The 67470-nt window shown below is 43.0% G+C and overlaps 6 protein-coding genes and 2 long non-coding RNA genes across 28 annotated transcripts in view; 6 read left to right on the forward strand and 2 right to left on the reverse strand.

Annotated features, from left to right (window-relative positions):
• The first annotated feature begins 7223 nt into the window (after positions 1–7223).
• LOC115610143 (glutathione S-transferase-like) lies at positions 7224–18908 on the forward strand. Of its 4 annotated transcripts, none has more exons than XM_030491243.1 (7): positions 7224–7303; positions 11107–11213; positions 11877–11928; positions 15381–15513; positions 15859–16000; positions 17056–17187; positions 18634–18908. In XM_030491243.1, the coding sequence occupies exons 2-7, from the start codon at positions 11127–11129 to the stop codon at positions 18754–18756; spliced, it is 669 nt and encodes a 222-aa protein (XP_030347103.1). In that variant the 5' UTR covers positions 7224–7303; positions 11107–11126; the 3' UTR covers positions 18757–18908. The 4 variants fall into 4 exon arrangements, with proteins under 4 accessions (XP_030347103.1, XP_030347105.1, XP_030347106.1 ...); XM_030491245.1 differs by having other exon boundaries at positions 7272–7290; XM_030491246.1 differs by lacking the exon at positions 7224–7303 and adding an exon at positions 8159–8175.
• A 4716-nt stretch (positions 18909–23624) lies between these two features.
• Positions 23625–25093, forward strand: LOC115610148. Its single transcript, XR_003992124.1, has 2 exons — positions 23625–24233; positions 24803–25093. It is a non-coding gene; the product is annotated as an uncharacterized LOC115610148 (long non-coding RNA).
• A 618-nt stretch (positions 25094–25711) lies between these two features.
• On the forward strand, positions 25712–32078 carry LOC115610144 (glutathione S-transferase-like). 2 transcript variants are annotated; one of them, XM_030491248.1, is made up of 7 exons: positions 25712–26449; positions 27055–27168; positions 28018–28069; positions 29278–29410; positions 30230–30371; positions 31233–31364; positions 31682–32078. In XM_030491248.1, the coding sequence occupies exons 2-7, from the start codon at positions 27082–27084 to the stop codon at positions 31799–31801; spliced, it is 666 nt and encodes a 221-aa protein (XP_030347108.1). In that variant the 5' UTR covers positions 25712–26449; positions 27055–27081; the 3' UTR covers positions 31802–32078. The 2 variants fall into 2 exon arrangements, with proteins under 2 accessions (XP_030347108.1, XP_030347107.1); XM_030491247.1 differs by having other exon boundaries at positions 25713–25997.
• Positions 32079–32936: 858 nt separating this feature from the next.
• LOC115610140 (glutathione S-transferase-like) lies at positions 32937–41042 on the forward strand. 5 transcript variants are annotated; one of them, XM_030491226.1, is made up of 7 exons: positions 32937–33460; positions 36088–36194; positions 37284–37335; positions 37568–37700; positions 38830–38971; positions 39573–39704; positions 40572–41042. In XM_030491226.1, the coding sequence occupies exons 2-7, from the start codon at positions 36108–36110 to the stop codon at positions 40692–40694; spliced, it is 669 nt and encodes a 222-aa protein (XP_030347086.1). In that variant the 5' UTR covers positions 32937–33460; positions 36088–36107; the 3' UTR covers positions 40695–41042. The 5 variants fall into 5 exon arrangements, with proteins under 5 accessions (XP_030347086.1, XP_030347088.1, XP_030347089.1 ...); XM_030491228.1 differs by having other exon boundaries at positions 33380–33442; XM_030491229.1 differs by lacking the exon at positions 32937–33460 and adding an exon at positions 33881–33961.
• Positions 41043–42402: 1360 nt separating this feature from the next.
• On the reverse strand, positions 42403–46942 carry LOC115610145 (glutathione S-transferase-like). 4 transcript variants are annotated; one of them, XM_030491249.1, is made up of 4 exons: positions 44667–46400; positions 44198–44304; positions 43057–43108; positions 42403–42824 (listed from the first exon to the last, which is right to left on the reverse strand). In XM_030491249.1, the coding sequence occupies exons 1-4, from the start codon at positions 44809–44811 to the stop codon at positions 42661–42663; spliced, it is 468 nt and encodes a 155-aa protein (XP_030347109.1). In that variant the 5' UTR covers positions 44812–46400; the 3' UTR covers positions 42403–42660. The 4 variants fall into 4 exon arrangements, with proteins under 4 accessions (XP_030347109.1, XP_030347111.1, XP_030347113.1 ...); XM_030491251.1 differs by lacking the exon at positions 44667–46400 and adding an exon at positions 46556–46699 and having other exon boundaries at positions 42404–42824; XM_030491253.1 differs by lacking the exon at positions 44667–46400 and adding an exon at positions 46929–46942 and having other exon boundaries at positions 42406–42824.
• Positions 46943–50636: 3694 nt separating this feature from the next.
• Positions 50637–56290, reverse strand: LOC115610142. 2 transcript variants are annotated; one of them, XM_030491242.1, is made up of 4 exons: positions 56192–56290; positions 55602–56094; positions 53762–53863; positions 50637–52814 (listed from the first exon to the last, which is right to left on the reverse strand). In XM_030491242.1, the coding sequence occupies exon 4, from the start codon at positions 52705–52707 to the stop codon at positions 51553–51555; it is 1155 nt and encodes a 384-aa protein (XP_030347102.1). In that variant the 5' UTR covers positions 52708–52814; positions 53762–53863; positions 55602–56094; positions 56192–56290; the 3' UTR covers positions 50637–51552. The 2 variants fall into 2 exon arrangements, with proteins under 2 accessions (XP_030347102.1, XP_030347100.1); XM_030491240.1 differs by having other exon boundaries at positions 50637–53863; positions 56192–56278.
• Positions 56291–62303: 6013 nt separating this feature from the next.
• LOC115610147 overlaps positions 62304–67470 on the forward strand; it is a 10263-nt gene continuing 5096 nt past the window's right edge. The window contains exons 1-2 of the long non-coding RNA XR_003992123.1: positions 62304–62715; positions 63974–63975. This is a non-coding gene — a long non-coding RNA (uncharacterized LOC115610147). The remainder of the gene's footprint in view (positions 62716–63973; positions 63976–67470) is intronic.
• Positions 64111–67470, forward strand: part of LOC115610141 (glutathione S-transferase) — a 7449-nt gene continuing 4089 nt past the window's right edge. Inside the window, exons 1-2 of one of the 9 annotated variants that reach the window (XM_030491232.1) lie at positions 64111–64765; positions 66234–66340. In XM_030491232.1, coding sequence (XP_030347092.1) covers positions 64126–64765; positions 66234–66340 — 747 coding nt within the window. In that variant the 5' untranslated portion in view covers positions 64111–64125. Of the gene's footprint in view, positions 66341–67470 lie in introns of all 9 variants that reach the window. The other 8 variants (XM_030491233.1, XM_030491238.1, XM_030491237.2 and 5 more) reach the window with 8 other exon arrangements.

Raw genomic sequence — 67470 nt, forward strand, 5'->3', positions numbered from 1 at the left:
GCTTATACACCTCCAGGTTCCTTAGATGGTCTCAAACCTGATTGTCCTGCAGGTGGTTCTTCATTCTCCCTGACTCCCCCTGGAGAGAGCAAATCCATTGCTGTTTTGCCTGGAAGATATAATACTTGTTATGCAAGGAACACACCTATCATCCAGCTCAACAGCTCTGAGTCAGTAATCAGATGCTTAATTAAGCATTATTCATTCTTGCATTAAGCAAGAAACTGCTTTATGATGTCATTGCTCAGAAGACATTTAACTTGAAGCCATACTTTTGTGTGGCTAAAGTCACTGTGTTTAATTATACTGGCTAGCCAATGCTCATTTACAGTTGTGTCTTCAGATGCCTTTTCTCTTTTTGGTTAACAACCTGTGATCTGCCCCAAAGACAAGCTTACCAATGCGCAGCTTAAACTTAGAAACACGAAAACAAACATCCACCCCAGCTGTAGTTAACAACCAGTGAATTGACTCCATCTTGACTCTTTCATCAAAGTAGTAAAGTTACAGTTTTCTGGCCATGACTTCAAACTTCCCATTATCTAAAATACTTATAAAAGATAAGAAGTTAATAATGATACAAAAATATGATGGCAGCAGCTGGAATAACAGTTCACAGGTCACTCACGTGACAAAAACTCAAGTTTGTTTTTGACAAAACATTTCAGTAAAGTTTCAGTCTAAACATTTCAGTAAAGTTTCAGTCTAAACCAATACAGTTTTACCGTTGCACAGTCAACTCACAAGATTTCATAGTCTTTTAATTTCCCTGAAATTCAGGAAAAGTAAGCATCAAGTTGCTAAGCAGGAGATAATAGAAAAAATTAAGTCACCTCTAAGGAAACCCTTAAAACTTTTAGAAAATGTCCGGTTTAGCACAAGAGTTACTCAATCACCACTGAAAGCCATGTTTCAATCAGAGGGGAGAAGAGGCAGTGAACAGGTTTTTCAAATTTGGTGGTCCTTATATCAATGAATGCCAGAAGTATCTAAACATTCATTCCATGCATACGTAGTGAAGGATGAGAACATATTTTCAAAGCCTCTTACTTTTCTTTCTAGCTGTGGTGATCGAGAATCAGAAGAAACTTCAAAAAAATTACCAGTTTGTTCTGTAATAATCCAGATTAAAACACAAACATTCAGACTATTGCATTACTTATCCTTCTACTGCTCACATTTCTTTCTATTAATAAAGCCTGTTGCTAAGCAAAACTTCACACATTGTTCAGTTGATCAAATACACCATGCTTTGCAAGCAGCATTTTAGTTCTTGAATGGCTTCATAGATGGGGCAATTCATTGCTATTTTTTTAATGGACTAGTCTCAGCAGGAACTGGATTCCACCGTAGAGCCGTAAACCAAGGGAACACCAAATTTCATCATACTAACATTTCATATGCAGAGCTCTGCAGTAGCAACTCCTGCGGCAACTGAGAGCTGTTTTTCCTCTGTAGCGACATCTCTTGTTACTCCAATCCACTCGAAGCCTGTTCCAATACCTGATCACCCTCTCTGTGAAGAAATTTTTCCTAATATCCAATCTAAACCTCTCCTGGCGCATCTTGAGGCTGTTACCTCTTGTCCTATTGCTTGTTATGTGGGAGAAGAGACTGACCCCCACCTCACTACAACCTTCTTTCAGGTGGGTTTGCTTCCAAGCCTCGCCCCCACCGACTATGGTGCGAGCATGGTGGCTGCCCATTGAGTAACACGAACCACTCTTCATCTCGTGTCTACAGAGAACTTGTCACAAAAGGATGGGGCTGGACCTGATGGACTGGGAGGCAATCACCCGTCATACACTGAGTAGGGAACTTTCCCCCCAGGTTGGCATTACATAGTGCAGGGTAGAAAAGGGCAGCTGCTACTGGGCTGAGGGCTGCTTTGTCTTGACTGCAAGAAGAATTTTTTGGGGTGAGGCAGGAATTCAGCTTTTACTATCACAACACAGATCTAAGAAAACTCAGCTTATGAAGGTGCCTTCTTACTTAAGGTTTTTGTTTGCTTTGGTTTTAAGGATTGATATGTTTATCGGAGGAACTGATGACCTTATGGGCTTCATTTTGATGTTCCTGTTGTTATCAGCTGAGGATAAAGAGAAACAACGCGCTGTTATAGTTCAAAAGGCAACAAGGTGATATTTCCTAGTATACAAAAAAGAAAGTAGTGGGATCATTTCCTTCCATTGTTCTGGAAGGATAACAACGGGAACGCTGTGTATTTTACCAAAAGCAGAAGAAACAGAATGGTGCAGTACTTTAAACCAGGACATCATACTGTTTGCAGGCTGGGGAGGTGAGAGGGAGCAGGTCAGAGCAGTATGAGACAAGATGGGGTGGGGTGAATGTAGAAATTCGTAAGTGAGATTTCATGGTCTGAATAGCATCAACATTCAGACTGAAGGGTCCCAGTATCCTTTTTGGCTCAAAACTGTTATGATCCAATGAATGTGTAAACATAGCTATATACAGTTAAAATAGCCACTTCCTGTTTTTAGGAAGCCACATGATATGACACAGTGTTGTGGGTTAACCCTGTCTAAGGATGATCTTGTTTGCATATTCTTACACAGGTTTGTCAGTTTAGTTTCTAGCCTGTATAGGGCGACAGGTCTATAGGCTATTATCACGATCTTCCAAATTCTGGGCAAACTAAGGAGAGATTCAGATCACATCGAAGTCTTTTACAAAAGATGCCCATACTGAGTATCCTTGAGTCCTGGTACAGCTCTCTATGACATTCAGGTCTTTAGCTGACTTTGGTAATGGTTTTAAGACACATCAGAGCACTTCAGTTCTGTTACCAGCTTTGAGACAGTAGAAGGCAAAGAAGATATACAGCCATTTGTTGGTGTTTCTCCTATGTCTCTCAGTATTGCTAGCCCAATAATTCCTGGCTCAAAATTAGTTAAGAACACATGATAACCTCAGCAATTGTTTTACTCTTAACCATCCCAAAGAACTTAGATGCTAGACAGGCAGTTTTGATGTATTTTCCAAGACAGACTTGGGTTTGTCTTCAACCCTCACTCAGGTAAGACCCGTTTATGTACAAATCAGCCTACAGCATCACTCTGATAGCCAAAAGTTATGCTGATAGGCAAAAGTTATGCTTAGTGGGAGTAAGGGTTGTGTTCATACACAACCTGTTTTCAACCATTCCAGTACTGTGTCCAGCCAAATCTTAGAACTGTCCAGTGCTGGGGAATCCACACTTCTCTGGGGAGATTATTCCAATTGTTTAAAACACTGTCAATGGAATTACAAGTTCATTCCCATTTAAAGCACTGGGAAAGTTGTTACTGATTTAAGAGTGGATCCAGAATACAGGCCTTACTGCAAGTTATGGTTTCTGGTGACAGTATGGGATCTTATAAAGATAACTCTCCATTGTGTTTGCTTATATTTTGGTAGGTTGCAGCTAATTCCAATGGAACTTCAGTATTTGCATGTGAACCTCTGAAGACGCAAAAGAAGTGTCAGCTGTTCACAAGGATTGTGCAGATTTCCTGCATGCTTCTTGTGGTACTTCTTTATGCTTGGATGCTACCAAAAAAAATGCATGATGCCAATTTCAGGCAAAACAAGTCAGACCAGCTGACTGGAGGGTTCCCATCACTGGTTACAGCAGGCATTTGACACATTTTTCTATGCTTGGTAGATACAAAATCCCCTGCAAGGATTATATGTAATTTCTGATGTCATTGCTGTGTACCCTATTCATAGTGAATGGCTCAAGCTGTGGTTTTACAGCCAACTCTTTCACCAAAAAAAGACAGGCCTCCCTTGCCCACACTGTCTCCTTCCCTGTTTTTGTTGTCTTGCTATTTACAACATAACGTGAACTAATTGAAAACTCTAAATCTTTTATTTTAAAGGTGATTTTTTAACTGGCTCAGACAATTGATTATCCTGTCAGCAAGATTGTTCGTGCCAGTACGAGTTAGGCAGTAAGAACAAGTGGCTGCGAGCCACTAGAGGAGGTATGACCGCTTTCTGTTATCTGCAAGAAAGGTAAATGCAGAGTTAGAATGTTACTCATAACACCATTAAACCCCATATATTTTACAATTTTAAACATGCTGCCAAACAGTGAATAAAGGGTATCTTGAAAGTGGAATAGTTCTAGATTGCATAAGTAATGTGTCACTGATCTTGTTTCACTGAATCTTTTTATACTGACAGATCTGCGTAAGAGAGTTTAAGGGCAGGAGAGAATATTTGCCTTGGAAGATAAATTAATGATGAAACCTGTGCTAGGGTTATGAGGTCTTACGAAAACTCTGATGAACTCCAGAGAAACATGAACTTCAGTGAAAATAGCAGTGTTTTATAAGAGAAGAAATGGACTTGTAGTCAATAAAACCTATTTCTCCTTGTCTGAAAAATACAAATAAATCTGGTTTTATTTTATGAAGGACCAAAACAACAAAAAATGTTTCACAGGATGAGAGCTGATTTTAATTTTTTTCCAAATGATTATTATCTTTATTTTATTAAAAAAAGCCCACCAAAAAACAAAAAAACAAAAAAAAAAAAAACCAACAAAAAACAAAACAAACAAAAAAAATCAAAACATAAAACCAAGAACACCCCCCCCCCAAAAAAAAAAAAAACCACAACCAAACTTTATTGGGGAAAAACAAACAAAGTGTTGTCCGGCTTTACAGCTGGTTAACATCAGCTGAAAATAGGATTGAAATTTCTGCTTTACTTCTTTACACCCTCTTTTGTAAATAAAAAGATACTTTAAACCTAAGCTTAGATTATTGTTGGTTTTAGTTGTAACAATACACATAAACTGAGTCTTAAAAAGTTTCACAGCGCACATGAGAGACCAAATAGAGGAAACATACACAAGTTTCTATCAAAATATGAAGTCATTATAATACATGAATTATTTAAGATAAATTTTTCACAATTCAATTTATACCACTAATTTTATTTTTCAGTTGGCTTTGAAGCCTTGATCTTGGCTATCTTCTGCCTGTATAAATCAGCCTTTTGACCATTTTGAGATACTTAGATCAATAAAGACTAAACAATCCAAACAAAAACATTCTGTAAATCGGTTCTCCATTTAAGCTCTCTGTGCCGGCAGTGCAATGGGTGTAAAACAGAATTAGGATTACTGTTCTCAGGCTTTTCTGTGCCAGTGGCCAGGAAAAGCACCAAACAGCTTACAGAAATATTTGTGAGGGTGAATACAGGTGTGGTTAACCTTGTCCTCAGGCAGTCATTATAGCTTCCCAGACAGAAACAGAGCAGTCGCTGAAGGTTTGCAGCACATGTATCCTTGAGCGATGCATGACTCTTTCCAACTATTCGTATTATTTCCAACTACTTTTTAATCACAGAGGTGGTGTGCTTCAGTTTAGGAGCTCGATAAGCAGCATGGGAGGAATCCTCCTAACCCCCCCTGTATAATTATCTAGTGCCATTTAGTTATATACCCTGTCCCCACCTCTGAGAGCACACTGCTGGAAGCTGGAATCAAGCATGGTCCCACAAGCCAGCTCCTTAGTTGTTTGTGAGGATTGGGGGCAGGTATGTTTCAACAAGAGTTTTGCTTTGCCTGATCAACAGCACAATGAACCTGTGGGAACCTGTGGGAACCTGACATGCCAGGGCTTGGTATACGCACTATTTAAAATCTGCTTATGCCCAATCCAAAACCAGATAAGTGGTACCTGGGATCCATGCCAGCTGCCTGAATACTTATGGGTGTAGCTTAACAAATTGTTTATAAAATAAACTTATTTTCTTTTCTACTCAAGAGGTTTACAGAGCAGCTATTCAAGTTATAGCGAACAGTAATCTCATTGACACAATACCTTTAGATGTCAAAGGAGCTTTATAATTACATTATGAAAGGCTGTGCTGGAAGCAAAATAAAAAGAGATCAAGAGGGGAAGTCTTTCTGTTAAACGGGAATGTATGGAAGGGGAACAACAGTCAGAGTTGGGTGTGGCCATGTTCAGCAAGTCCAAAAAGCATCAGAACACTTTGCACGACCCCTCATTGCCAAGCCTCAAATGACAAGGAAACAATACAGAAACATACATTTAATGCTGTGCTTTATTCACTAAATGATGAACCTGAGCAAGAGTTAGAATTGGGCAAAGTGTAAAGAAGCACCAAACAGTTGTTTTTTGCTGGCACTATCCACCTTCGATGCACATAAATTACAAATTTGCAAGAAACCTCTAGTAGAAATGTATCCTCTAGAAGAGGCTGTCACAATTGCCAGGCAGAGAAACCATAACAAAACTCTGACTGTGAAGAAAAAAGAAAGTAGCAGCTTTGGAGGGATTTCTTCAAGATAGTTACCCAGAGATTTTTGTGCTGAGATTCCCATCCTGTGGTGCTGTTTTAGTACATCCATGGCTTTAAAGACAAATTAAAATACAATTTTGATAACAGTGTGGGTTCTGTGAATAGATCTTTAGATTAGCTGTACTGTCATGGGCTGCAGGAGTGTAAAGTGATGTCCAATATTATACATGGGTTTGTGCTAGAGGTGAGAACCTGGGTTCTGGCACCCAAATCCCATTTTCCATCTGCTATGCCATCCTTGTGTCTGTTCACATCCATTTTCAATTTTGGTATTTTCACCTGAAATGTAGATAGCAAAACATTTAATGGAAACAGCATAGGAAAATCATAGCTTATTTCATTTCTAAATGAGTATTAGCAACATGCACTCAATTTCCAAAATTAATGCTATTACCTTAAGGCATGGGATGAGTTGTGATATAACCTGCTCATCTATTTTTATACCAAGTTATCACTAAGTTTGATACTGGCAAATTGTATTTCAAAGTAATTGAGCACTGTTATCCCATACTTCGGGTATCTTTTCTGTGCCGTACAGCACTGAAAAATAAAAACCTGGGCTACTGTGAAATAGTGAAATAAGCCTGGAAACTTAACTAGCTAAGTCTTTAAATGGTTGCTATTGCCCTAAATATGATCCATAAAAATCTAGAATTTTCTGTGTTTTAAAGTGTCTCACTTTTGTGTGTGGGTAAAACGCCCCAGTAATTCCAAGACAGCAGTTTGAATAGATGACTATGGTAGAAACTGAGGCTATGTAGCCACATCATCAAACCGAAGAACACAGTCTCTGCCTTGGGTGGAAATTTTCAGACCTACATCTTTAAACTGGGTGGTGCCACTTTAACAGCAGTGGGAGATGTTATCGCTAATTGGGTCTGGCTGGGAACTCCTCTGAGCTCTGAAAGCTTAAACACCCCTGGAATCAGCCTGAGCTAAGTGGAGACTGAGGTAAGGTTTGGAGGTAAGCATTATCTTACAATAAGTTTGAGTGACTATATATAATGAAGCTACTTACACATTTATTTGGGCATCTGCTGGGGTAGTGTAAATTCTCTGCTCTTGTTTGTTCATGTGCCAGGGACATTAAGCATGGCTCAATAGTTACTCACCAGCTGCAGGAGACAGAAAGCAAGAGAAAGATGTTTTTAACCAGGGAATGAATCTGGTGGTGCAGTTCAGAGCTAAGGCAGCTGTGATACCCCTGGTGGGACTAAGGGTGGGAGGTGAAGGTGGGAGGGAAAACACAGAGCAAGCCTTGAGCATTGGGGCAGTTTCTTCTGGGGGTGAGCAGGAGAGCTGTCCCCTTTGGTACCCTGGATTCTGCCCCCAGCACCAGGACTAAAGGGAGCTTCACACTGAGTGCAGACAGTGCTGTTTCTGAAAGGCCGTCCCTCCTGTACAGTTCTTACATTGCTGAGAAGCATCCTCAGAGAGGTTCAGGACAGGCATGTTATTAAAGCTCACTAGCAAATAGGATGGGAATATGGAGTTTAGAGAGAAGCAGTAAAAACATATAGACAAACTTTCTGCTGAGGTCTTTGCTAAATATTAATTAATGCTAAAGGTAGTGTGTGCAAGATATGGTTGCTTACTTGGCTGCAGCATAAATTCCTGGTGTGAATCAGTTTTTCAGCAGTGTCTGGGCTAGTTCAGCTAGTGCAGTGCTTAGATGTTGCTTAGGTAAAATAGAAAGGTTTTCCATATCTGCTCTCTATGTTCCCTGGCAGTCTTTGGTCACTTGCTCATTTTGCAAGAGTCAATTTCTTCAGGAGGAACAGTTAAATATATCTTTTAAAGAGCAAGCAATACCTGGTCAGACCATTTGGGCTGCTTGTAAGCCTGGTGTTTGGTACAGCTGTCATGCTGTGGCTTTAGTAGCAGTATCTGTTTGACTATTTCTTATCTCTTCTTTTGTCCTTCTGCTGTTTTGGGCTGGCTGATGAATGATAGCAAGTTTCTCTGGCAATTGTATAGCTTTTAGCAGTTCAGTAATTTGTGGAGGATTTAATATCTTACTTCCGCTAGAAGTTACAAAGCCTTGCTGCTTCCATGACTAGTAGCATAGCATATTCCAAATGCATATTGAGAATCAGCATAAATATTTAGCCTTTTATTTGGCCAGCTGATAGACTTCTTTTGCTAATGCAATTAATTCGTCTGCTTGTACACTCCGCTTTGGACTGAGTGGTGAAGCTTCCGCTGCTTCATTCACACTAATTATTGAATAACCCGTAACCCACTTGCTGCTCACATAATATGAGGACCTGCCAAAAAGTAGTTCCAGGTTGGGATTTAGAAATGTCATGTCTGTTAAATATTCTCGAGTCTTTTTGGCTTCACAGGTGGTTACTACACAGTTGTGATGTGGAGTTCCTTCCCTGGGTGAAGGAACTAGAAGCAGAGTAGCACAGTTCAGCATGTTAGTTACCTTCCCAGAGGCTATTCCTTGCCCTTCTTGCACAAACAAGATAAATAGTTGACCATAGTCTGGCAGACCCAGGGCAGGTGCAGCTTACTTCAAAAGCTTGAAAGTCTTGACCTTGTCTGTTGCCCAGTGAATGGGTTCTCCAGCATCTCAAGCAGTAATCACTATTAGGGGTTTTTCCATTTCCTCAAAGGCAGCTATCCAGGGGTGGCAGAACCCTATGGCTCCTAAAAAGGCTCATGTTTGGTTTTAGTAACTGGTCTTGTAAGATTTTTAATGGTTTTAATATGGTTTTCTGATAAATGCTGCTTCTCCTGCTGGAGAATATGTAACCCATATATAGAAGAATGTAACTCAGATATTCTACACTTATAAAAATTATTACTTATGTGGAGAGATCTGATGGCCTTTTTCATTAAAGGCAAACAGTAAGGAAAGGGTAGCAGCTATACAAGAACCCTTAGCTACTAATAAATCATCACCATATTGTATCAAAACCAGATTTATTTTTTTTTTTTTTTTTTAATGTAACATTGTGCAAATCTTTTATGAAAACTTTAGAAAATAGTGGAGGACTGAGTAAAGTCCTGAGGAAGCCTTGTCTGTGTTGGCTGTACTTTTCCCCAGATAAATGCAAGAAGGCATTGAGAATCTGGATGAATAGGTATATTGATTTAAGGCAGTTGTATCTGCCCACCTTTATGGAATCTCAAGACTTGTCACATGGAATGGGTAACTAAACTGAGCCCTCAGGGCAAAACGCAGACCCAGGCATGGAAATGTAGCAATCAGTATGCAAGCTGCATGTGTCACGTCCCTGTAGAGTCAGTGGAGAGACATTCAATGAATCTAAAGATTGACGAGACTTTACCAAAACCCAAGGGTTTTTTGTCTGTGCCAGAATTTTAGGACAATTAAACCCCACATACAGCTGACAGAGTTATTAGTAATTAAAAAAGAAAAAAAAAGCTGATGATGACAGGGTTTTATTCTCCATTTGTCATTGTTCTTATCACATAATTTAATGCTATATAGCACTTCTTTTTCATGTAAAATGCTAAAATGATACCTAAGGCTTTTGTCTCTCTGTGCTTTTGTTCTGCAAGCAGTAGATAAATTTTCCAAGAGGATTCAGTTTCATGTTCTTGGTATTGCAGCCTTTGTTTTTTGTAGTTATAGGAAAAGTCCGTTTACCATCACTTTCTGCACATTACAAGCTGGGGCAATGTGTGTTGAGGTGATATAGATGCAATGTGTCTGAGAAGTATGGTAATGAAAGAGGCGCTTAGCTGCTGTGAACTACTATGCAGTAGATAAGCTGCACTGCCATATAGTGATAGTCACACAATGTGCAGAAACTAGTAAAACCACTTTTTTGGAGGCAAAACATTCTAATTACCATCAGGTATTTGCACTTTAAAAGTGGAGGTGATAATTTTTTCCTTTATGTGTATTTGGATTGTATCGTCTAAATTACCCAAAATATCCCTATTTATTGTAGTAGCATGACCTGCTTCTTACCAGAATTGCTCAAGGGAGAACTCTCAATCTGGTTGTTCTTTAAAATGAGGTTTTGGCAAAATACGTTCAAAATGTTCTTTAAGTACACTTAAGCACTGTGACTTGAAGAAGGATTTTGGCTCTGAGAAAAATGTGGTAGTTTGTCAAATTATCTTTTTAAATCAAGCACTCTATTCTTTCTGAGTCATTAGGACACAATTAGGATACCCATTTTTAAGCTTTTGTTTTATCCCACTCATTAGTGTATGATAGTAACATCTTTGTGAGGGGGGAATGCTAGTCCTAAGAAAGCTCAGCCTGTTTCATGGAACAAAGAGAAGATTAACAATTCATTTGCCCCTATTTAAGGAAAGAAGTGGATGGCAGTTGAAGCTGCAAAATGAGCTCCAGCATTCAGCTACCAGTAAAACCTGTTTTCCTTTTCTTTTCCTCTTTTTCAATGAAGATAATGGGAATGAGGGTAACTTCCCTGAGAATGTGGTAGGATTTTCAGTAGTTTTGTATAATCATCTTAAAATGCAACACGGTTCCCCCTATGGCTTGGGACTCCTACCACTTGTTTAAACATGCCTGGTTTTGCTTATAGTCTTAACAAATCTCCTTAGTAGCACTGGGGAAGGCTTTATATATCTGCACATCTTTCCTTTCCTAGGATAGGCTGTGTGGTGTCACTAGTCCCTCTCTCATTTTAGGTTTTAAACCAGATTAAGTTTAAACTTCAACAGGCATAGTGAGAATAAAAGGCTCTATTCTCCCCTCAAAATAATGGTACTTACACCAGTTTTCAGAGATGCTGTTTTCTGCTTAATTGTTTTCAGGGAACCAGGAGCTCAGAAGCATGTCTGGGAAGCCCAGGCTTACCTACCTTAATGGAAGGGGGCGAATGGAGTCCATACGATGGCTGTTGGCAGCAGCAGGCGTGGAGGTTAGTTGACACTCTACAGTGTTCCAGACTGGTGTTTTCAACTGGCCTCAGTAAGGAACAATTTAACGTGCACATGGAGGGTAAATGGCTGCAAGAGGGTGGCTAAATGCATTTGGCCCATAGCACTGCATGTTTTTAACTAGCTTGTTTGGTGGTTAATATTTGAGATGCAAACTCGGTGGATCTCAGAGTTCATTAAAGCTACTACTACTATCAGTCCCATGAAGTAATTGATCATAAGGGGTCAAAATGGGGATTTTTTTAAAGGCCCTTATTTAGTTTTCACTTGCAATGTTCGAATGAGAAGCATTCTGTTGACTTATGTACCCTAGGATGGGGTTAGAAATAGTTATTTACCTTGTGCTTCCCTTGGCACTGGCTGCAACCTGTCTTCCTCCTGTAGATGTCTGTACTCTGTTTCTACCCTTAGGTTATTTCTGCATCAGTGCACTGAGGCAGAAGTGGCCAGGCCCTTCTGCTCCTCCCCAGCTGTGAGGATGCGCTGGGGATCCTCAGGACATCTGTGGCCAAACAGCATAGTTGAAGATCCAACCCAGTATTTTCTGCTTGGTTCTGTCATTCTGTGCATGTTTATATGCGCACTTACAGAAGAAAAACGTTCAGATACAGCAATGTAACACTATTCTCTCTCCCCCTTTCCAGTTCGAAGAAATTTTTCTGGAAACAAAAGAGCAGTATGAGAAGATAATCAAAGGTAAGAATCCCAGTGCCTGAGGCTTAGTCCCTCAAAAAACCTGCTACAGTTTAGCTAAATTTGTGGTTTAAAATTAGTTTGTTTAAATCAGTGCAAACTTCTAGGTGCACACTGAGAATACTGAAATACTAGTTTTGAGTAACCTGTTCTTTTCAGTGCCAAACAACGCCTATCATCTAAAAGCTGTATCTTCTGTGACTGTTTTTTGTAGTACATTAAACAGGGGTAGCAAACATTCCTGTTTAATGCAACTTAATTATCTATGCTCTTGAACTGTTAGCATGGATCCTGGTACATTTTTGGTCCAAGACAAATAGCGGTCCCTGAAGCAAATCCTAGGCATCATTTGGGAGTTGTCCCAGGCCAAGGGCCATTTTCAAGATATCATTTAGATGTGACCACCATGCTTTATAGGCAGAGAGAGCTGAATAAAACGAATGCAGCCAGCCTGTGCCAGCTGGCCTTAGCTGTTGTTGAGTTGACTAGCATAGATGTACCTGTATGTTGGTTCTGAGCTTCAGTGAGATAAGCCTCTGAAAGAAAGGTCAGCATGGCACCAAAATCCTCAGGAAAGCCAGTTTTTCTTTATTATAGGTTCTGTGTGAAAACACTAATGGCAGTTCTAAGCAAGGTAAGCCTGAGCCATGAAGCTTCCACTGGTTAAAAAGCAGGAAGCCAGTGGGGAGACCTGTGGAAAGTCTGACATGACCAAATCAGCAGGTCACAAAGGCTTCAGGTCAACCGTGGGAGTGAGACAGGTTCCCAAAACCAGAGTATATCCCCAGCTATTGCCTTTGATATTTGGCCAGATGAAATCCAGCAGTGAAACAACCCTTTTGCAGCCACCCTGGAAGGAGAAGACCTTGCTGCCAGGGTGGGGATGGAATTAGGATTGTGAGGAGCACTAGAGAGTGTACCTGGCCTGCAGTTTACCTGCTACCCAAGACATGTAAGAGAAAGCTCACAGCAGGCTGAGCTTGCCGAGACATACTAGGACACTTGGAAGAGGACTGGGCTGCTTGCTCAGCAAAGAAAGCTGTGTTTAAAGAAATTCTGACAGGAAAACTAAAATGAACAAAAAATAAACAAAAGTGGTATCAAGAAGATCAGAATTAAATTTGCAGGTCCAGCTGCCTGGGAATTTGGCAACATGGGACGGCAGTGGAGTATAAAGACACCAGTTACAGCTCTAAGTATGACAGCTCAGGTATTGCAAGCCCAAATCTGAGTTTGCTTCACAGGCCTAATTAACCCAGAATGGTATAATCCTGGATACAGTATCCAAGCTTATCGATGTCCAGAGGGAAGAATTAGATGGTGATGAAAAGGATAGGGAAGTTTTATAAGGAAGATCAAGGACTTCTATGTTGTATAGAGAGTTTAAGAGAGTGAGAACACAGAGAAAAAGGTGAGGGTTAATACAACAGGCTGAAGACAGACAAATTAGCTGTCCTGATAAAGGGACCTCTGGAATGCTGCTGATCATGCAAGGCAGGGCAGAACACAACCCCACACTATTTCTCCCTCTACTCTTTTTTCTGTCCCTACCACCATGCTTTTTGTCAGGGTTATCCTCTGTTTAGACAACACCACACTGTTAGAATGGTCCGCATGTGACTTTGGCCTATGCCAGCTGATATCTTTTAAGCAATGCCCCAGCAGTGTCCAGGATGAAGCCTGGGCCAAGGGCTGTCCTCAACAGGCAGCTTGCAGACAGACAGCTGTTTTGGAGGCAGAGAGAGTTAAATGGCATCAGCCTGGTCAGACTTGTACCTGCTGGTCTGAGCTAACTAGTTTGGCTCAGTCTGTGCAGCCCCAGGTTGCCCAAGTTGTTACTTGGATATCAACAAGCTCTGCTGGTTGGTGACAAATGATTCTAGATGATTGTCTTTTCACGTATGCTCCACAGACCACTTTCCAACAGCACAATCCAGTTTGCAAAACAACTGTCGAACTGCTTTTAATCCTACATATATATTCTATGCAGGGGTTATGTGAATTGGTTCTCACTGCAAAGTGAGGAGAAGCAGTCCGCTACTGACCATGAGAGAAACCCCTCTTTTCTGCAGATAAGAAACAAACCATGCATTCAGTTTGTTCACTTTTGCTGCATCATTTTCTGTCAAGGGCCAGAAAGTCAGATTTTGTTTTTTACTTTTTATATTTCCACTGAAAAATATCCTTGCGGAGCTGCCAGTTTTCCCATTCTGCTGTGTTTCTACTAGATGGATACCAAGCAATATTTTTCCTTATGTTGCAGAGGTGTGTTCTGGAAAGACACACAATCTTTCTTTGAATGCTTACAAGAAACAAACACAGGCTGCAGACAGAACTATTCTTCGAATTTAAACTGCAAACTCATAATATGGAATGAGTTAATAATGTTTATTAATTCTAGACTAGCAAAGTGTTTCAATAACTCTGTGGTGGAAAAAAAAGCAAACCTGTACCTGTTAAAATGAACCCTTGTACCTGAAAGAAGGATGTGCTGAATGGATTAAAATTGAGCAATTAAGATAAATCATTAACTTTGAGCAACACAAGGTGGCAGCTGCCCAGCTGGATTTGGAGTTTTGCTGTGATTTTTAATAGGGTGGGCTTGTTCTCTGGATGCTCTTACTATGTAAATGGTGGGGCGAGTATCTCCAAAATCAGTGAATTAGTCCAGCAGAAAACTGGTCTAGAAAAGGCTGACTTTGCTATGCTGAGTGTCAGCTTACCTCTCAGAGCTGCCTCACTGAAGGCTTGGCTAAATGCTCCTAATAGCACCAGGAGAAAATGGGACTAAAAGATGTATCTAAATAGGCTTAAATTGTTGTGGAATGACACTGAGGATAGGCCTGTAACAAAAATCTAAGGGGACTCTTAAACTTTTGTCCCTGGAGTGACTGCACTTAAACAGCAACTGCTGTCACAGTCCTTGCCTCTCACTCTGTAACTTTAAGCAGACTGAGCTCTTCCTTTATCGCAGTAGCTCAGTCTTGCTGTCGTACTACCCCATTCATTCTTCCTGTTCATGTGTATATGTCGCTGACAGGGAACTGATCTGCATTCAAAATAATTGTGTAGGGTTTTTTTTTAAGTTTGATTTTAACACAGATCTTTATTCTCCTCCAATCCCTTGGGTTCAAAGTGCTGGCTCAGGCATGAGGCAGGGTCCTGAAGTGCCAAGGAACAGGCGATGCCAGCTCCCATCAGCCAGTGAAGCTCTGGCAATGCTGTAAAGCAAGGGGCCCAGCTGCTCTAGGGTTACCTAGCTACAAAAGCGTGGTACAGGCTAGACAATACTTGATCTTTCCCACAATGTTAGTTTACTGCATGGAGTTTTACAGTTAGGGCAAGACATCAACGATCTCCTACACTGCAAAAGAAATGTGCTCAGTCTGTCACTCTCCTGTAAGGTTTGAAGTCTAGGAGGAACTAACAAGCTTTACTTCAACTCTCCACCCTAGATGGAAGCCTGATGTTCCAGCAAGTGCCCCTGGTTGAGATCGATGGGATGAAGATCGTGCAGACCAGAGCTATCCTCAGCTACGTAGCAGGGAAATACAATCTCTATGGGAAAGACTTAAAGGAGAGAGCCCTGTACAGTAACACCTCCTTTCACTTAATGAGCAATCTGTTATTTGATAACTGCATTATCTATAACCAATTCAATCCTGCAAATCCAGTAGAAAGGCCTGAGAAAGGCTAGCACATTAAAAAGCAAGGACTCCAGCCTTTGCTTAGATTTTAACCACTGCTTCTGAAATGCTCCTGGACAGAAGCAGGATTTTAGTTCTTTTTTTAAAAAAAAATATTTAGCTTTAGCTCATGTTTAGCTTTGGCTATGAAAATTGGCACTATGGTGGTGATATAGAATTTGTCTTAATTGGAATACAGATGAAATAACTTCTGTGCTCTTTTCTACTGTCTTCCCTTCACCAATAGGATTGACATGTATGTGGAAGGAATAATAGATCTGATGCAAATGATTTTGATGTTTCCTTTCTCTCCACCTGAGGCAAAGGAGAAAAATCTTGACTCAATTAAGGAGAGGGCAACTAACAGGTACTTCCCAGTCTTTGAAAAGGTAAGTGAGAGTGAGGATCTGCCTGTACAACTTGTATTTATAAGTATAAAAGTTTCCCAAACTAAGAATACATTTGTAATGCAGATCAGTTCCAAATCCTTGGCTTTCATGGCTCTCTCAAAGAAGGGGAAATACAGCAGCACGTTTTCTCTATTTGTTGGCTTTTGTTGTCAGGGCTATGGTACTTGAACATCTACAAAGCAATATGTTGTCAGCTACAGAGCAAAATTTTCAGTAAAGTAAAAGCAAGCACATATGACTTCTTTTTTCCTTGAAGGGATAGTTCCACACTTATATTTTTTTAAGTCTAGCAGAGAGATATGCTCTAATTTCAGTTGGAAGATTTTCATTAGAAGAATGCAAAAATCCCTTGCAAGTAAATCAGGTAGAGAGGTTAGGAGTACTTCAGTAAAACAACAGTCATAGATTTTTACACATCCCACTTTTGAAAACAACAAACCAACCCCATGCGTCTCGGGCATCTGGCAATATTTATCACTTTTGTAGCATCCATTTACTTTTGATGAAAAAACAATACTAAAGCCTGAACATCTTGGAAGTTCTCATTACTACAGTAACTTATTCCCAAAGGCAGGGATTTTCTTTGGTTAGCTATTGTAATCCTGCACTTCTAAGTTTGCTTCCTGGTATCAGCATTGGACATAACTTTAAATTAAATATCTAACTAGCAATTTTATGAGTTCTCCAAGTTACTCTTCCTCCATTACCCCTATTTCTAATTCTATGACCATTACTAGTCTATTTAAGCATGTGATTTTTGTCTCTGTTCCCTATTCCCCAGTTCCTGTTCCCTAATGCCTATCATGATTTATCGTTATCAATTAACCAAAATTTGTAGTACTCTGTACTATAAGAGTTCAGATTTTTCCCAACAATAATGAAGTGATTTAGGCTTACCACTTCCAGCTGAAATCTCCACCCTGAAAATTGAGATGTAATAGCTGTTCAACAGTACCGCTGTGCTGGGAGGCTTAGCTGCCAGGCATCATATGTCCCATGCTCATCTGCAGCGCACATTCTCTTGTATTCCACAGGTTTTGAAACAACATGGCCAAGACTTTCTGGTGGGCAACAAATTCAGCTGGGCAGATGTTCAGCTAATTGAAGCCATTTTAGCAGTGGAGGAGAAAGTACCTGCTGTGCTGTCAGGGTTTCCTCAGTTGCAGGTAATTTTGTTATTGAGCATGTGTGTATTCAGGAGATAGAGGGCAATCCTGAAATTATCACCTTTCTATGCTTTGTAAATCAGAGGAGTGTGGGCTCTTTGAGGAACTGTCACTATCATATGTTTGCTTGACATTAAGTACAAGAGGGATTTTGAGATCCCAGTAACCTCACTTCACTTCTGCCTTCTACAGTATGACTAAAAATTCAAGCCTTAGCATTAAGCCCCAGGGTTTTTGTTTGTTTTTCAATCATCAATACAATTGAGGATGAACTTTCTGCCTTTGTGCTATGTACAAGGTCTGAAGCCACGCAGAAATGAGGCACCTCTGCTGTGAGACTTGACCAGAAATCAGAAGCCTCCAGGCATGCAGAATGCTATATAGCACAGTGCATGGGCAAGCCTGGGGCATGACCTGCAGGAGTCATTAAGAGTTTGAGCTACAGTGGACCCAAGTAGTCTGCGACTGGAAAAAAAGCAGATAGTGTTCAGTAGTCCTCCCATGTGCCTGTAATCATGGTAATAAAGCAGCGTAGGCAATGCAAATTTGGGTTGAGGATGCAAGGCTTGAGGTCATGCTTCTTTGTGCTTACAAACTGTTAATTTGAAGGATACACTCAAAGACTTTGGCTTTATTCCCACTAACAAAAGAAACAGTTCATCATGAGACTATCACAATCAGCTTTTCTACTTGGAACTGATTTTTCTTTCCCCAATTACTTTTTCGACAGCCTAAATTTAGTGTGACAGAATGAGGCACTTCAGCCACAAAGTAGGCGCTAATGTGTGTCAGATTTTGTCCCTTACACAGTTTTGCAGAATCAGGTAATTCTTGCCTCTAGCTCCCATCTTCTAGCAAGATACCAGGTATCTTAGCCTCTGGGCATGGGCACAGTTCTGTTGAAGCCATGCATTGAATTATGGAGGGATTCCTTCGCTGCCCCCTCCAGTAAAAATTGAATTCATTTAACATATATTGTGGTTTTCCCTGATGGTAGTTTGCACCATCAGCACCAGCAATGAAAAGAAAAAGGTTGTGAGCTGAGCTAGTGTATTTGTATCTTCAAAACTATCACCCTGGTACTCCTGGATTTTTGCCTTTAGCTTCTTCCAGGCAGCAGAGGTGAAGACACTGTCTGCTCCAGTACTGCCTTCATGGGTAAGAACATGGGTTTTGAGCAGTTGGGTGCTTCTGTGGACAGGAGACTCTGTATATAGCAGATCTGAATGAATGTTAGGGTCCCTTTTGGCAGCAGGGGGAAGCACTTTTCTGTGCAAGGAGCACTCTACTACTGGAGTAACTGGAATTTTTCTCTCTCTGCTTTTTTGGTTTTTGTGTTTGTTTGGTTTTTTTGTTTTTGTTTTGTTTTTGTTTTTTTTTTTTTTTTTTTTTTGGTGGGTTTTTTTGTTTTTATTTTTGGTTTTTTGTTTGTTTTTGGTTTTTTAGGCTTTTAAAATAAGAATGAGCAATATGCCGACAATTAAGAAGTTCTTGCAGCCTGGCAGCCCAAGGAAACCCCCACCAGATGAACATTATGTAGAAACCGTGTTGAAGATTTTTAGTAAATGAATACTTCATTCATAGTACTTTCAGTGAGACACAGAATACTGGGGGGGGGGGGGGAGGGCGGGGAGGAACCAAAGGGAGGAGGAAACTCAGTAAATTGGTATCATTGTAATTAAAACCAATGGTTAAAAAAAAAAGCTGACTTACCATCTGTAGTGACTGGAATTCCTTTGTGCTGCTTTCCTCCTGATCTGCAATCCCTCTCCAGGCTCTGGGCATCTCTTGCTGGCACTGACATCAAACTGTTAAGAGTGTCATGGATTGAGGTTCCTCTCCCCTGGCAACTTTAGTTTAAAGTCCTCTTCACCAGCTTGGCAAGCCTGTGACTGAAGATGTTCTTCCCCTTCTCTGACAGATAGAGCTCATCAGTCCCCATGAGCCCAGGCTTCTCAAAGTGAGTGCCACGGCCTAAGTAGCTGAACCTCTGGCTGTGGCACCAGTCCTATAGCTATTTATTGATTTACCAGATTTGAGTGGTCCTTTCAAACCCCTTCCCTTTTACAGGGAGGACTGATGAGAAAACTACCTGTGCTCCAGAGTCCCTTACCACCAGTCCCAGGGCTGTGTAATGCTTGATACAGCCAGGGCAGTCTGAGGAGTGTCACTGGTGCCTATGGGAAACAACAGCAGCAGATCATAGTCACTGGACTGTATGAGGCTTGGTAGTCTCTTGGTGACATTCCTGATATGAGCCCCTGATCAGCAGCACATGTTTCTGGAGAGTCTGTTGCCTAAATTTCTGCCTGAAAAAGTTGCCTAATTTTCTCTACTGATCTCTCCAGTGGCAGCTGTTGTGGCTGGCATCAGCACCTTGCACTGCAAGACTGTTGGTCCTATTTGGTGGTGGCTACTTAACCCTCTGGGAGTCACGGAAGGTCTTGGAAAGATCTCTGGAGAATGCTCCTCACTTAGCTGGTGTGCCACCATGTGGGATTTGTGCTGGCCTGCCTCACCCTCGGCAGGTGCTCTGAGCCATGATTCCTTTCCCAGGCCACTCAGGTGCTCAGCTTTGTGTTACCAGCCTCCTTGTGTCACCCACCATGCTGGCGCTTTGTCTCCTCCTGGTTCCCTGCTAAGTGAAAGCAGTAGGCCTCCAGCAGTTGCTGGAAGAAGTTGCAGCAGATTTCTGGATTTTACAGGCAAAGCACCTTAACTCCCCATGTTTTACAGGCGAACTCCACGTGTTACTGTGGTGCAGTCCTGACACCTTGTATCACTAGGCACTTCTCTGCTGTCCCAAGAAGAAAGCCACTGCATACCTGTCTGGGCAGAGATGCCATCTCCTTAGTAGCTGCTACTACAGCAATGTATGTCTCCATGCAATCTATATGGCTCATACCTCTCCGTGCTGAGCAGCAGCATGGGCTTTGAATGTGAAAGTGGAATTACTGTGAAAGGGTTGGTACATCACTTGTTCACACATCTGTAATAGGTCAAAATATAGTCGGTGTTACTATCTTTAAATTAAGGCCTGTGGATTAATTGGATTTTTAATATCTCTCTGCAAAACTGATTACTTCATAAATCAATTATTTCAAACCATGTGCATGATCTTACCAGCATTTCACTTGCAGGTTACAAATATATTATTTCTTGAGAATGAAGCATCATGGAAGAAATGCACAATCTGTTTTGCAGGCTCAGGTAAAGCAGAGGTGGTTTATTTCTACAGCTGTAGGACAGAACAACAAAGGTTTAGCTTCCTCTGATTTTTTTTTTTTTTTAATGAAAATATGAGGGCTTATATATTTACAGCAGACAATAACTGCCTTGTGACAGGGCCTGATGTGGCACAGCAGTATTTGCTTAGAAGGAAGCTTTCTTCCAGCAGATGTCAGTAACCAAATCTGACGCTTAATATTGCCATGACAAAAATGTAGAAAAAAAAAAGAAATTGGGGAAAAAACATTAAAAAATTAACCTAGTAGGGACAAAACAGAAGAATGAACTTCCTTTTCAGACTGCTCACTCTCCAGCATGCTTCCATGGCTCTCCCACACAGCAGACTACAAAAGGACATTTGTTCGCTTGTTAGAATGCAACTAGATTGTGGGGTTTTTAACTGAATATGCTCTGCTTCTTGTCAGATGGAACTTATTTTACTATTATGTTCAATACAATTGTGTAGCTTTTTGGCTATGATCTTGCAAGCACTGAAACTCTTCTTTGTTCATGTGAGGGCAGGTGTGTGCTTATACACATAAGTCCAATAGTGAGTGCTAGCAAACTGTGCTTTCAAGTGCACCTTTATGCTTTAAGCATAAGTGGAATTGAAGTAGAAAATATTCTTATGTGAGTTATTTAAGGTGTGTAGAAGGTAGGGCTTTCCTGTAAAATTTGATTACTTTTGTAACCAGGATTAAGAAAAAAAAGGTGTGTCCCTTGGTGTTAAACTTTTAGGCAAGCTAAACGAGAGTAAATCTGAAAATAAGGGTGCCGGAAAAATGCTAGCATACCCCATTTGCAGCTTAACTGTCTAAGAGGTACAAAAATCTGTTTGAAAAAATTGCATTTCCTACTGGTATAGGACATACATTGGCTTAAACTGTAGGGGCAGAGAGCACAAGCAGTTTAACAAGCCATATGGCACATTCCAGGCTCCATGGAGCAAAAGGGCTGGAGGTCACTGTTGGGAGAAGGCAGACAAATACAGACTTCTGGTACCTGGTGTGTAAGTCTTCCTTTCCATGTCCACCTTGGGTTTCACAACAGAAGTTGTATCTTCCACTGGTTTTCCACTCTTAAATTGCCAACAACTGCTGGAGGATAGACTTAACTCCATCCACAACTGCTGGATGAAGTTAAGTGATGCCAGCCACTTAACCCCACTAAGTGAGTTAAGTGACTGGTATCTTTCACTCTAGGATAGTGAGGACCTGCAGGTCAGATGTTGAAATGGTCAATGCACCTTTACATTAGGCCATGAGTGACCTTAGAGTGGAGTCATGCTGGTTTGTATTGTGTTATTACTTGAGTGGGCTTGGAGGGATACTTGCAGACGAAGTTAATCCCTTAACCCTGGTTTCAGAGAGGAGGAGTCTGAAATCATTACTAGAAGTGATCCAAGAAATCCTTACATTTATATAAATGTTAGGATCCTTTCTATGGTGGATGATGGAAAGCTGAGAAAAAAAGAGGAAATATGCAAAAGAAAAGGTTTTTTAGGTGTGAAATGCTCTGGAAGTCCTCATATTGCCTGCCTGTGAATGGCATGCTACTTTCTATTCTTGTATACTGACTGTCTTCATACGGAGAGAATTGCATCCAGGAAGAAGAATGGTCCAGGAGCTGGAAGCGTGGAGGGGAAAATAGGGAATAATCACAGGTGAATGAGACAATTTGAAATTTGCCAAGGAGACACAAACTAGGATTACAAACTAAGATTGCAAACTAAGCAGGAGAGAGAGCGAGGAAGGGGGCTGACTAGAGAGAACTAGAAGGAAATCTGGAAGCTTAATGTGCTGTTATGTGGAGAGTTAGTTCTAAAAGCAACGGTGAGCAGATAATACCCCATTCACAACCTTCTGTTTGTCTGCCTCATATCGACACGGCAGAAGCTGCTGATGTTAGCCAAAGAAAGATGGTCACTAGTTTCCACTGAACATCACAGGATTGTTCCGGCTTTGCTTAGGCAAGGTCTCGCATTTGTTATTCAAACCATCATGTAAGGAACTGCTGGCAAAAATACATCCTGTTAAAAAAACCCTGTTCACGCTCAGTGGCACTGAGAACACCTGCCAGCTTCTAGGTGACCTGTTTGCTCTTCAAAATGTTTGGGAAAACACCTAATGCGTTTCACGTACCTGAAACCAACTGTTAAGTAAGCATGAGGGTCACTGGAGAAAAGGAAGCTTTCTTTCAATTTCTCTATTCCCTTTGCAAGGCTATCTTTTGTAAACGTATTCTTAGGTCTATAAGATGATTACATTGAGCACTTGCTCTGCCGGGTTTGGAGGGTGTAATTCAGTGTAGAGAAATGTTTCATGGGACGTAATACGTGTGCTGCACTTTTTAAGTGTGATGAATACAGGCAGTGCCAGTTTGGAAAAACAACAAATGGGACTTGTGTTTTAAATAATATGGAACACTGAAGCTGCACTTTTATTTATTCAAGGCAGGATGAGGTATATCCCAACAGGTCTCATTAGCCACAGATGAGGCTTCCTTCTCTACAGTCCTTATTCCCCCTGCTAATACAGTAAGGCAACACAATTTGTGTGTGCACCTAGCTCCCTTGTAAGTACCTTTTAAATACTGGCTCATAATTTTGAACACAGTTCCAACCTCAATTAAAATAACTTTGATATGTTTTCTATAAAGAGGACAGTTCACAAAGCCTGATGACACAGAACATTTTCTAGTGCTTTGTCAAGAAATCAGTATCATGTCTGGAAAAAAAACCCCAAACCCAAAAATTGTACTTTATTGTTTTAAAGGAAGAGGCTAAATGGAAACAAGGTGGTAGGCAACAGCAGCAGCTGGGGTGAATATTCATTCCTAAGTTATTAGGGCAGCTTTGGCACTTCCCATAGTTTTAACTCCCGGATGGTCAATCTGAACCTAGATGTTCTTAGGAGACCAGATGCTTTCATCTAAACTTTTAACTGCCTCAGTTTAGATAGCATCCTTTCGAGTAGTTTTGATATCAACTGTAGTTCAAGTGCACGGTGAAGGATTTCTCCTGAATTTAGACCTGAGCTTAGAACTATTTAAAGGAAACTAGACAACTAGACTAGACATAGGTGTCTACAAAGTTAGGTGAAATGAGTTTTCCCAAGCCCTCTACACTGTGATTAACTTTCATGCTTGAACTCATGTTTTCTTACCTTGCAGTCCTCTGACACAGTGGATGTCAAATCCTTTTCTTTCTGCAATTTTCTTTGTATCTGCTTAGATGACTAAGGAGATTTGTGCAATAGTACCAGACACGCCTTGGTGCACGTGTCTATGCAAGAAAAGCTTTAATCTCCGACATTATCTAGATTCTGGGTCATAAGTCATGTCTGCCCAACAATGCTGGAAATACCATTTCCAGCAGTGTAGTTTGATCTTTTACTCTTGAAAAAACCCTGTGCTAACAGCAAAAGTCAGCGCTCCCAGAAGCCTAGAAGGGAGAGCAGTTACTTCTCAAGCAAGCAAATAAAACTTACTTATGCAGAGTTGTGCTTTGTTGTAAAATGTGAACAAATTATTTCCGGTTGAATATTAACAGAAAACAAAATCTGGGCAGCTCATGTCTCTATAGGGAAACCAGGAGTAGGCTTTGCTATGCTTAGCATAGACGCCTGGCGCTCTCTGTGATACCTCTGCAGGGCTGGTTGATGTGCCAAGGGACATGCTGCAGAGCAGCAGCCGGAGGCCAGCAAACACCCTGGAACATGCACAGTGGTGTGGATGCCTCCGTGTAGGTGACTGAGCCCCACCGCAGGCTTTCACAGGCTAAGTGTAAGAAGGAGACAGAGGGAAATAAGAAAATAAACGTCCTGGGTTCAGCAGTAGCAGTTATTTTTTCTCCTTAGTAGCTGGTGCAGTGCTGAGGTTTTGACTTTCAGCCTGGGAACAACGCTGATAACACACAGATGTTTTTAGTTGTTGCTAAGTAATGTTTACTCTGACCAAGGACTTTCTCATTCTCATGCTTTGCCAGGGAGGAGGGGAAGCCGGGAGGAAGCAGAGACAGGACACCTGACCCAAACTGGCCAAAGGGGTATTCCATATCATGGCACGTCATGCCCAGTATATAAACTGGAGGAGTTACCCAGAAGGCCCAGATTGCTGCTTGGGTCAGGTTAGGCATCGGTCAGCGGGTGGTGAGCAATTGTATCCTCTCCCCTTGTTATTTCCCTTATCATTATTATTACTGGTGGTAGCCGTAGTGGTTTTGTATTACATCTTAGTTACTGGACTGTTCTTATTTCAACCCTCGGGAGTTACATTCTTTTGATTCTCCTCCGCATCCCTCCAGGAGCAGGGGGAGGAAGAGGGAAGGAGTGAGCAAGTGGCTGCGTGGTTCCGAGTTACCGGCTGTGCTTAAACCATGATAGGTAAGAGCCCAAAACAGAAGGTGGAGGCTTTAGGATGTGCCATCAGTGAGTGAAGAGTCCCCTTCTGTGGAGCCTGACTCCCCTCATGTATAGGGTGTCCCATTTGGGGACCATTTTGATCCCTCGTCCTGTGGTTCTAGCTCTAAATAATTAAGTTATTTTATTGTCAAGCATGGAATACATTGGTCTAACAGGCATTGGTGGTGGAGACTGGTGGGATGAGGATCATTTTTAGCTTCAGAGCAGCAAAGCACATCTACAGGAAGGACCTGAAGGAGAGACCCCCTGTATTGTAACAGCTAATATTTTTGTTTGATAGACTACAATTCATACAAGTTCCCTGCGTAATACCAGAAGAATATCCCTGCTTACAGTTACATTCAGGGTGATTCAGCAGATTTTTACACAGCATGTTGACCTTGCTTGCAAGTGATGCCTACAACAGTATTAACAAACCAGATTAGATAAGCAGCATGGTACAAGGGAGTTCATGAAGATCAAAGGTTGAAACAGTTATCTGAAGAAATCAGTCAGGAGTGCAGAGGACAGTTTGTCTTCTGATGCTGCTTTTCATTCACTGCCTCCTACAGTTGTCCCTGGTGTGCATTTTCACCAAGTCAAATTCATGGAAACATTTTTGACAGCAACAGGAAAAAACACTTCTGTGTCCAGGAATGAAAAACAGCAGAAAATATCCTGAAGGAATATCCTGAATCCCCCTTCACTAAGGAAGGGAAGGAACCTCATGAAGGATTCAAGCTGAATTGGTTGATGTGACTTACGTAAAATAGCAATCTATCAAAAGTAAAAAAACCCAAACCATAAAATATTAAAATCAATTTTTTATTGCTACCACAGTATTTTTTTTAAATCATGGGAGCTTTTCAGCTGTTCTAATTATTTTTAAGTAGCAGATTGCCAAACAATGAAAATAGGAAGCAACAGTTTTCTGCTGGCACAGAAGTTCCAAATAACCATGACTCTCGTGAATTTCACATTTGTACATTGTCAGCATGAGTCAGGAATTTATTTTCTATAGATGAGAAGCGACTAAGCAGACCTAATTGTTTTTATTTGTTTAAGAAAAAGGAGTGTCCTAAAAAGAACTGTTTGCAATTCCCTTTGTAGGAGGGGCTACAGAACTATATAATCTCAAGGCAAAGCTGCTGAGAGTTGAGAGTGGGTTATACTGTGTAGAAGGTAAGCTTTCTTGCACACGTGTAAGCAATTAGTGTAATTGAAGCTAAGTCAGTGAATGGGTTTTATGGATTACCTGCTGTACTTTACTAATATGGTTATGTGCATGGTTATGTAAAATTACTAATCAACTGCTTTCTAGGTGCACAGATTTAAGACAAAGAAACGTAGATCTCAAGTGTGGAGTGCTTCCTCTCACCTTCTTCCTATTTTAGAGAAAATATATTATTTAAAGGGGAATATGGTGGGGTTTTAGTTATTTTCTTTTTGCTGCTGTTAATGCTTCAGCTTTATTGTTGACATGATGTTAATAACTGTGAAACTAGTACAAATTAGGCACTGTCTACATGTATGCTGCTGATATGCACGCACTGATTCTGACCAGGGGGGCACGACAGCCTGTCTAGAAACTGTTGTTGCTTTAAATTCCAGCAGAGTTGGAACTGACCAAGCAGGTATTGCATGTTGGCTCTACCTGTGGAAAAGACAAATCTAATATTACCATAGACAAAATTAAATTCTCTGTCTTCAGATGCTTGCCTAAAGAAATGGGAGGAGTGGGGAATGTTGTAAATGAAATTGAATGCTTACAATGGGGGGTAAAATTCCTTCCTGTTACTTTCTAACAGAGCATACTGGCTGCTGGAGAAAGCACAGTAATAGCTGAGTTTATGTTGTATATCTGATTAAACAGTAATCTCTATCCAGAGATAATGCCAAAAAAACAGAGCACTGTATCTGACATGCCCTGTTTTTTTGGTCAGAGCAGAACAGTTTGGTATGAAAATGGGCTTTGATTTGCTTGTTCTCTGACATGGGCCAATTGCTCTCAGTACAGAGTTTTGCTTAACTAACCTTCACATGTAAAAGATATTCTAAGACAAAATGATACAATGCCCTCAATATAGTCTTTTACCTCCGCTACTAATGTGATGAGAGTCTTGGACGATAAATCATTGGTTTCAAACAAGACAACTTTGAACAATGCTTGAGAACTTGTTAGAGACTCAAAACCAGCATTCTAGATCTTTGTTTTGCAGAACTTACTTCTTTATTCCAGACAGTAGGAAATCAGGCACGTGGAAGCATGTCTGGGAAGCCCAAGCTGCACTACTTCAATGGACGAGGCCGAATGGAATCAATACGGTGGCTACTAGCAGCAGCTGGGGTTGAGGTTTGTCCTCTGTTTTTTATAATAACAGCATGTGACAAATATGTATTTTCACTGTTCCTTATAAGAAACGTGACTGACCAGCAGTTTCAAGCTCTGCATTTAGTGCTTTGCTGACCAAGCCAACAACAACTAGCTTACCCTAAGCAGGGGCGCAAGTTTCCATTTCAGTTCCAAGCATCATGTGCCAGGCATACTGGTAGCACCATAAACGCCTCTCCCCTGTAGCTAGTAAAAGCAAAAAACCAAAACCACAGCAGGAGAACCCAGCTTCTTATCTTTTGATCACATGGATTGAGCACTTTCCATTCTGAACACCTTCAGTTAAATCCCAGTGTCCAAAATAGTAAAAAAATTATTCTGCGGAATAATTGTAGAAGCGTGAGGATCTGTGTGTTTTAAGAGCTGTGAGGTTTTGTCACAGTAATGGGCAATATGCCAGAAAGCTACATGGGGCACTCAATCTCTCCTCTTTGCCTCTCCGTTTGCCAGCTTGTGGTAAAGGAACTATCCCACAGTTGTGCTGCTTCAGTGTAAATTTACCTACCCTCCTTTCTCCCAGCACAGACATCAGAAGTGGAACAGCCACTTTTTGCTCAGTAGACTGGGTTTTGTGCCTTTCAGTCACCTCAGCTTTAGTCAAAATCTTACCTGCACAAAAATATGAATAGCATCTGAGAGGGAAGAGGAGAGGATGTGACCAAGCCAAAATAAATTTTTAAAGATATCGCTTCCAAATCTGATTTATTTAAAAATAAAAAAAAAATCCCCAAAACACAGCTTTTTGTCTCAGGCAAAGCAGAAGCTAAAATATGCAGCGATAACAGAACATTTTTTCTGTATTTCCTGCAGTTTGAAGAATGTTTTCTGGAAACAAAGGATGATCTGACAAAGTTACGGAAGGGTAAGTTTCCTTCACTTTTTAATAATTAGGTAATACTATATACAGATAATAGAACACCAAAGAAGTCTTCTGTATCTTAAAAAATCAAGACTGGATCGTACATGAGTATCACAGATGCACCCTGCAGATGATATTATCTGCCCAGTTGCTTCAGACTTCACCGAATCACAGAAGGGCTGAGTTGAGGTCAGAAGGGACCTCTCAAGATCACCTGCTTCACCTCACCTCTTCAAGTAAGGCCACCTAGGGCCAGAGTTGCCCAGGACAGTGCCCAGTTGGGTGTCTCCAAGGAAGAAGACTCCACAGCCTCTCTGGGCAACCCATGCCAGTGTTCAGTCAAGAAATATTATTCCACAAAGCAAATACTCTGACTTGCTTCTCTGATCAGTTACTGGAGGTGTTTTGATTTCTTCCTTGCTAGACTAAGGCTTCAGACTAGTAAGGGATTTACATGGCTAGAGTCCCACACCAAGTGATATTTGGTTCTTGCAGGGATCTCATGAAAGCCACCCAATATTCCCTGCTTCATGCCTGTAAAGATGTATGCTATAGTAAATAAGTCAATATAGTAGTCACAAAGGTATTATATGTACTTACATTCACATGATATGTTGACAAGCCCTTAAGTAGTCCAGATTTCCAGAATACTGCATGCCAAAAACTGGCTAGCTAGGTCAAATCTTTCAGTCCTCAGCTGTATAACCTCCATGAAAATCATCTTAGGGCCATGCAGCACTGGTCTGGTCTTTTTTAGTGTATGACTGCTAAAAGTTCTGCATTTGGGTGCTTCCCCTGATTTGAAGAAACTTCAAGAAGCTGATTACTATAATATTAAGTTATTAACATGTCACTAAGAAATGGTTCTTGGTTTCATGGTAAGCGTTTACCATACCTTGTTGTGAGAATGAGGACGACTGCCATGGAATGGGTTGTCAAGCATTGGGACAGGCTGCCCAGGGAAGTGGTTGAGTGTCCATCCCCTGAGGTATTTAAAGGACATGTAGACATGTTGGTTAGAGATGTGGTTTAGTGGTGGACGTGGCAGTACTGAGTTAACAGTTGGACTTGATGATCTTAAGGGTCTTATCCAACCTAAATGATTCTATGATTCTAAATAAAAATTAATACATGTGACTCCTTTGCCAAACACACACTAATGGTTCTCATTCGAATGCTGAATGTCTCCTTGTCTTGTCCCCTTTCCCTAGATGGATCCCTGCTATTTCAGCAAGTGCCCTTGGTGGAGATCGATGGAATGAAGATGGTGCAGACAAGAGCCATTGGCAACTACATAGCAGCAAAGTACAACCTCTACGGGAAGGACCTGAAGGAGAGAGCCCTGTACTGTAACAGTACCACATTTTTCTGTTAGGCTGCAGTTCATACTACTTCTCTGTGTTAACACAAGAATATCCCAGCTCATAGTTAGACTCAGGGTGATACAGCAGCTTTTCATGTAGCATACTTTAACTGTGACTGCATGTACAGTTGTATTACAACAGTAATAAAAGGCTAGATTAGCTAGGCAGCACAGTGCAAGGGAGTTCATGAAGATCAATGGCCAATAGAGCTAACAGAAAAAAGCAATCAGGAATGCAGAGGGCAGACCGTCTTATGATGCAGTTTTTCATTTTCTCCCACAGTTGCCAGCAGCAGGTATTTTCACCACATCAAATTCAGGGAAATGTCTTCAATGGAAAAAAAAAACCCTTGTCTAATAACCAGGAATTAGAGTTAGAAGTACTAACTGATTATTAAAGGACAGGGCTCCTAGGCCACATGGTTTGACCTGAATTATTCAAGTTATGCTTCAAGTTAATTAGCACTGGTAAACACTGTTTAACTTACCACCATGTCTGGATTTTTAACACATTTGGATGACACCATCCTTAATACAACCTTAATACAGAGAAGTATCATCCCTAGTGAAAAATTGAAGGGGGACAGTCTTCTAGTTTTTTGTAGGCACTTTGCATTTTTCTTTCACCCATGCTCTCCCCGTCCTGAAGCTACTGCACTCCGAGGAGAACTGCTCCAAGCTAGGCATATTGGATAGAAGAGGCAAAGAGTTCTCAACATCTCAGTGGGGTTATGGCTGTAGCTGTTGTGCTATTTCAACCTACTGTGCTTGACTTGACCAAATGGATCTGTTCCTTTCAGAATCGATATGTATGTGGAAGGAATAGCAGATCTGAATGAGTTACTGATGATGCATGTTTCCCAACCAGCGGATAAAAAGCAAGAATATTTTGCTAATCTTGTGGACAAGGCCACAAACAGGTACTTCCCAGTCTATGAGAAGGTATGTGGAAAGATGTAGTAGCTTAATTAATATTGTTTTCCTGAAACTCTATCCTGGACCTACACAAAAAATTTTTTACTGAGGAAAACAGAGAAGAAAAGTTACCACTTAAATATAAATGCTATGGTTTCGAGGATGGATATAGGATGCTACAGAGGGGACAGCAGGCGCTACAAATGTGGGAGAGAGATGCAGAGCTGCAAAAACCCAGGGCACACCAAGCTCCCCCAATGTCCATGTTTCAGTCTCTGTGTTGTTTCAAACAAAAGACACCATAGCATCAGCTTTTATATAAAGTTTCCTCCTGAATTGCAGGACCCTCTCTACCATTCATGCTATGTAAAAGCATTACAACTCCTTCTGTAACAAAAGGGAGGATGGATTAGCTGGGTGTCAAGACCATGAGGCACAGGTTACACAGAGAGAGTTCTCAAATTCCTCAAATTAAAGAGGAAACAGGTGAGAAGGCATCTGCTCATAATTTGAAAGAGTCCAAGGTACTCTACGCCCTGGGCTGAACTTAAGCCTCTTGTAAATCTTGTACAGGCATTCGCAGTGATGGTTACATGGTTATATCCCATAAAGCCTTCAACACAGCAGCCCTTACTACAGGAGCTACAGAAGTGAAGGCAAGAGGGGTACAACGGACCTGCCAGAAAGAAATGTAGAAGAGCAAGGACTGATAAATTATGCATAGGATGACAGTGTGGTCAGGTTGTTCATTTGAACTACAGACTCAAATTAACATTTCCTTCTTTCAAGGATAACTCCGTGCAGTGTATGACCTTGCTTTGAAGATATAGTAAGTCACACAAAGGGAAAAAAAAAAAATCACATCTGCTTCTGGTTCTCTGTTTTTAGGTTTTGAAAGACCATGGACAGGACTTTCTTGTGGGCAATCAGCTTAGCAGGGCAGATGTGCAGTTACTTGAAATCCTTTTAATGGCAGAAGAGTGCAAGCCTGATATCCTTGCCAAGTTTCCTCTCTTGCAGGTAACTGAATGGACAGTCTTAACAGACAATGAATGAAGGCAGGACCACTGATTTAAACTGGCTGAGAAATACAAGAAAGTGGGTGGGTGAGGGAAGAAGTGACAGACAAAATCAAATATCCTAAGTACTTTTACCCAGCCTCAAATACTGGTGGTTATTGCTGCCTTCTGCCACCATAGCCACAAATGAATAATAGGATGAAGCATATAGATTCTTCTGCAGGATCAACCCATAATGTTACTTTTATGGCATGGACAACATCTTAATATCTGACAGTTACCATTGTTCTTAAGCATAGTGCTGTTTTTGTTTTATAGAGTTTTAAAGCAAGAATAAGCAATATCCCCACAATAAAGAAATTCCTGCAGCCTGGCAGCCAGAGGAAACCACCACTACAAGAAAAAGATCTGCCAAGCGTGATGAAAATTTTCCAATGAGCAACAACCTTAACCCACAGAAACTCTTGTTTCATAGTCGTTCTGTTTGCTGACAAAATTAATGGTGAAAATAATGAAAATGGTGAACAGGTTTTTGATCTCTCTTTCTGTAACTATAGGACTGGTTTTAGCCTTCTGCAAATACTTCCAAATTAAATCTACACAAGCATACCAGCAAACAAAATAGCTCACTGCATTGGGGGGTGTACACTGGACAATACAGAATGTCTTAAATTACTTAATATCTGAAATAAAGTCTTACGATTGACACACAAAACCAGTTTGTTCAATGACTTCTTGCTGCTACTTACATGCCTGAGAGCTCTCTGGGTCTGTCTTTCTGGCATTAGCCCTAACAGTGGGTGATACATGTGTTCTGGGAAATGCCAGGAGAAATCCTCAGGTTCTGGTTTGATGGGGATGACAGGTTTGGATTCAGCTTTCCTCTGAACTTAACTCAGAGTGTACTGTGACCAGAGGTCATACTGCACCTCTGTTTTGTCAGTAGACATTTAAACTCCTGTACTGTAGGGTCACCAATATTTCATTTAACAAAAGGTCTACTGTAGCAGCTAAAAGTACTTTGCAGGCTTGACTGAGGAATGAATACTTCTCCCTAACTGTAAATTTTAAAACTTACTGTTTCAGGAAGGAGGAGTCAAATGGTGTCAGAGGCTAGTAAGATCTTGACATGTAGGACCTTCATGTTGATTTATGTGACTTTATATTCAACTCAGTTAAATATAAGCTGTACGTACGTTGTACATTATAATCACTTAAATCAAGCTCTACTACTGAGAGGATAGCAAGACAGTTGAATATGTAAATATGTATATTATTTAAACACCAAATCAACCAAGTTTCTAAATGCAACAGCCAGTGCCCTAACCCCAACAAGCACTCTGGTACTGGCAGTTTTAAGTTTTAAGCTGGGCAAACTCAGGACACTAAAACTCTTGCCAACACAGGTAGTTTCTTTATAAGAAATGCGCCGGCTGGAACCAGTTTTTACCATCAGGAAAGGAAAAACCCCAGCGTTTTCCCGCAGCAGAGCATGTATCAGAGTTGTTGCAGAGGCCTTTGCCTCCCACCTCACGGAAGGCTCCAGGCAGCGCTCCCAGCTGCCGAGGGCGGCCACAAACTCGAGCTGGAAAGCTCGGCCGTGGCTGCCGGCTCTGCGCTGTGCAAGCTCCCCTGCACAGCCAGGCGTTTGGGAGCCCGCGTACAGACCCAGCCTTCGGCCTCGCAGACCCAGAGCCCCTAGCACACGGACAGCCGGATACCCCGCCCACAGGGATTGCGGCCCAGGCCTCTCCCCCGGCCCCGCCACCGCCGGGAGCCCAGTGCCGTCCCGGGGCCTCGGAGCCTTTCTCCTGCCCCGGCTGCCGTGTCCCTCTGGGGCGAAGAGTGGCTTCGCAAGACTCCAGGGCAAGGCTGCGGCGGCTCTTCTTTCCCCAGCCGCGCCTGCCGAGCTCAGGGACGCGGTTTCCTGGCGGCAAGCGACGCCCCGCTTGCCCCCGTGCGGTTACCGGGCCGCCTCCGAGGGGAGCCGCCGAGGGGAGGAGCGGTGGGGCGGAGAGGGTGGTCCGTGCGGAGCTGGCCGGGCAGCGCGGTCTGTCGGCGGTGCGGCCCGTGCGCAGGGTCCTGGTGGCGGTGGCGGTAAGTTGCGGGGCTCGGCGGCTCCGCCGGGCTGAGGGGGATGGAGGAGCGGCCGGTCCGTGCCCGGGGGATGGCGTGAGCTGAGTCGCGACGCGCGGCCTGTGGCGGCAGGGTGCCGAGGGCTGGCGAACTACTTTGGGGTTCACATCCCATTATGAAGCAAGTTTAAGGTCTTGCAGCAGATTATGGGATTGCTGTTAAATTCACTTACTTGTTTCTTACTGGAAGGCTGGTGCCTGAGTTGTTTTGGGCAAAGCAGGGTGATCTTTTTAAATACTGAGACTGCAGCAGCAGCTGTCAGTGGCATTTGCCTGGCAGAGGTCCAAGGAAGATCCGATGCACTAGAACATGGAGAAAGTTTGTGATTTATTTTCAGGTCAATTGTCGCTATTCAAGAAAGATAATTTACCAACTTTGCTACTCTTTCACGACTCAGTGCTTTACAAAGAGATAGTTGTTGCAGAGCAGGAACAGAGTGGCCAAAGTACTTTGCAACCGTATGTAAGTATTCAGTCTAAGCCCCAAAGTTCGTCCTTAAGCAGTGCAGTTCCAGGAAAAAGTAAACTTTTCCTTGCCAGCACAAAAAGCCTCAACCCTTCGCCAATCCCCACAAGGAACTGTGATGAACAAGTGCAGGTTATGTCGACACCTGGACTTTTTCCACTGACCCTTGCTCTGTGCTTTGGCTTCCCCAGGTGATTGCAGTGGAGCACTGAGGTGGCACGGGCCAGCAGGGCTCTGGCTGGGCTGATTTTTATCAGCTCTGCCTCTGCTTTGGGGAGAGGCCAGGGAAGTTTGCTCTTTCTGCTTATGCTAGTCTGCAACTGTAGGTTGTTTCCCAGCCTCGATCCCATGTACTGAAGGTTAGAGTGCTTGTCCAGTCTGTGAGTGCCCCGGTGCAGTTCTCTCAGGTGGACCGGAGTTGAGGCTGTTGTCTACTTCCTGAATACCAGGGAATGAAGGCTTTCTTGAAGTATGGAAGGTTGAGAGCTCTTTCACTCGGTATAATGTAACTCACACACACGCAGGAACTAGAAATGGAGTGCAGGTCATGGTCTTCCATATGTAGGGCCTGGTGAAGGTAGTTGTGATGAGGCAGTTCTCGAAATGCCTTGTTTATGCACCCTGTTGCTCTTCAGGTATTTAGGAATCTATGTAGGCATCCAGCAGCTCTAGACTAGATGCCAACTCAAAACCACCAAGACATAACGAAGTCTTTCTTATCGAGCACATATTCACTTGTCAGGAGAACTCTGTTGCAAGAGACTGAGGTGTCAGGGATATAGGCATTGCCAGGGCTGGGTGGAAGCAGGGCAGTGGTTTTGCAGACCCGTATTTTGGACTGGGGCCCCAGGTTTCTTCTGTGAGTCCAGCCCTGAGCAGAACAATGGCTGTTTGCTATAGGGCCTATTGAAGATACCGCCCAACTTAAGGACTTCAGTGGAGAAGGCCATGGATGCAGTCTCCCCTTTCACTGTTGTACTGTCTGTTCCTCTTCATTGATTGGAATTATGGCCAAAGTTTCCACTTTGTGGCTAAATTACAAACTGTGAGGTCTATCCAAGAATAAATAAGCCTGCCTGTACGCAGATGAAAACTTTGCTTAGTGATGAATCACTCTGTCACACTGTCTTTTATTGAATCTGCTTCATTCTTCTGGGACCCATTAGTGATAAGAGTACAGTGTTAGCTTTGTTTCCAGCACGAGGCAAGCTCACATCAGCTGCTGAGATCACACTATGGCATGTGACTGCACTGGTTAGTGAAATTTGAAAGAACAAAGTGTTTCATCCCAGGGCGATCACCTGGTGCGCTGACTTCAGTCCCCTGCTGCTGGGGGCATTGACCAGGTTGTTTGGATTTGATTTTAAAGTTACATTTTTAGGGCAAATAGGATATAAATCCATGTTACAGTTTAACTGTTGTTCATAAAATTGGAATGGGTCTTAAGTCAGTGCACGTGATCTATAATGCATATATTGTGATTTGGCTAGTGGTCAAAACAGAGCTAGCTACATATGGAAGTCAGTAGGCCTGGTGCAGTATATTCTGGAATATATATTGCTGTTATAAGCTCATATTTGTACAGGCACAGGAGCACAGGGCTCTGAACTGTCACCATGAGAAAGGTGAAAGTAACGCTGGTGCCTCTGGGTTGGTGTTCTGCTGAAGCGATTCCTGTGATACAGCACATCTTCAAGACTGGTATGACGTGGATGCTGTCACAAAACCAAACACCTACTGAAGAGAGCGCATCACTACAAGGCAAAAATGTATTTATTCAGGATTACCTAGCAGTTCTGCTTTGGTTGTAAAACTCCCATGAGCTCTCACAGCTATGTTAGTATTTTTAAAGATATGTATATGATTTAAACATATACATAAGAATTTAGATGCTAACTACTTTCTGTCATTCTTTTTTGAATTATTGCATGTTCTGGTATGTGTACTTTCTCTTTTTTTACACTAATCCACAGGAAACTTGGTTGCATCAAGTATACAGGCCTCGACTACCCTTTTACCCTCACATTCATCCAACTGCGTTGAGTAGTTTGGAGTGGAACACTTAGGGTGCTAATGTAAAAAATACTTCCTTCTGTATAAGATCTTCATCTTGAATTTATCAGGAAACAAGAAGTCCGAGACCATGGCAGGGAAACCCAAGCTGCACTATTCCAACGGAAGGGGGAGGATGGAGTCAATCCGATGGCTGTTAGCAACAGCTGGGGTTGAGGTTTGTACCTTTTTTATGAAGTGATCAGATTAATCTGTGATTCAAATGTACTCTTTGGAAAGGTTTCCCAGTCATGTCTGTGCTTAGAGATATGCACATCACGTATTGTGATGCAGAATGCTTAGATTCAGTGATACGCTCTCTTACGCTGTGTTTAGTGTACTCCATGAGCAATTAGTGCACAGTAAAAGGGTTTTAACATACAAAGAGAATTGTTAAGTGTAGTTTTTGAGACATACTTTAAGCTGAGATCTGAAATTATTGCTGCGCACCACAACTGTGTATCTCTGACTTATTTGGAATGCTCATTACTTCCCTGTGTCTCATGGTGGTTCTTCACTGAAAGACCATGCCTACCACATGAAAACCTTTAGAACATTACCTCCAAGCAAAGTGCTTGTCATTCTTTGGGTCAGGATCCAAGTCAGATAAATCAGCAGAGCTGCCCTGAAGGCAGTAGGGAGCTATCCAGATTCGCATCAGGTGAAAACCATCCTAAGGAGTCTTAATGTCTACGTTCAGTTTTTCTTTGAATACGCTGCTTTGAAACTGTTTTCTCAGAAACTATTTCTACTCTGTTGGAAATAAAAGGGTTTTTAATGGTGCTCACTTGCGAACGTTGCTGACAGAGAAGCTGCAGAGCACAAGTGCTGAGGAAACAAAGATCTCGCCCTCATTAAAAAGTCCTTCTCATTAAAAGAAAATAAATGTGCCTGTAGGGGAAAGAGGGACATAAAAGGTGTGTAACAGGCATAACTTGTTAAAAAATTATCAATATTTCACGTTGCATCAGCTGCTTTCAAGTGAATGATTTGGTGTCTGTTAATTGGCTGTGCAGGCAAGTAGACTGGTCTTCATAATGAGGGAGCTTTTTTGAAGTGTAAAGCATTGTACGTTGCTGTGGGGTTGGGGACACTATCGTCCTGGATTATTTCCTGGAGCAGAGATGAAGAATAGGAGTAGGGGGTCAACACAGTCGTGAGAAGTATGGGGAATAGTGTGGAGAGATGTAGTTTAACTTCCAGACTTCCTCCCACTTTTCCATGTTTTTTGAGTGACACAGTGTTGTTTTTTATCATTGCTTTTCAGTTTGAGGAACAATTCATAGAAAAGAAGGAAGACCTAGAAAAATTACGCAACGGTGAGTCTGTAAACGGTACCCTAAGCCTAAATTCACACCAATATAACAAGGTATAAACAGCTGATACTTGTGTAACAGCTCCAGTACAATGCAACCTGTAAAAAGAAGAGATGAGAGACCTGCTCGCTTGCGGATGCTTTCATCCCTCAGAATTGGAAATGTCTTAATGTACCACCAGGTCTCTCTCAGATTGAGCATAGTAGTGAGTAGTTTGCTTCCTTGTCTTCCCAAGATGGATACCTGCTATTTCAGCAAGTGCCCATGGTGGAGATCGATGGGATGAAGATGGTGCAGACAAGAGCCATTGGCAGCTACATAGCAGCAAAGTACAACCTCTATGGAAAAGACCTGAAGGAGAGAGCCTGGTACAGTAACAGTGCATACTATCCTTACTAATACTCTTCCATAGCTTTTAATATTTATGAGCAGAATATTGTTTTGAAATATCTGCATGTAGAGGTGCCTATACATCTGCTCGTGCTTTGCCTCCTCAGATCCAGGGATTGGGTGAATGGACTTTGTGATAGAAAAATGATTGTTAATTGTCAACATGGTGAGAATGTCATGGTTGCCTTCAGGCTCATTTGATTTCACAGAGACCAGAAGGGCACTAAGTTCCTGGGCAACTGCAAGACCTTTACACGATAATAATTATGCTGGTTGTTTGGGGTTTTTTTCTTATTTAACTGAGAAAACAGTAGAAAAACCCACAGCTGCCTGCACAAAATGAAGTGTCTTTAAGTGTTCTAATTTCCTTTTTTTCAAAATGTAAAGAATCCTTCAAGCTGATTTTAAAAAAGACATGTTCAGTGGCTTAAACTACTGAAAGTTAAGCCAGTATTTTCCTAATTTTACTTTACTATGTAAGCTGTGGATATTTTCCATTCTCATAGTTAAAGTGCTAATGCAAAAGAAAAAAGCCTTATTTTCTTAAAAAAAGAAGTAATGAAAAAGTTCGGTTAAGTCCTTAACCTAACTGACTGCCGCTTACTGTAAAGGCCTTCTTCTGTGGTAGTGGAGGGGCAACACCAGAGGCTGTGGGGATGATTATGGACTGACGTGTCTGAACTGGCAATCGGTAGCTGGGATCCTTCCATGATTAGACCTCAAGCCTGGTTTTTATCTTTTTTCTCTAGTGTGGCTTATATATGGGGTCTTTTGTCACATCGCACAGATGAACGGATTGTCAACGGCGAACAGGGTGACCTCCACTTGAAATACATCAGTCGCAGGCTCTTATTTACGCCTTGCTTGTTGCACACACTGTAAGCCTTGCTTGTTGCACATCCTGTGAGCCTGTTTGTAAAGATCTGTGCTTTGAAACACAAACCGATCTGGAATCAAAGTGGAAGAACAAGAAAGCAAACTAGTGTCTCCTGTTACGTTTACTAATAAGCGTTCTACTTGGTGATCACTTCAGCATTGTCTTTCAGGAAAATAATAAAAAAACGGAGTGCTAAAATGATAAATATGAAATAAAAATATTTGTTTCAGGATCGATATGTATGTGGAGGGAACAACAGACCTGATGGTAATGATTATGTATCACCCTTTTGAACCAGCTGACACAAAAGAAAAGAATCTTGCCTTAATCATTGAACGAGCTACAACCAGGTACTTCCCTGTTTATGAAAAGGTAAGTGCTAAAACACCAGTAGCCCACAAAGGCAGTCAAGTGCAGAACAGGTTCCCCCCCCACCCCATTCCCCTGTCCCCACACTCCTCCATTCCAGATGGCAAGTGACAGTATAACTGTGGAACTGTATGATGGAGCCAGTATTCAGCATGAAGGTTTAAGTAGGAAAATTGGCAGATTTTAGTAGGGAAAATTGGGACTGGAGAAGGAATTGGCTTCCAAAGTTACAGACTGATGTTCTACTTTTAGCACACATTTGTTGTTTTAAGTGTAGCATTAGAGTAGCATTGGCACAGACACATTTCTTTCTCTTGCTCCTGCAACATTCACCACAACTTGTCTGTAACAGCAATTGGTAGCTTTGGCAGGCTGTGATTCCTGCATCAGCACTTTGCCATGAAAGAATCCTTCCATACAGGACAAAGGGTGGAAAGGCTGTGTTCCTTCATTCCTGACTATTTCAAACTATCTATCACTTTCTAACTTTATTGCTTCTTGCATGGATTGGCTCTCGTGTTTCTGTAGAAATCCATCTGCAATGAATATCTAGATAAAATTGTTACATCCTATAAGACTTTTTAAACTTGTTTGCATTTTGTAGGCCTTAAAAGACCATGGCCAGGATTATCTTGTTGGCAACAAATTAAGCTGGGCAGACATCCACCTGCTGGAAGCCATTTTAATGGTAGAAGAATTTAAGCCTGATATACTGTCTGCATTCCCTCTGCTGCAGGTTAGTAATCATCGGATCTCAATATGGAATATGACAAACATGACAAACTTCACTGTCCGGTTTTAAAAGCTAATTGATGTTTAAATCTTTTGAACCATTGTACCATGTTACTGATAGTTCTCTGTCTATTTCTGTTGACTACAACAATATGACTACGCTGCTTTGCCTCCTGGGGGCTCTCCTTTCTCCAGCTCGACTTTCCTGAGCTGTTCCCAGCTGGCAGGAATTCACTTACTCACACTCCTACTTTGGTCCTGTAACTGCTCCTCCCATGCCTTCAAACACAGCAATGAGCATCAGGAAGGGAAGTCTGCAGCCTGTTGTGTCTGCAGTTCCTGTCATTTTCCTAGCAAAATTATATTTTCAAGAAATCATATACCAGAGCTGTTAAGTTTCTTAGCTCTTGTCTTTCGTCGTGCTATACACTGAAGTATTCTTGTCTTTGCCTCTTTCCCCTACCCTCCCATCCCCAGTATATCTGCAGGATTTGGATTCAAGCTGTAGCATTTGTTATTTTCTTTCTCTTATTCTTGCACCTTTACTAGATTAATCTTAACTCCTCAATATTATTTTTTTCCCATGCCCATTTAGGAAACTAAGGTAAACTTTGTAGCACCAGCATTGCAGATCAGAATACTCACACCTGGATTTTCCAAGGTGACTAGTATGTTGTAGGTGTACTTTTGGCCTTTTTTATTTTTCCCAATGGAAAACGCTGAGTGCGGAGCTGGCTATAAGGGGCTACTACCTTTCTGTGTTTAATAAGCATGTCCAAGAAGTAAAAATCCTAGTTGCCTGATTTTTAAGCTAGAAAGAATGGAATTACAATTTCCTTACTCTCATTTACTTTACCGCTACTTTTTACAGGCTTTTAAAGGAAGAACAAGCAACATTCCAACAATCAAAAAATTCTTGCAGCCTGGCAGCCAGAGGAAGCCACCAACAGATGAGAAGGAAGTAGCCCTGGTGAAGAAAATATTTGATATGTAATCACGTGGCCGCTGCAGAAGATAAGGCAACCGTAGCAGATTACCAGAGCCGTGCCTTGCCAAGTGTAAATTGCATAGATGCAATTCTGTGGTAGGGTAGAATGTTTCAGCTCTAGCTTCCAGAGTACTGCAGAAAGACTCCCCTCCCCCTGCCCTTCATAAACTGCAGGAGAGAAGAGCCCCTCCATAAAATGGGGAAATCATTTACATTCAGACCTACGATCTTTTGGGTTTGCTCCATAGGTGGTCTCCTAGATCAAAGTTCACTGTCCCCCTGCTGTGTTTCATTTCTGTCCCTGTACTTTCAGAGTTGCAGTTTAAAAAATAAATAAAAAGAAAACAAATAAAACTCATGATCATTGTAAGTTTATGGGCAAAAGTAAGGAACTTGTTTAATCCCCACATAATCTCTTGGAAGTGATTTGTTCACTGAAAGATCAAAGTACTTGTGTTTAATTAGCCTGATGTGGTTTTCATCCATTGGAAGCACCTATTCCCTTGCTCTTCTTTTTGCTGCTTGGCTGGATGGTCACAATGAGGAAATGCCACTTGACGGGTTTTTTGGTAAGGTTTTACCTTCTTCAGGCACTTCGCAAGTAGTCGTAAAGAGAACTGCACTGGCTGCTCGCCCTTTCAGTAAAAGTTAGTTTTATCTCCTCAGTGCTTAAAGCATTCACTACTGCTTCAGATGCTTGATCCTGATTTCACGGGAACCGTCACTGTTTCCTTTACAAACAGTGCCATAAACTATTCTTCTTCCTTGTGGTTAGTTGTTTTTCTCCACAGGACTTGAACTGATGAGGCAGTGAAAACACCCAACCACTGTACATACAGAATTTTAACTGCCAGCAAAGTTAACTCCTTTTCCAGCTTGTGTATAAGAGACATCTACTGAATCTCAGAAGTACAAACAATTAGCCCCATGGGCTGATTCAGAGAATGCACAGAAGGGTCAAAGTCGACATCTTGCTCCATTTAGGATCTGGGGTAGAAGCATCTGCACGATGGCTTCTGTGTTTCAGCACTAGGTTGACTAAGGTTTTCCCTGCAGCTTCATCTAAGGCAGGATTCATCTTGTCTACAGTATAAATATCCAAATCAGCATTGGTCACCCAAGGCATAAATACGAGCCTGCGACTGATGTATTTGAAGTGGAGGTCACCGTGTTCGCCGTTGACAATCCGTTCATCTGTGCGATGTGACAAAAGACCCCATATATAAGCCACACTAGAGAAAAAAGATAAAAACCAGGCTTGAGGTCTAATCATGGAAGGATCCCAGCTACCGATTGCCAGTTCAGACACGTCAGTCCATAATCATCCCCACAGCCTCTGGTGTTGCCCCTCCACTACCACAGAAGAAGGCCTTTACAGTAAGCGGCAGTCAGTTAGGTTAAGGACTTAACCGAACTTTTTCATTACTTCTTTTTTTAAGAAAATAAGGCTTTTTTCTTTTGCATTAGCACTTTAACTATGAGAATGGAAAATATCCACAGCTTACATAGTAAAGTAAAATTAGGAAAATACTGGCTTAACTTTCAGTAGTTTAAGCCACTGAACATGTCTTTTTTAAAATCAGCTTGAAGGATTCTTTACATTTTGAAAAAAAGGAAATTAGAACACTTAAAGACACTTCATTTTTTGCAGGCAGCTGTGGGTTTTTCTACTGTTTTCTCAGTTAAATAAGAAAAAAACCCCAAACAACCAGCATAATTATTATCGTGTAAAGGTCTTGCAGTTGCCCAGGAACTTAGTGCCCTTCTGGTCTCTGTGAAATCAAATGAGCCTGAAGGCAACCATGACATTCTCACCATGTTGACAATTAACAATCATTTTTCTATCACAAAGTCCATTCACCCAATCCCTGGATCTGAGGAGGCAAAGCACGAGCAGATGTATAGGCACCTCTACATGCAGATATTTCAAAACAATATTCTGCTCATAAATATTAAAAGCTATGGAAGAGTATTAGTAAGGATAGTATGCACTGTTACTGTACCAGGCTCTCTCCTTCAGGTCTTTTCCATAGAGGTTGTACTTTGCTGCTATGTAGCTGCCAATGGCTCTTGTCTGCACCATCTTCATCCCATCGATCTCCACCATGGGCACTTGCTGAAATAGCAGGTATCCATCTTGGGAAGACAAGGAAGCAAACTACTCACTACTATGCTCAATCTGAGAGAGACCTGGTGGTACATTAAGACATTTCCAATTCTGAGGGATGAAAGCATCCGCAAGCGAGCAGGTCTCTCATCTCTTCTTTTTACAGGTTGCATTGTACTGGAGCTGTTACACAAGTATCAGCTGTTTATACCTTGTTATATTGGTGTGAATTTAGGCTTAGGGTACCGTTTACAGACTCACCGTTGCGTAATTTTTCTAGGTCTTCCTTCTTTTCTATGAATTGTTCCTCAAACTGAAAAGCAATGATAAAAAACAACACTGTGTCACTCAAAAAACATGGAAAAGTGGGAGGAAGTCTGGAAGTTAAACTACATCTCTCCACACTATTCCCCATACTTCTCACGACTGTGTTGACCCCCTACTCCTATTCTTCATCTCTGCTCCAGGAAATAATCCAGGACGATAGTGTCCCCAACCCCACAGCAACGTACAATGCTTTACACTTCAAAAAAGCTCCCTCATTATGAAGACCAGTCTACTTGCCTGCACAGCCAATTAACAGACACCAAATCATTCACTTGAAAGCAGCTGATGCAACGTGAAATATTGATAATTTTTTAACAAGTTATGCCTGTTACACACCTTTTATGTCCCTCTTTCCCCTACAGGCACATTTATTTTCTTTTAATGAGAAGGACTTTTTAATGAGGGCGAGATCTTTGTTTCCTCAGCACTTGTGCTCTGCAGCTTCTCTGTCAGCAACGTTCGCAAGTGAGCACCATTAAAAACCCTTTTATTTCCAACAGAGTAGAAATAGTTTCTGAGAAAACAGTTTCAAAGCAGCGTATTCAAAGAAAAACTGAACGTAGACATTAAGACTCCTTAGGATGGTTTTCACCTGATGCGAATCTGGATAGCTCCCTACTGCCTTCAGGGCAGCTCTGCTGATTTATCTGACTTGGATCCTGACCCAAAGAATGACAAGCACTTTGCTTGGAGGTAATGTTCTAAAGGTTTTCATGTGGTAGGCATGGTCTTTCAGTGAAGAACCACCATGAGACACAGGGAAGTAATGAGCATTCCAAATAAGTCAGAGATACACAGTTGTGGTGCGCAGCAATAATTTCAGATCTCAGCTTAAAGTATGTCTCAAAAACTACACTTAACAATTCTCTTTGTATGTTAAAACCCTTTTACTGTGCACTAATTGCTCATGGAGTACACTAAACACAGCGTAAGAGAGCGTATCACTGAATCTAAGCATTCTGCATCACAATACGTGATGTGCATATCTCTAAGCACAGACATGACTGGGAAACCTTTCCAAAGAGTACATTTGAATCACAGATTAATCTGATCACTTCATAAAAAAGGTACAAACCTCAACCCCAGCTGTTGCTAACAGCCATCGGATTGACTCCATCCTCCCCCTTCCGTTGGAATAGTGCAGCTTGGGTTTCCCTGCCATGGTCTCGGACTTCTTGTTTCCTGATAAATTCAAGATGAAGATCTTATACAGAAGGAAGTATTTTTTACATTAGCACCCTAAGTGTTCCACTCCAAACTACTCAACGCAGTTGGATGAATGTGAGGGTAAAAGGGTAGTCGAGGCCTGTATACTTGATGCAACCAAGTTTCCTGTGGATTAGTGTAAAAAAAGAGAAAGTACACATACCAGAACATGCAATAATTCAAAAAAGAATGACAGAAAGTAGTTAGCATCTAAATTCTTATGTATATGTTTAAATCATATACATATCTTTAAAAATACTAACATAGCTGTGAGAGCTCATGGGAGTTTTACAACCAAAGCAGAACTGCTAGGTAATCCTGAATAAATACATTTTTGCCTTGTAGTGATGCGCTCTCTTCAGTAGGTGTTTGGTTTTGTGACAGCATCCACGTCATACCAGTCTTGAAGATGTGCTGTATCACAGGAATCGCTTCAGCAGAACACCAACCCAGAGGCACCAGCGTTACTTTCACCTTTCTCATGGTGACAGTTCAGAGCCCTGTGCTCCTGTGCCTGTACAAATATGAGCTTATAACAGCAATATATATTCCAGAATATACTGCACCAGGCCTACTGACTTCCATATGTAGCTAGCTCTGTTTTGACCACTAGCCAAATCACAATATATGCATTATAGATCACGTGCACTGACTTAAGACCCATTCCAATTTTATGAACAACAGTTAAACTGTAACATGGATTTATATCCTATTTGCCCTAAAAATGTAACTTTAAAATCAAATCCAAACAACCTGGTCAATGCCCCCAGCAGCAGGGGACTGAAGTCAGCGCACCAGGTGATCGCCCTGGGATGAAACACTTTGTTCTTTCAAATTTCACTAACCAGTGCAGTCACATGCCATAGTGTGATCTCAGCAGCTGATGTGAGCTTGCCTCGTGCTGGAAACAAAGCTAACACTGTACTCTTATCACTAATGGGTCCCAGAAGAATGAAGCAGATTCAATAAAAGACAGTGTGACAGAGTGATTCATCACTAAGCAAAGTTTTCATCTGCGTACAGGCAGGCTTATTTATTCTTGGATAGACCTCACAGTTTGTAATTTAGCCACAAAGTGGAAACTTTGGCCATAATTCCAATCAATGAAGAGGAACAGACAGTACAACAGTGAAAGGGGAGACTGCATCCATGGCCTTCTCCACTGAAGTCCTTAAGTTGGGCGGTATCTTCAATAGGCCCTATAGCAAACAGCCATTGTTCTGCTCAGGGCTGGACTCACAGAAGAAACCTGGGGCCCCAGTCCAAAATACGGGTCTGCAAAACCACTGCCCTGCTTCCACCCAGCCCTGGCAATGCCTATATCCCTGACACCTCAGTCTCTTGCAACAGAGTTCTCCTGACAAGTGAATATGTGCTCGATAAGAAAGACTTCGTTATGTCTTGGTGGTTTTGAGTTGGCATCTAGTCTAGAGCTGCTGGATGCCTACATAGATTCCTAAATACCTGAAGAGCAACAGGGTGCATAAACAAGGCATTTCGAGAACTGCCTCATCACAACTACCTTCACCAGGCCCTACATATGGAAGACCATGACCTGCACTCCATTTCTAGTTCCTGCGTGTGTGTGAGTTACATTATACCGAGTGAAAGAGCTCTCAACCTTCCATACTTCAAGAAAGCCTTCATTCCCTGGTATTCAGGAAGTAGACAACAGCCTCAACTCCGGTCCACCTGAGAGAACTGCACCGGGGCACTCACAGACTGGACAAGCACTCTAACCTTCAGTACATGGGATCGAGGCTGGGAAACAACCTACAGTTGCAGACTAGCATAAGCAGAAAGAGCAAACTTCCCTGGCCTCTCCCCAAAGCAGAGGCAGAGCTGATAAAAATCAGCCCAGCCAGAGCCCTGCTGGCCCGTGCCACCTCAGTGCTCCACTGCAATCACCTGGGGAAGCCAAAGCACAGAGCAAGGGTCAGTGGAAAAAGTCCAGGTGTCGACATAACCTGCACTTGTTCATCACAGTTCCTTGTGGGGATTGGCGAAGGGTTGAGGCTTTTTGTGCTGGCAAGGAAAAGTTTACTTTTTCCTGGAACTGCACTGCTTAAGGACGAACTTTGGGGCTTAGACTGAATACTTACATACGGTTGCAAAGTACTTTGGCCACTCTGTTCCTGCTCTGCAACAACTATCTCTTTGTAAAGCACTGAGTCGTGAAAGAGTAGCAAAGTTGGTAAATTATCTTTCTTGAATAGCGACAATTGACCTGAAAATAAATCACAAACTTTCTCCATGTTCTAGTGCATCGGATCTTCCTTGGACCTCTGCCAGGCAAATGCCACTGACAGCTGCTGCTGCAGTCTCAGTATTTAAAAAGATCACCCTGCTTTGCCCAAAACAACTCAGGCACCAGCCTTCCAGTAAGAAACAAGTAAGTGAATTTAACAGCAATCCCATAATCTGCTGCAAGACCTTAAACTTGCTTCATAATGGGATGTGAACCCCAAAGTGGTTCTCTGCTTTGTTCCTCAATCACCGTTCACACAGGGCTGCTCAAGCACAATGACCTCACAGCAGAGGCCCCATGCTGCATCGAGCCCAGCTTAGTCTCCAGACCATCCTAAGGATAATTTCTCAACAGCATGTGGTTTCTGCTAGGCCTCTGGCCACCTCTGGGTTCAGGAAGGATTCCTTGCTCCACCAGAGCAAGGACGAGTGTTTGAATGAGTGAAAGGCAAATTACACCGAGATTTTAAAACTTCTAACTCCAAAAGCAATTCCTCTTCAAGTTTCCTGCTGAGCCTACCAACAAAGTGCCCCGGTGCACGTGCTCCCTGCGCAGCGTGGGTCCCTGCTGCGGCTCACCCAGGCACAGTCTGAACTACAGACTGCTCTAACAAGAGGAAAGAAGAGCCGCCGCAGCCTTGCCCTGGAGTCGCGCAAAGCCACTCTTCGCCCGGGGCCCGGTTCGAGGTCGGCGGCGTGCCGCGGCTGCCCTCCGGAGGGACACGGCAGCCGGGGCAGGAGAAAGGCTCCGAGGCCCCGGGGCGGCACTGGGCTCCCGGCGGTGGCGGGGCCGGGGGAGAGGCCTGGGCCGCAATCCCTGTGGGCGGGGCACCCGGCTGTCCGTGTGCTAGGGGCTCTGGGTCTGCGAGGCGGAAGGCTGGGTCTGTACGCGGGCTCCCAAACGCCTGGCTGTGCAGGGGAGCTTGCACAGCGCAGAGCCGGCAGCCACGGCCGAGCTTTCCAGCTCGAGTTTGTGGCCGCCCTCGGCAGCTGGGAGCGCTGCCTGGAGCCTTCCGTGAGGTGGGAGGCAAAGGCCTCTGCAACAACTCTGATACATGCTCTGCTGCGGGAAAACGCTGGGGTTTTTCCTGTCCTGATGGTAACAACTGGTTCCAGCCAGCGCATTTGTTATAAAGAAATTACCTGTGTTGGCAAGAGTTTTAGTGTCCTGAGTTTGCCCAGCTTTAAACACAACAGCATGAACCACGGCTGAGGGAGGATCACCATCATGCACAAGTGGGATATAAACTCACTCTCAGTACTCTCTTAACAGGTTTGCTGTTGTGGTCTTACACAGGTTATCTTGCTGAAGCCCTCCCCATACACAAAGGAGACTGTTTAGACATTAACTCTTCAGGGACTGAAGTTGCTTTGGTTTGCATAGAAAATAACTAAATATTCCCTGGGTCTCAAAGCTTAGCTAAGACTATCTTCTGGTGCACAGGAATGTGTGGCCAATTCATTAGGAGACTGAATAGGGGTGAGTGCACTGTTGAAAACAAAGAGAAATTTTTCTTCTTTTCATCTTTTTCATGCAGAGCTTGCTTATAAAGACTATCATATGCCAGATCTTAATGCTGCGCAAATCCACCAGTGGAGTACCTACTTAGTGTTCTTGGCAGGAGCTTAGATGGTGATAAGGGAGCAGCCCAGATGTCTAAGTCACAATTGACAAAATAAAGGGCGGGAGGGGGAGGGGGCCAGAAGGGTACTTAGAGCCTCCAGCTCTAGAATCTTTTTCTAACAAATGCTGGTGGCAGCTACCTCCAGGTGTTGCCTGTTTTACAGGTGACTGAGCTGGTATGTTACCAGTTTCAGACTGGGATGACAGCTGGACACACAAGATGTAGTTTATTTCAGCCTGAAGTAGAACATGAATGTCAGAGGAATTGAACCGCCACATACCGTAAGAGGCTTGGGTGACCAATGCTGATTTGGATATTTATACTGTAGACAAGATGAATCCTGCCTTAGATGAAGCTGCAGGGAAAACCTTAGTCAACCTAGTGCTGAAACGCAGAAGCCATCGTGCAGATGCTTCTACCCCAGATCCTAAATGGAGCAAGATGTCGACTTTGACCCTTCTGTGCATTCTCTGAATCAGCCCATGGGGCTAATTGTTTGTACTTCTGAGATTCAGTAGATGTCTCTTATACACAAGCTGGAAAAGGAGTTAACTTTGCTGGCAGTTAAAATTCTGTATGTACAGTGGTTGGGTGTTTTCACTGCCTCATCAGTTCAAGTCCTGTGGAGAAAAACAACTAACCACAAGGAAGAAGAATAGTTTATGGCACTGTTTGTAAAGGAAACAGTGACGGTTCCCGTGAAATCAGGATCAAGCATCTGAAGCAGTAGTGAATGCTTTAAGCACTGAGGAGATAAAACTAACTTTTACTGAAAGGGCGAGCAGCCAGTGCAGTTCTCTTTACGACTACTTGCGAAGTGCCTGAAGAAGGTAAAACCTTACCAAAAAACCCGTCAAGTGGCATTTCCTCATTGTGACCATCCAGCCAAGCAGCAAAAAGAAGAGCAAGGGAATAGGTGCTTCCAATGGATGAAAACCACATCAGGCTAATTAAACACAAGTACTTTGATCTTTCAGTGAACAAATCACTTCCAAGAGATTATGTGGGGATTAAACAAGTTCCTTACTTTTGCCCATAAACTTACAATGATCATGAGTTTTATTTGTTTTCTTTTTATTTATTTTTTAAACTGCAACTCTGAAAGTACAGGGACAGAAATGAAACACAGCAGGGGGACAGTGAACTTTGATCTAGGAGACCACCTATGGAGCAAACCCAAAAGATCGTAGGTCTGAATGCAAATGATTTCCCCATTTTATGGAGGGGCTCTTCTCTCCTGCAGTTTATGAAGGGCAGGGGGAGGGGAGTCTTTCTGCAGTGCTCTGGAAGCTAGAGCTGAAAGATTCTACACTTCCAGGCATGTATTGTAATCAAAGAAACACAAAGTATCGGCTTACTTTTTTTCATGTAACTGCTCCAAGAAATATTATTTTCTGGACTCAACAGATCCAAACTGGCCTTTTTCTGTGACTTAGAAGTGAATCGTAGAACACGTTAAGAACTTGCCAACAAAGTTTAGGTTGACAAGCAGGTATTCTTTATTGCAGCACTGGGAGACACAGGGGATATCTCCTCCTAATGTGTGTCCCGTTTCAGCATCAGACCATGATTATATTGTTGCTTAACATACATATACATCAGATTCCCAGTAAACATCATACATATTCATTAGTTGTCCAAGAATCGCTTTACATAATTCTACGCCCATTTTCGCATGTGCATAACAACGTGATAGTGGTCTTTGGTGGTCCTTTTACTTCTTCCAACAATCTTCATCACTTGGCCGTTCCTTGAACTCTTGTTCTGGAAGTCTTTGAAGCATGCGCAGTAGATAAGCGCTTACGCCAGCTTAATTAGTTTGGTAACACTGCTGACATAAGTGAGTGATTTCTCCTGATCCCTTTGCTTATCAGTTAACTTAGCTACAGCACCTCCTGAACATCTGCTACCTTCAGTTACTCTTTATCTACAGTCCTGTTTTGCTTACAATAAATTTTGTATGAAGGTCATAAGGTTCTAAAACCATGTCAGCTACAACAATTTATCTTATACAAGGATCCTTATTATGTTCTTTTTGTTGGACTTTGGCTTTTTAGGTTTGGAAAGTTTTGTTGTTAATGTCAGCAACCATTAGTCCAGTTTCTGGCTGATTATTATGAAATATTCACACAAGATACTTTCCGTTGCTATTGTTATAAAGCCACCAAGCTTGATGTTACTTAGAACTGAATTTTCTGATTTACAAAGTATTATATTTCATTTTGTACTTCCTTGTCTCAAATCCCCCCTTTTTCTGTCCTTTTGCAAATTCTTTTGCAGTCTTTTAAATTATCCCATCACCATTTAAGGTTTTTCTAAAATATTTCCCTGTTTCTACCTGGTGCTTAACTTTGCTCTTTTTCCATTCTTCATAATTCATCATTGACTGTTTGCAACACCAAAAGAAACATTGAATTGAAACACAAGTGACTACAATTAGAATTATCAATATTATTATTCCTATGAACAACTGTCTCAACCAGGAGAGATTTGGCAACCAAGATGTCAATTTCTTCCAGATTTCCTCAAATCCCCATGAGGTATCATCCTCAGCGACCTTATGGAACACCTTAACCTGTTCCCATATTCAAGTCCTTGGTCTGAGGTATGATTTCATGATACATTTTGGGGAATGGGAACTCCAATTAAAGGGGTGTCAAACTTTTCTCCTAATGTAAGGCCAATGGTAATGCCTGATAACAGTACAAATTTGTCTCTTGACAAATCTTACCAATTTGTTGTTTGATTAGATGATTCAACTTTTATACTTGTCCACTGGCCTGAGGCCTATATGGAACATGTAATTGTCAATCAATTTCTAATTTCCTGCTGATTTCTTGCAACAATTTTGCACTGAAATGCGAGCCTCAGTCAGAGGAGGTAGTCGCTGCTACCCCAAAACAAGGTATTACTTCATTTAATAGTGTTTTAATTACTTGTCTCACATTATTCACTCTACAAGGGAATGCTTCTGGCCAGCCTGAAAAAGTGTCTACCAATACCAACAAATATCAATAACCTCCTTTCCTAGGTAATTCAGAAAAATCTATTTGTACTGTTGTCCCGGATAATTTCCTTTCCAAATTGTCCCAATCTGATTCTTGTTTTCAGTCTGAGGATTATTTTTCAGACACAACTGACAGTGTTTTGTTACCAGTTGGACTGTGGTATATAAATTTCTTCCTACGATTTGTCGGTCTAAATATTTATACAATGAGTTCGCGCCCCAATGAGTCTTATTATGTTCTTCCCTTATTAACTTCCACATCTGGTTATACAGAACTACAATTTGCCCATCAGATATTTGAACCCAACCTTCTTTATTTTCTTCTCCCTTCAAATCCTCAATTAATTACTTATCTTCCTTTGAATATCTGGGTCTAGTCTGTTCAATTGTTGGCTTACCATCAGGAATTAAGGACATAATTTTGGCTTGTTCTGCAGCTCGTTTCGCTTCATGGTTGGCCAAATTATTCCCAATTTCTTGATCAGAACTACCTCTTTGATGTCCTTTACAATGCATAACGGCTACTTCCTTAGGTAGTTGCACGGCCTCTAGCAAGTGCAGGATTTCTGATGCATGTTTAACTTGCTTTCCCTGAGTAGTTAAGAGTCCTTGTTCTTTCCAAATAGCATCATGTGCGTAAACAACGCCAAAGGCACATTTAGAATCAGCCCATATATTTATCCCTTTATCTTTTGCCAATTCCAAAGCCCTAGTCAGGGCTATTGTTTCAGCCTTTTGCACTGACGTGTTAGAAGGTAAGGGTTTAGCCTCTATTACCTGTGAAGTTGTGGTTACAGCATATCCTGCTTTTCGTTTACCGTTTTTCATGAAGCTGCTGCCGTCGGTAAAGCAGGAATCTGCACCTTCCAAAGGTTCCTCCTTTATGTCTGGTCGACTTGAGTATACTGTCTCTATGGCAGTCAGACAATCATGGACCAGCAGTTCAGTAGGGGTTTCCTTAAGAGAAGATGCTGGATTTACAACATCAGTGACCACAATTTCAATATCATCTTGTTCCACAAGGGTGGCCTGATATTTCAAGAAGCGTGATGGAGATAGCCGATGAGTCCCTTTTTGTTCCAGAACTGCTGATACCACATGTGATACCAGCACGGTAATTTTCTGTCCCAGAGTAAACTTGCGGGCTTCTTGGATGTTAGTGGCGACTGTGGCCACTGCACTTAGGCATCCTGGCCAGCCTTTGCTCACTTCATCCAATGGTTTCGAAAAATAGGCTACTGCCTTTTTATAAGGTCCTAATCTCTGGGCTAGGACCCCTAGAGCTATTCCCCGCTTTTCATAGGAGTATAACCAAAAGGGCTTAGTCACATCCGGAAGTCCTAAAGCCAGAGCTCTCATGAGTTCTATTTTTAAATGTACAAATGCCTCCTCAGCTTGATCAGTCCATTCCAAAACAGAGGAGTTTTCTTTTAGCAGTTCATATAATGGTCTTACCAGTATACCATAATCATGGATCCAGAGCCAGCACCACCCAGTCATACCCAAGAATGTTTGAAGGTCCTTGGTTGTGGACGGCCTTGGCGTTTGGCAAATGGCTTCTTTTCGGGCAGTTCCAAGTTCTCGAAGTCCTCCCGTTATTTCATATCCTAGATAAGAGACTCAAGTTTGAATTAATTGTGCTTTCTGTTTGGACACTTGGTATCCGCTTATTCCCAGAAAATTCAACAATTCAACAGTCCACTGTACATATTCTTCCTTAGTTTCACTAGCAATTAACAAATCATCAACATATTGTAGCAAAGTTCCTGTCTGAGTGGGCGCATTCCATGATTCTACTTGTCGTGCTAATTGGTTTCCAAAAACTGTTGGGCTGTTTTTAAATCCTCGAGGTAACTCTGTCCAAGTTAACTGAGTTTTTCTTCCCGTATTGGGGTTTTCCCATTCAAAAGCAAACAAATTTTGGCTTTCTTTGGCTAAGGGCAGGCAGAAGAATGCATCCTTTAAGTCCAGGATGGTAAACCATTTTTGGTTATTGTTCAATCTGGTTAACAAGGTATATGGATTAGCCACTACTGGATGAATATCCTCCATAATTTTGCTGACTGCCCTTAAATCTTGGACTAACCTATAACTTTTTCCATCGGATCTCTTTACTGGTAAGATAGCAGTGTTATATTCTGATTCACACTCAATTAACAATCCATATTCTAAAAATTTATCAGTTCTTTTGGTTGGGCTTTTTAGGTTTCGAAAGTTTTGTTGTTATGTCAGCAACCCTTAGTCCAGTTTCTGGATGATTATTATAAAATATTCACACAAGATAATTTCCAGTGCTATTGTTACCAGCGAGTAACATCAAGCCACAAAGATTAATGTTACTTGAAACTGAATTTTCTTATTTACAAAGGATTATATTTAATTTTGAACTTCCTTATCTCAGAAGCGTATTGTGTTTCCCTGACTCTCACGTCACTGCCTGTATGAGGCAAACTACAGAAAGCATCTATGCAATTTACACTTGGCAAGGCATGGCTCTGGTAATCTGCTACGGTTGCGTTATCTTGTGCAGCAGCCACGCGATTAGATATTGTACCTCTTCTTCACTGTGGCAACAGCCTTCCCACCTCTCGGTGGCTTCCCCTGCCTGCAAGAACGTTGTGATTTTTGGAATGTTGCTTGTTCTTCCTTCCAAAGCCTGTAACACAGTAGCAGTAAAGCCAGTGAGAGCAAGGAAATTGTAATTCCATCCTTTCTAGCTTAAACATCAGGCAGGTAGGATTTTTACTTCTCGGACATGCTTATTAAACACAGAAAGGTAGTAGCCCCTTATAGCCAGCTCAGCACTCAGCAGCGCTTTGTATCGCCTTTTGCTGCTCCGATCTGGCTGCTGAGTGTTTCAAGTGAACACTCAGAGCTAGGGGTATCTTCTGTCAGGATTGCATACCCTGCTAAGGTGAATCGAGAGACAATTACACAGCCTGTACAGAAGGGAAAGGATTGCTCATTCTAACAAAATCAGCTCGGCTAAAAAGAGCGGAAAGCTTTAGCTGTGTCTTTGCCATAAGGGAATGACATGCCTCTCTCAGCACAGCCTTCCTTTGGTATGGCAGCGGCTCAATACGAACTCTGATGAGAGAAGCGCTGGCTTATGTCACTTACGTGCATTTTGGTTTTGTTTTTGCACAGGATGGCCTCTGTGGGTTTGGCTTGTGCAATTTAAGGCTGTGCTAAAGCGGCACGTGAAATTGCACCAAGTCCTGCCTGTTTGGAATGGACTTCAGCTGATTCCAGCTGGAAAGCCAGCTCAGCTCTGAAACAACACTTTGTACCTTTGGCACGAGGAGCCTGCTGCCCTCTGAAAAAGCGCTGCGCTAAAGTCTGCATAGTACAACCACGCAAGGTGCGAAAGGTAAAGTTACAAAGAGCAGGAGGCTGGTGAAATGAGAATCACAGCTGGCCCAATGCTAACAGTGTCGTGGGTTCAGCTGCGGCAGTTGGTGTTCTCCTCCTCGGTGGCTGGTGCGGTGCTCTGGTTTGGGCTTTGGTGTGGGAGCAGCGCTGAGGCAAAGGCCCGACGCGTTGAGTTGTCGGTAAACGCTGCTCCCTCTGCCGGAGCCCTTTTCCAGCCTGGTGCTCTGCCGGTGAGGGGGGGCGCGGGAAGCCGGGCGGGAGCAGAGACAGGACACCTGACCCAAACTAGCCAATGGGCTGTTGCAGACCGCAGCGCGCCACGCCCAGTAGAGCAACTGCGGGGAGTTCCCGGGAAGCGCCCTATCACGGCCCGGGGAGGCGTGGCCGCGCGGGGGGCGCTGGTAGTCTAGTGGTTAGCATCGCTGCCGTTCAAGCAGCTGAGCCGGGTTCGAGTCCCGCCCAACGCCGCACCCCCGCCTACGGCCTACGCCCCCCTGAGGAATGAGCCCGATCCCGTCAGATCTCGGAAGCTGAGGGGTGGGGCCCGGTTACTCCGGGTGCTGTAGGCCTGTTTCTGTCAGATTCTCTCCCCTTCTTATTTCCATTAGCACCCTTGTTAGTGCTGCTAGTACCAGCAGCTTTCTCGTACGCCCCACTTGCTGGACTCTTCTTATCTCGACCCGTGGCATTTACACTCTTTCCATTCGCCTCCCCATCCCTCCGGCAGCGGAGAGCGGGGGGGGGGGGGGGAAGAAGGCGGGGACGGAGCGAGCGGCTGCGCGGTTCTCAGTTACCGGCTGGGCTTAAACCACGACGAACAGGAAGATGTTAACACCAAAAACGGCTTAAAACGGCCTGGGGAAAAGCAAACCCAGCCAAGAGAACAGCGCGTTGAGAGAAAATTGCAGTTCAGTGACATGCAGGCTATGGTCCAGGGAGAAGCAAAGAACAACCCACCCCCTCCTGACCAAGCAAGACTCTCCGTGTGCCCTACGGGGGCGGCAAGCACACTAATGCCTTACCTCCTCGCTCGCACCTGCATTCCTAGTCCGTAACGCATGCTGGCCAGTCCATACTTGCTTTCTGCTTTTAAGGGAAATAGATCCTGTTTGCAGAGCCTCTTTGTGCACACCCAAGGATGCCCAAAGAGCATTCAGAAAAAGACAGTACTAGTCGGTAAGTAGAAGATCTTTAAGCAGTGGTTTTCAGAAAGATCGCAGGCTTAGGTCCTTAATTGGATTTCACTTGCAACAGCAAGGGTCTCTCATACTTTCAGGCAGTAAGTTCTGAAGGCTGGCACAGGTATTCCAGTGGTGCATTGAGGCAAAATGCTAGGAGCTATCAGCCACTAAGCTAGGTTTAAAAAATAGGAGCTGCTCTTCAAGGAGTCTTAAAGAAGACATCAAAGACACTCAGTGCTGAAACCGGTTGAATTTGTTATTTTCTGGCCCTCTTTTCACCTTGCTGGATACTGGCTCCGTCGTACAGTTCCAGGGTTGTACTGTCACTTGCCGTCTGGAACGGAGGTGCGTGGTGACAGGAGAATGGGGTAGGGGGGGAACCCGTTCCCCACTCGGCTGCCTTTGTGGGCTACTGGCGTTTTAGCACTTACCTTTCCATAAGCAGGGAAGTACCTGGTTGCAGCTCCTTCGGTGACCAGGGCAGGATTCTTTTCTCTTGTGTCAGCTGCTTGAAAAAGCAGAAAGCAAGTATGGACTGGCCAGCATGCGTTACGGACTAGGAATGCAGGTGCGAGCGAGGAGGTAAGGCATTAGTGTGCTTGCCGCCCCCGTAGGGCACACGGAGAGTCTTGCTTGGTCAGGAGGGGGTGGGTTGTTCTTTGCTTCTCCCTGGACCATAGCCTGCATGTCACTGAGCTGCAATTTTCTCTCAACGCGCTGTTCTCTTGGCTGGGTTTGCTTTTCCCCAGGCCGTTTTAAGCCGTTTTTGGTGTTAACATCTTCCTGTTCGTCGTGGTTTAAGCCCAGCCGGTAACTGAGAACCGCGCAGCCGCTCGCTCCGTCCCCGCCTTCTTCCCCCCCCCCCCCGCTCTCCGCTGCCGGAGGGATGGGGAGGCGAATGGAAAGAGTGTAAATGCCACGGGTCGAGATAAGAAGAGTCCAGCAAGTGGGGCGTACGAGAAAGCTGCTGGTACTAGCAGCACTAACAAGGGTGCTAATGGAAATAAGAAGGGGAGAGAATCTGACAGAAACAGGCCTACAGCACCCGGAGTAACCGGGCCCCACCCCTCAGCTTCCGAGATCTGACGGGATCGGGCTCATTCCTCAGGGGGGCGTAGGCCGTAGGCGGGGGTGCGGCGTTGGGCGGGACTCGAACCCGGCTCAGCTGCTTGAACGGCAGCGATGCTAACCACTAGACTACCAGCGCCCCCCGCGCGGCCACGCCTCCCCGGGCCGTGATAGGGCGCTTCCCGGGAACTCCCCGCAGTTGCTCTACTGGGCGTGGCGCGCTGCGGTCTGCAACAGCCCATTGGCTAGTTTGGGTCAGGTGTCCTGTCTCTGCTCCCGCCCGGCTTCCCGCGCCCCCCCTCACCGGCAGAGCACCAGGCTGGAAAAGGGCTCCGGCAGAGGGAGCAGCGTTTACCGACAACTCAACGCGTCGGGCCTTTGCCTCAGCGCTGCTCCCACACCAAAGCCCAAACCAGAGCACCGCACCAGCCACCGAGGAGGAGAACACCAACTGCCGCAGCTGAACCCAAGACACTGTTAGCATTGGGCCAGCTGTGATTCTCATTTCACCAGCCTCCTGCTCTTTGTAACTTTACCTTTCGCACCTTGCGTGGTTGTACTACGCAGACTTTAGCGCAGCGCTTTTTCAGAGGGCAGCAGGCTCCTCGTGCCAAAGGTACAAAGTGTTGTTTCAGAGCTGAGCTGGCTTTCCAGCTGGAATCAGCTGAAGTCCATTCTAAACAGGCAGGACTTGGTGCAATTTCACGTGCCTCTTTAGCACAGCCTTAAATTGCACAAGCCAAACCCACAGAGGCCATCCTGTGCAAAAACAAAACCAAAATGCACATAAGTGACATAAGCCAGCGCTCCTCTCATCAGAGTTCGTATTGAGCCGCTGCCATACCAAAGGAAGGCTGTGCTGAGAGAGGCATGTCGTTCCCTTATGGCAAAGACACAGCTAAAGCTTTCCGCTCTTTTTAGCCGAGCTGATTTTGTTAGAATGAGCAATCCTTTCCCTTCTGTACAGGCTGTGTAATTGTCTCTCGATTCACCTTAGCAGGGTATGCAATCCTGACAGAAGATACCCCTAGCTCTGAGTGTTCACTTGAAACACTCAGCAGCCAGATCGGAGCAGCAAAAGGCGATACAAAGCGCTGCTGAGTGCTGAGCTGGCTATAAGGGGCTACTACCTTTCTGTGTTTAATAAGCATGTCCGAGAAGTAAAAATCCTACCTGCCTGATGTTTAAGCTAGAAAGGATGGAATTACAATTTCCTTGCTCTCACTGGCTTTACTGCTGCTTTTTACAGGCTTTGGAAGGAAGAACAAGCAACATTCCAAAAATCACAACGTTCTTGCAGGCAGGGGAAGCCACCGAGAGGTGGGAAGGCTGTTGCCACAGTGAAGAAGAGATACAATATCTAATCGTGTGGCTGCTGCAGAAGATAACGCAACCGTAGCAGATTACCAGAGCCATGCCTTGCCAAGTGTAAATTGCATAGATGCCTTCTGTAGTTTGCCTCATACAGGCAGTGACGTGAGAGTCAGGGAAACACAATACGCTTCTGAGATAAGGAAGTTCAAAATTAAATATAATCCTTTGTAAATAAGAAAATTCAGTTTCAAGTAACATTAATCTTTGTGGCTTGATGTTACTCGCTGGTAACAATAGCACTGGAAATTATCTTGTGTGAATATTTTATAATAATCATCCAGAAACTGGACTAAGGGTTGCTGACATAACAACAAAACTTTCGAAACCTAAAAAGCCCAACCAAAAGAACTGATAAATTTTTAGAATATGGATTGTTAATTGAGTGTGAATCAGAATATAACACTGCTATCTTACCAGTAAAGAGATCCGATGGAAAAAGTTATAGGTTAGTCCAAGATTTAAGGGCAGTCAGCAAAATTATGGAGGATATTCATCCAGTAGTGGCTAATCCATATACCTTGTTAACCAGATTGAACAATAACCAAAAATGGTTTACCATCCTGGACTTAAAGGATGCATTCTTCTGCCTGCCCTTAGCCAAAGAAAGCCAAAATTTGTTTGCTTTTGAATGGGAAAACCCCAATACGGGAAGAAAAACTCAGTTAACTTGGACAGAGTTACCTCGAGGATTTAAAAACAGCCCAACAGTTTTTGGAAACCAATTAGCACGACAAGTAGAATCATGGAATGCGCCCACTCAGACAGGAACTTTGCTACAATATGTTGATGATTTGTTAATTGCTAGTGAAACTAAGGAAGAATATGTACAGTGGACTGTTGAATTGTTGAATTTTCTGGGAATAAGCGGATACCAAGTGTCCAAACAGAAAGCACAATTAATTCAAACTTGAGTCTCTTATCTAGGATATGAAATAACGGGAGGACTTCGAGAACTTGGAACTGCCCGAAAAGAAGCCATTTGCCAAACGCCAAGGCCGTCCACAACCAAGGACCTTCAAACATTCTTGGGTATGACTGGGTGGTGCTGGCTCTGGATCCATGATTATGGTATACTGGTAAGACCATTATATGAACTGCTAAAAGAAAACTCCTCTGTTTTGGAATGGACTGATCAAGCTGAGGAGGCATTTGTACATTTAAAAATAGAACTCATGAGAGCTCTGGCTTTAGGACTTCCGGATGTGACTAAGCCCTTTTGGTTATACTCCTATGAAAAGCGGGGAATAGCTCTAGGGGTCCTAGCCCAGAGATTAGGACCTTATAAAAAGGCAGTAGCCTATTTTTCGAAACCATTGGATGAAGTGAGCAAAGGCTGGCCAGGATGCCTAAGTGCAGTGGCCACAGTCGCCACTAACATCCAAGAAGCCCGCAAGTTTACTCTGGGACAGAAAATTACCGTGCTGGTATCACATGTGGTATCAGCAGTTCTGGAACAAAAAGGGACTCATCGGCTATCTCCATCACGCTTCTTGAAATATCAGGCCACCCTTGTGGAACAAGATGATATTGAAATTGTGGTCACTGATGTTGTAAATCCAGCATCTTCTCTTAAGGAAACCCCTACTGAACTGCTGGTCCATGATTGTCTGACTGCCATAGAGACAGTATACTCAAGTCGACCAGACATAAAGGAGGAACCTTTGGAAGGTGCAGATTCCTGCTTTACCGACGGCAGCAGCTTCATGAAAAACGGTAAACGAAAAGCAGGATATGCTGTAACCACAACTTCACAGGTAATAGAGGCTAAACCCTTACCTTCTAACACGTCAGTGCAAAAGGCTGAAACAATAGCCCTGACTAGGGCTTTGGAATTGGCAAAAGATAAAGGGATAAATATATGGGCTGATTCTAAATGTGCCTTTGGCGTTGTTTACGCACATGATGCTATTTGGAAAGAACAAGGACTCTTAACTACTCAGGGAAAGCAAGTTAAACATGCATCAGAAATCCTGCACTTGCTAGAGGCCGTGCAACTACCTAAGGAAGTAGCCGTTATGCATTGTAAAGGACATCAAAGAGGTAGTTCTGATCAAGAAATTGGGAATAATTTGGCCAACCATGAAGCGAAACGAGCTGCAGAACAAGCCAAAATTATGTCCTTAATTCCTGATGGTAAGCCAACAATTGAACAGACTAGACCCAGATATTCAAAGGAAGATAAGTAATTAATTGAGGATTTGAAGGGAGAAGAAAATAAAGAAGGTTGGGTTCAAATATCTGATGGGCAAATTGTAGTTCTGTATAACCAGATGTGGAAGTTAATAAGGGAAGAACATAATAAGACTCATTGGGGCGCGAACTCATTGTATAAATATTTAGACCGACAAATCGTAGGAAGAAATTTATATACCACAGTCCAACTGGTAACAAAACACTGTCAGTTGTGTCTGAAAAATAATCCTCAGACTGAAAACAAGAATCAGATTGGGACAATTTGGAAAGGAAATTATCCGGGACAACAGTACAAATAGATTTTTCTGAATTACCTAGGAAAGGAGGTTATTGATATTTGTTGGTATTGGTAGACACTTTTTCAGGCTGGCCAGAAGCATTCCCTTGTAGAGTGAATAATGTGAGACAAGTAATTAAAACACTATTAAATGAAGTAATACCTTGTTTTGGGGTAGCAGCGACTACCTCCTCTGACTGAGGCTCGCATTTCAGTGCAAAATTGTTGCAAGAAATCAGCAGGAAATTAGAAATTGATTGACAATTACATGTTCCATATAGGCCTCAGGCCAGTGGACAAGTATAAAAGTTGAATCATCTAATCAAACAACAAATTGGTAAGATTTGTCAAGAGACAAATTTGTACTGTTATCAGGCATTACCATTGGCCTTACATTAGGAGAAAAGTTTGACACCCCTTTAATTGGAGTTCCCATTCCCCAAAATGTATCATGAAATCATACCTCAGACCAAGGACTTGAATATGGGAACAGGTTAAGGTGTTCCATAAGGTCGCTGAGGATGATACCTCATGGGGATTTGAGGAAATCTGGAAGAAATTGACATCTTGGTTGCCAAATCTCTCCTGGTTGAGACAGTTGTTCATAGGAATAATAATATTGATAATTCTAATTGTAGTCACTTGTGTTTCAATTCAATGTTTCTTTTGGTGTTGCAAACAGTCAATGATGAATTATGAAGAATGGAAAAAGAGCAAAGTTAAGCACCAGGTAGAAACAGGGAAATATTTTAGAAAAACCTTAAATGGTGATGGGATAATTTAAAAGACTGCAAAAGAATTTGCAAAAGGACAGAAAAAGGGGGGATTTGAGACAAGGAAGTACAAAATGAAATATAATACTTTGTAAATCAGAAAATTCAGTTCTAAGTAACATCAAGCTTGGTGGCTTTACAAGAATAGCAACGGAAAGTATCTTGTGTGAATATTTCATAATAATCAGCCAGAAACTGGACTAATGGTTGCTGACATAACAACAAAACTTTCCAAACCTAAAAAGCCAAAGTCCAACAAAAAGAACATAATAAGGATCCTTGTATAAGATAAATTGTTGTAGCTGACATGGTTTTAGAACCTTATGACCTTCATACAAAATTTATTGTAAGCAAAACAGGACTGTAGATAAAGAGTAACTGAAGGTAGCAGATGTTCAGGAGGTGCTGTAGCTAAGTTAACTGATAAGCAGAGGGATCAGGAGAAATCACTCACTTATGTCAGCAGTGTTACCAAACTAATTAAGCTGGCGTAAGCGCTTATCTACTGCGCATGCTTCAAAGACTTCCAGAACAAGAGTTCAAGGAACGGCCAAGTGATGAAGATTGTTGGAAAAAGTAAAAGTATCACCAAAGACCACTACCACGTTGTTATGCACATGCAAAAATGGGCGTGGAATTATGTAAAGCGATTCTTGGACAACTAATGAATATGTATGATGTTTACTGGGAACGTAATATATATGTATGTTAAGCAACAATATAATCACGGTCTGTTTGGTGCTTAAACGGGACACACATTAGGAGGAGATATCCCCTGTGTCTCCCAGTGCTGCAATAAAGAATACCTGCTTGTCAACCTAAACTTTGTTGGCAAGTTCTTAACGTGTTCTACGATTCACTTCTAAGTCACAGAAAAAGGCCAGTTTGGATCTGTTGAGTCCAGAAAATAATATTTCTTGGAGCAGTTACATGAAAAAAAGTAAGCTGATACTTTGTGTTTCTTTGATTACAATACATGCCTGGAAGTGTAGAATCTTTCAGCTCTAGCTTCCAGAGCACTGCAGAAAGACTCCCCTCCCCCTGCCCTTCATAAACTGCAGGAGAGAAGAGCCCCTCCATAAAATGGGGAAATCATTTGCATTCAGACCTACGATCTTTTGGGTTTGCTCCATAGGTGGTCTCCTAGATCAAAGTTCACTGTCCCCCGCTGTGTTTCATTTCTGTCCCTGTACTTTCAGAGTTGCAGTTTAAAAAATAAATAAAAAGAAAACAAATAAAACTCATGATCATTGTAAGTTTATGGGCAAAAGTAAGGAACTTGTTTAATCCCCACATAATCTCTTGGAAGTGATTTGTTCACTGAAAGATCAAAGTACTTGTGTTTAATTAGCCTGATGTGGTTTTCATCCATTGGAAGCACTTATTCCCTTGCTCTTCTTTTTGCTGCTTGGCTGGATGGTCGCAATGAGGAAATGCCACTTGACGGGTTTTTTGGTAAGGTTTTACCTTCTTCAGGCACTTCGCAAGTAGTCGTAAAGAGAACTGCACTGGCTGCTCGCCCTTTCAGTAAAAGTTAGTTTTATCTCCTCAGTGCTTAAAGCATTCACTACTGCTTCAGATGCTTGATCCTGATTTCATGGGAACCGTCACTGTTTCCTTTACAAACAGTGCCATAAACTACTCTTCTTCCTTGCGGTTAGTTGTTTTTCTTCATAGGACTTGAACTGATGAGGCAGTGAAAACACCCAACCACTGTACATACAGAATTTTAACTGCCAGCAAAGTTAACTCCTTTTCCAGCTTGCGCAGAAGAGACACCTACTGCATCTCAGAGGTTCAAACTGGAAATGCCTCAAGCACATAGGCACTGCTCAGATCAGCTAAGAGTTTTACGTTAAGATTACAAGCTGGAAGCAGTAGTTTGCCACGCCCACCATAGAACTCAAGTTCCAAAAACACCGTGATTGCTGAACCATCAACAGAGACTGGCATGGGACATCAGCTTTGCGTTTTGTGAGTCCTCAGTCCCATAGGGACTTGCTGAGAAGGCTACTTGTTAGAGCTACTCAGCGATTTCAGCAAAAGCTGCTGAATTACAGTTGGGCTTGGACTTACTTAGACATCTGAGCTGCTCCCTTGTCACCATCTAAGCTCCTGCCAAGAACACTAAGTTGGTATTCCGCTGGTGGATTTGTGCAGCATTAAGATCTGACATATGATAGTCTTTATACGCAAGCTCTGCATGAAAAAGATGAAAAGAAGAAAAATTTCTCTTTGTTTTCAACAGTGCACTCATCCCTGTTCAGTCTCCTAATGAATTGGCCACACATTCCTGTGCACCAGAAGATAGTCTTAGCTAAGCTTTGAGACCCAGGGAATATTTAATTATTTTCTATGCAAACCAAAGCAACTTCAGTCCCTGAAGAGTTTATGTCTAAATAGTCTCCTTTGTGTATGGGGAGGGCTTCAGCAAGATAACCTGTGAAAGACCACAACAGCAAACCTATTAAGAGAGCACTGAGAGCGATTTTATATCCCACTTGTGCATGATGGTGATCCTCCCTCAGCTGTGGTTCATGCTGTGATGTTTAAAGCTGGGCAAACTCAGGACACTAAAACTCTTGCCAACACAGGTAGTTTCTTTATAAGAAATGCGCCGGCTGGAACCAGTTTTTACCATCAGGAAAGGAAAAACCCCAGCGTTTTCCCGCAGCAGAGCATGTATCAGAGTTGTTGCAGAGGCCTTTGCCTCCCACCTCACGGAAGGCTCCAGGCAGCGCTCCCAGCTGCCGAGGGCGGCCACAAACTCGAGCTGGAAAGCTCGGCCGTGGCTGCCGGCTCTGCGCTGTGCGAGCTCCCCTGCACAGCCAGGCGTTTGGGAGCCCGCGTACAGACCCAGCCTTCCGCCTCGCAGACCCAGAGCCCCTGGCACACGGACAGCCGGGTGCCCCGCCCACAGGGATTGCGGCCCAGGCCTCTCCGCCGGCCCCGCCACCGCCGGGAGCCCAGTGCCGCCCCGGGGCCTCGGAGCCTTTCTCCTGCCCCGGCTGCCGTGTCCCTCCGGAGGGCAGCCGCGGCACGCCGCCGACCTCGAACCGGGCCCCGGGCGAAGAGTGGCTTCGCAAGACTCCAGGGCAAGGCTGCGGCGGCTCTTCTTTCCCCAGCCGCGCCTGCCGAGCTCAGGGACGCGGTTTCCTGGCGGCAAGCGACGCCCCGCTTGCCCCCGTGCGGTTACCGGGCCGCCTCCGAGGGGAGCCGCCGAGGGGAGGAGCGGTGGGGCGGAGAGGGTGGTCCGTGCGGAGCTGGCCGGGCAGCGCGGTCTGTCGGCGGTGCGGCCCGTGCGCAGGGTACTGGTGGCGGTGAGTTGCGGGGCTCGGCGGCTCCGCCGGGCTGAGGGGGATGGAGGAGCGGCCGGTCCCTGCCCGGGGGATGGCGTGAGCTGCGCCGCGACGCGCGGCCTGTGGCGGCAGGGTGCCGGGGGCTGGCGAACTACTTTGGGGTTCACATCCCATTATGAAGCAAGTTTAAGGTCTTGCAGCAGATTATGGGATTGCTGTTAGATTCACTTACTTGTTTCTTACTGGAAGGCTGGTGCCTGAGTTGTTTTGGACAAAACAGGGTGATTTTTTTAAATACTGAGACTGCAGCAGCAGCTGTCAGTGGCATTTGCCTGGCAGAGGTCCGAGGAAGCTCCGACGCACTAGAACATGGAGAAAGTTTGTGATTTATTTTCAGGTCAATTGTCGCTATTCAAGAAAGATCATTTACCAACTTTGCTACTCTTTCGCGACTCAGTGCTTTACAAAGAGATAGTTGTTGCAGAGCAGGAACAGAATCGCTCTGTCACACAGTCTTCTATTAAATCTGCTTCATTCTTCTGGGACCCATTAGAAGATAAGATAAGAGCATAGTGTTAGCTTTGTTGCCAGCACCAGGAAATCTCGCATCAGCTGCTGAGATCACACTATGGCATGTGACTGCACTGGTTAGTAAAATTTGAAAGAACAAAGTGTTTCATCCCAGGGTGATCACCTGGTGCACTGACTTCAGTCCCCTGCTGCTGGGGGCATTGACCAGGTTGTTTGGATTTGATTTTAAAGTTATGTTCTTAGGGCAAATAGGATATAAATCCATGTTACAGTTTAACTGTTGTTCATAAAATTGGAATGGGTCTTAAGTCAGTGCACGTTATCTATAATGCATGTATTGTGATTTGGCTAGTGGTCAAAACAGAGCTAGCTACACATGGAAGTCAGCAGGCCTGGTGCAGTATATTCTGGAATATATATTGCTGTTATAAGCTCATATTTGTACAGGCACAGGAGCACAGGGCTCTGAACTGTCACCATGAGAAAGGTGAAAGTAACGCTGGTGCCTCTGGGTTGGTGTTCTGGTGAAGCGATTCCTGATACAGCACATATTCAAGACTGGTATGACATGGATGCTGTCACAAAACCAAACACCTGCTGAAGAGAGTGCATCACTACAAGGCAAAAATGTATTTATTCAGGATTACCTAGCAGTTCTGCTTTGGTTGTAAAACTCCCATGAGCTCTCACAGCTATGTTAGTATTTTTAAAGATATGTATATGATTTAAACATATACATAAGAATTTAGGTGCTAACTACTTTCTGTCATTCTTTTTTGAATTATTGCATATTCTGGTATGTGTACTTTCTCTTTTTTTACACTAATCCACAGGAAACTTGGTTGCATCAAGTACATAGGCCTCGATTGCCCTTTTACCCTCACATTCATCCAACTGTGTTGAGTAGTTTGGAGTGGAACATTTATTCTCTGTAAGATCTTCATCTTGAACTTATCAGGAAACAAGAAGTCCGAGACCATGGCAGGGAAACCCAAGCTGCACTATTCCAACGGAAGGGGGAGGATGGAGTCAATCCGATGGCTGTTAGCAACAGCTGGGGTTGAGGTTTGTACCTTTTTATAAAGTGATCAGATTAATCTGTGATTCAAATGTACTCTTGTCCTGGGTTCAGCTATAGCAGTCATTTTTCTCCTTCTTAGTAGCTGGTGCAGTGCTGTGTTTTTTAACTTTCAGCCTGGGAACAACGCTGATAACACCGATGTTTTTAGTTGTTGCTAAGTAATGTTTACTCTGACCAAGGACTTTCTCAGTCTCATGCTTTGCCAGGGAGGAGGGGAAGCCGGGAGGAAGCAGAGACAGGACACCTGACCCAAACTAGCCAAAGGGGTATTCCATACCACAGCACGTCATGCCCACTATATAAACCCGGGGGGAGTTACCCGGAAGGCCCAGATCACTGCTCGGGTCGGGCTGGGTATCGGTCGGCGGGTGGTGAGCAATTGTACCCTCTCCCCTTGTTATTTCCCTTATCGTTATTATCATTGGTGGTAGCAGTAGTGGTTTTGTATTATACCTTAGTTGCGGGACTGCTCTTATCTCAACCCGTGGGAGTTACATTCTTCCGATTCTCCTCCCCATCCCTCCGGGAGCGGGGAGAGGAAGAAGTGGGGCAGTGAGCGAGCGGCTGCGTGGTTCTGAGTTACCGGCTGGGCTCAAACCATGACAACTCTTTGGAAAGGTTTCCCAATCACATCTGTGCTTAGAGATATGCACATCACATATTGTGATGCAGAATGCTTAGATTCAGTGATACGCTCTCTTACGCTGTATTTATTATATTCCATGAGCAACTAGTGCACAGTAAAAGGGTTTTAACATACAAAGAGAATTGTTAAGTGTAGTTTTTGAGACATACTTTAAGCTGAGATCTGAAATTATTGCTGCGCACCACAACTGTGTATCTCCGACTTATTTGGAATGCTCATTACTTCCCTGTGTCTCATGGTTGCTCTCCACTGAAAGACCATGCCTACCACATGAAAACCTTTAGAACGTTACCTCCAAGCAAAGTGCTTGTCATTCTTTGGGTCAGGATCCAAGTCAGATAAATCAGCAGAGCTGCCCTGAAGGCAGTAGAGAGCTATCCAGATTCGCATCAGGTGAAAACCATCCTAAGGAGTCTTAATGTCTACGTTCAGTTTTTCTTTGAATACGCTGCTTTGAAACTGTTTTCT

The sequence above is a fragment of the Strigops habroptila genome, chromosome 6 (assembly GCF_004027225.2).
Source record: "Strigops habroptila isolate Jane chromosome 6, bStrHab1.2.pri, whole genome shotgun sequence".
Lineage (NCBI taxonomy): Eukaryota > Metazoa > Chordata > Aves > Psittaciformes > Psittacidae > Strigops > Strigops habroptila.

What these genes read in the sequence shown, in the direction of transcription:
- LOC115610140 (XM_030491227.1), top strand. Translation starts at nt 35,581, where the DNA reads ATGAGAAAGGTGAAAGTAACGCTGGTGCCTCTGGGTTGGTGTTCTGCT. An exon ending in AGAGAGCGCATCACTACAAG is followed by an intron (nt 35,726 to 36,087) that starts GCAAAAATGTAT and finishes TGAATTTATCAG; the next exon opens with GAAACAAGAAGTCCGAGACC. An exon ending in GACCTGAAGGAGAGAGCCTG is followed by an intron (nt 37,701 to 38,829) that starts GTACAGTAACAG and finishes TATTTGTTTCAG; the next exon opens with GATCGATATGTATGTGGAGG.
- LOC115610142 (XM_030491242.1), bottom strand. Translation starts at nt 52,707, where the DNA reads ATGACTGGGTGGTGCTGGCTCTGGATCCATGATTATGGTATACTGGTA.
- LOC115610144 (XM_030491248.1), top strand. Translation starts at nt 27,082, where the DNA reads ATGTCTGGGAAGCCCAAGCTGCACTACTTCAATGGACGAGGCCGAATG. An exon ending in TAGCAGCAGCTGGGGTTGAG is followed by an intron (nt 27,169 to 28,017) that starts GTTTGTCCTCTG and finishes TATTTCCTGCAG; the next exon opens with TTTGAAGAATGTTTTCTGGA. An exon ending in ACTTCCCAGTCTATGAGAAG is followed by an intron (nt 30,372 to 31,232) that starts GTATGTGGAAAG and finishes CTCTGTTTTTAG; the next exon opens with GTTTTGAAAGACCATGGACA.
- LOC115610145 (XM_030491249.1), bottom strand. Translation starts at nt 44,811, where the DNA reads ATGAGAAAGGTGAAAGTAACGCTGGTGCCTCTGGGTTGGTGTTCTGCT. An exon ending in TAGCAACAGCTGGGGTTGAG is followed by an intron (nt 43,109 to 44,197) that starts GTTTGTACCTTT and finishes ATTGCTTTTCAG; the next exon opens with TTTGAGGAACAATTCATAGA. An exon ending in CCTAGAAAAATTACGCAACG is followed by an intron (nt 42,825 to 43,056) that starts GTGAGTCTGTAA and finishes TGTCTTCCCAAG; the next exon opens with ATGGATACCTGCTATTTCAG.
- LOC115610143 (XM_030491243.1), top strand. Translation starts at nt 11,127, where the DNA reads ATGTCTGGGAAGCCCAGGCTTACCTACCTTAATGGAAGGGGGCGAATG. An exon ending in GTATGAGAAGATAATCAAAG is followed by an intron (nt 11,929 to 15,380) that starts GTAAGAATCCCA and finishes TCTCCACCCTAG; the next exon opens with ATGGAAGCCTGATGTTCCAG. An exon ending in ACTTCCCAGTCTTTGAAAAG is followed by an intron (nt 16,001 to 17,055) that starts GTAAGTGAGAGT and finishes TGTATTCCACAG; the next exon opens with GTTTTGAAACAACATGGCCA.